This window comes from Schistocerca gregaria, unplaced genomic scaffold, assembly GCF_023897955.1.
Source record: "Schistocerca gregaria isolate iqSchGreg1 unplaced genomic scaffold, iqSchGreg1.2 ptg000308l, whole genome shotgun sequence".
In the NCBI taxonomy this organism is placed as follows: Eukaryota; Metazoa; Arthropoda; class Insecta; order Orthoptera; family Acrididae; genus Schistocerca; species Schistocerca gregaria.
Genome location: NW_026061788.1, coordinates 3,259,891 through 3,331,979, shown reverse-complemented (window position 1 = coordinate 3,331,979; position 72,089 = coordinate 3,259,891).

Sequence of the window (72,089 nt, the reverse complement as noted above, 5' to 3'; positions counted from 1 at the left end):
CTCAGATCCAGAGCGACACACGTCATTAGTGCCGACATGTGCCACCACCTGCAGCTGGCTGCACCCTGTGCTCTTCATGGCATCCGGAAGAACCCTTTCCACATCAGGAATGACTCCTCCCGGAATGCACACGGAGTGCACACTGGATTTCTTCCCCTCCTTAGCCGCCGTATCCCTAAGGGGCCCCGTTACGCGCCTAACATTGGAGCTCCCAACTACCAGTAAGCCCACCCTCTGCGATTGCCTGGACCTTGAAGGCTGACAATGATCCTCTGAAATAGGGCAGGCAGCTGCATCTGGCTCAGCCAGAGACAGTGCCTGAAACCGGTTTGTCAGACACACCGGGGAGGCTTTCTGATCAGCCTCCGGGGACGCCTTTCGCTGCCTGCCAGGCCTTGGAACGACCTCCCAATCAACCACAGGCGAGGGCTCAGCCCCACTGCGGGCAGCAACCGGGGCAACCACAGCGGCAGACCAATAACTTAGGTTATCTGAACATGAGAGAAACTACAGATTAAGAAAGAAAGGTTAAACCTTTGCTAATTATCTGATAACAGAAAACTAATCGCTCAAATTATGTTGATTGTAAGATTTTACATTCTGTAAAGAATATCAAAAGGATGATCCACCTGGAAATACTTGAAATGACTAAACATATGACTCAGAATGCCATGTTAGTATTAAATGACAAAACTCAGTTTCCTTGGGTCTCTGAGTGGAGGGCCATCCTGCAGGTGATGTGCTGTTCATTAGGTAGGTTTGTTGCAGATACTGCTCACCTCTCCAGAGGCATATTTTGTAGTGCTGTTGTACAAACACAGTAGCTTTGATTGGAAGCATCAAAATATCGCTATGACATCACACAATCTGACGATGTATTTGGTATTTATGTATCACAGTGTAGTATTTGTTATACATAGAATATCTTTGGTTAGAAATTCTTTATTATGTATTAGACGAGACGTCACTATTTCTACCAATTTCTTCATTTCTAACACTATGACGTAACACACACACTAGTAATGGAGTGGTGGCTTAGCAGTGATCCGTAAATCGGAACCACGCTGGACTGTGATTGGCAGATAGAGTCACAATGGCGACGTGACGCCGGGAAAAGTGTGGTGGAAAATACGTAAAATTGTGGAAAATCTGGTAGCAATAAGAAAAAGAAAGAAAAATACATAAAACTGAGGAATACACAAAAAAATATGAAAATGGGTGAAAACTACAAAAAAATATGGAATAATGAGAGTACTTCCTGGATGCGGCATCCGCTGGTGCCTCTAATTATATAATACTGGTATTAACAAATATAACTCAAGTGACATGACTTAATGTAATTCGTTACAAACAAATAGCCATTGGCTGATGCCCCCCCCCCCCCCCCCGTGCTTTACAGCTCTGGAGTAGCCCCTCGCACTCAAGTGTCCCAGTTATAAAAGAGGGGAGGAGGTAATGCTTGATCCTCATTGCTTAGAGGGGAGAGTAAGTGAGCCGGTTGTCGTCACCTTTGTCACATGACAAAGTTGCCTCGATGACTACTCTGGGGACTTTAATCAATTCTCACTGGTTCTCGGGGAATAGGGTGGAGGGGGGGGGGGGTGTTTACCAAGCATTCCCAAGTTGGTAACCTGACACCTAATGTAAGATATTTGCAGATTCAACACACCTATCCTGCAGTCCTCCATTGCCTCAATAGACATCTCTGCTGGCCAACGTCCCGTACTGAACAGAAAGACTTGCTATGTGGGTCCCATTAAATAATGTAGACGGCATTAGCACATCTGCATCTTAGCAGGATGACCAACTGAAAATAGAATGTTTGCAGTGGTGCACATGTACATTTAGATTGGAGATCTGCATCTCAAGATTGCACATAGACCGAGTATTGGGGACTGAAGACACCAAATAAACTGTTTCAGCGCAGTGGCTCCGGGGTAAACTGACCTTATGGCATCTTCCTCAACCGAATCAGTGCATAGCAGCTAGGAGAGAAGGAGCGCAACGTCAAACTGATAAATGGGCTCATACTGTCAAGTTCTTTGTAACTTGACAGTATTATGTAATCACTGAAAGAGCGTCACACATGCAGTAACCACTCACAGACAGCAAGTGCAGCTCTAGCAGTGGAGGGTGTACGCATAGCGTGTCAGGGGACGCGGTAAACGGTGCAGTCGTTGATAGGAAAAGGAGAAACTGAATTGGCGACCAAAAGGGCACGACAATTGTTTTTCGAGCCAGGGATAGAAAGGGCTAAGTTTAAAAATTGTTCGCTGTCACCGTGGCTGAAGGATGAAGTCAACGGTAAGACGGCGCTAACGAAACCTGGCGCCAGTGGAAGTGTAGTGCAGCGCGCCCCACAGATGACAGGAGTGAATGATGGCTGTGGAGACGTGTACGGCCGAAGAGACGAGCAGCTGTTGAGCAGCTGGCCGCCCATCTTAGCCGAGGGGCTGCCGACTGCGTCTCCTCAGCGGCCGTTCACCACACGTTGCTGTGTCTGAACCTCTACAGCAGGCGCCCGCTTCAGGTCAGCATGCTGACCGCTGTTCGTCGTCGACAGAGGCTGGAATTCGCAGCCCAGTACCGTAATTGGACGTCCACCCAGTGGCAACAGATGGCCTCATCACGTGGTTCCCGTTTTTATGGTCCACTAGACTGACGGCTGCTGGCGTTTATGGCTAGAAACATCTAAAAGAAAACACCCGGCAACAGTCGTCAGAAGAGTCCAGGCCAGAGGCGGGAGCGTTGTGGTATTGGGAACGTTTTCATGGCAAACCCTGAACAGTTTTGTGAACGAAACGGCATTCGTCATCTAACAAGTGCTCCGTTTCACCTGCAGACCAGCGGACAAGCAGATCGCTTCATACGGACTTGCAAACAACAGTGGCCAAGCTTCTCACCACCTACACATGTACTATAATACAGAATAAAATCTGATTAATAGTTTAAATTAAAAACCTCGGAATGGTGTTTTATTGTAAAATTATTAAGATTCTAATTCGGAACAGGCGCTGCAACTCTTTTCCGCCTCCTATCGCTCACACCCACGAGACGGACCATCACTGCCGGAACTTCTGCACGGCCGCAGCCATAGGTCAGTGCTTCACTTGCTACACCCACCACAGCATCCGGTGCCGCGAATGGGCCGCAGGTACCGCTTCGTGCCGCGTAATCTTGTTTTTTTTTGTACTGTTTATGGCAACAGTGAGCGCTGGTGCAAGAGGCGTGGTTCAGGAACGCATTGGCTCTTTACATATTTGATTGCAGCTCCGAATGGTTTGCACCGCCGCCATCAGAACCAAATTCGTGCGTGTCATCTCTCCACCATTCTGCTGCTTTCCTTCCCCCATGTTCACTGCCTCACAGGGGCGCACGGCCTTCGCAGATGCCCGCTGGTGCCACCAAGGAACAGATGGACGATACGCCCTCGCCCTGACCGTACCCGCTCGCCGACCCAATGGAGGTGGACATGGCATCTGCATCGCCGTCGCCCTCGTCGCCCCAGGACACGCCCTTAGGCCTGAATGTGCGGCCTGGCAGCAGTTTTCTGGAGTGCGTTGCTGTTGCCTCACAAGCCAGAAGGCAGGGTACAGCCAGAAGCACGCCATTCTCCACAGCTACGGCTCCTCGCTCATCTCTACGTCCAGCATCCTGCCTCCCTCCCCATTGTCATTAACTGCCTCACTACACGGCAACGGTGTGCCATTTCGGGGGGAGGGGGGGGGGAGGTAATGTGCTGGCATAAGATCTCGCCAGCACAGCAGGTGACACAGAGGTTGTGAGAAGATTGATTGTAGTCACCGGAGCAAGCGAGCCTATCGGGAGAGAGGCCAAAGACGCACTCGCAAACAATGCGCCGCCAGCGCCCTCTCGACCTCCAGTATTTAGATCGCCGCCGCAGATTTGGGGTGGAGAGGGGGGTAGTCAGCAGGCGTCCAGTGAGTCAACGAACTGAGTCATCAGTCACAGCCTAATGGGAGTCGAAATCGCAGTTAGCTCAGCCTCTAGCTCACAGTCAGTACCTAGCCATCAGAATAGTGTGCATAGTCCAGGTCTTGTGTGAAGTAAAAGTCGGCCATCTTAAGTAACTTCTTGTTCTTGTAAGTAAAGAACCCTGTTAATACACCCATGCACTTTTTGTTATAGAAGAGGATACTGGCCACCAAACAACATGCTCTCCTTGCTTCGTACAATACAAGTCAACAGTGACAACAAGACGACACAAAATTCCTTGAATGATCTTGTCATTCTGGAAACCACAGTGGATCAACACAAATATGCGTCGATGTCAACCTCTACATGCAGTTTGTTTTTCCTAAGCGCGATGGCATCTACCAGCAGGACAATGCAACGAGTCACACAGCTCACAGTGTACGAGTGGTTTCAAAGAGTGGCTGGATGGGGCTGCTCGTTCCATGCTTGCTCAGCTGAGACAAGTAGCCAGGCTGGCCACGGCTGTAGACTTGGCACGGCTCCACATCCCTGCCGGTACCTTCCAGAACCTCAGCGACTCTCTTCCCACGCGTCTCCCAGCAGGTTTGTGTTGGGATAGCAACTTTCTAACGAAATACGACACAATTAAATAAGAAACACCTCGAATATGTCGCTCTTGAATATCATAAGAATTCTCTTCATTATTGAGTACCGTACAAAAAATTTATTACCATTAACGTATTCACTGGCATTGAAATGCATATTGTAAAGGCCTTGTCCATGTATGTGTGTAATGTCCATAGAACTACTTAAACCCAACTAACCCAAGTTCTAAGGGACTGATGACCTCAGATGTTAAGTCCCACAGTGCTCAGAGCCATTTCGTAGAGGCCTGTAAGCGTAAAATCGTTAGTTCGAATTTCGCTATTAGCATCCACTTTTACTTTTATTTAAATACCGAATTTGTGATGATATGGAAACGTTTCTTATCAACTATCGAATCACATTTTTTAATAAAAATAACGTCCTTTTTAAAATTTATTGGGTACAAAAATGCGAAACATCAGATACAAAATAAACCCTATTTTCATTTCTAGAGATTGAACTACGTTGTTGATGTACAACTTTGTTATTTAATAAACGCATTTCGCCTCTCTATATCAAATTTTTACGCGGTCAGTAATTCGAAATGGAGAGATTTTATTATCATTAAAGACTATGAGATAATGTCATTTTCATTTGTTAATAAATGTGAAACATAAATACTAAAAATAGACATTGTTACTAGCAAGATTCGAATCACAGCTACGCTCCTTTTTACTTTTCCCATTTAGCTCCGTCTTACGCTCACCATAAAAGAATTCCTAAGTTGATGGAGGCTTGTAGCTCGTAACGGTATTTTCCTCACAGGATTCGACCTGATTCCTCTTCCAGAATGCTTAAGTAACCCTCTCACAACTATAACCTGGTCTTTGTACAAGGTGAGCTGCTTCGTGAAAAGCAGAGAAACAACTTCTTCATGCAAAAGAATGGAATAAACTGTGAAGTAACACTCCTCTTCGCAAAATTGTTAAACATCGTCACGCGAAGAAAGGAAGTTATAACAAATTACTCTGGAAGACAACAAGAAAAAGGCTCCTCTTCACAGGAAAAACAAGCAATAACAACTCTTCTTAAAAAAACAATCAAAATACATGTACAGCGGCTATTAATCTATTTTACTGGGAGAAATTTCTAGAAAATTGCAGGAAAATTATTTCTATTTCTGTTGTAAGTTGGTTATTAAAACTACTGTTGCATATTTAAGTAGTCACTAACGCCCGTTGTGTCTCTCGTTGAAGTGAGTATGTAAGGGACAATGTGAGTCACGTACCACACGCAAATGTTATGTTAGAACTGCCAATCCGATGGTAATATACACTGAAGAGCCAAAGAAACTGGTACACCTGCCTAATATCGTGTAGGTCCCCCACGAACACACAAGTGCCGCAACACGACGTGGCATGGACTCGACTAACGTCTGAAGTAATGCCGTACAGAACTGACGCTGTGAATCCTGCAGGGCTGTCCATAAATCCATAAGAATACGAGGGGGTGGAGATCTCTTCTGAACAGCACGTAGCAAGGCATCCCAGATATGCTCAATAATTTTCGTGGCTGCGCACCTTGGTGGCCAACGTAAGTGTTTAAATTCAGAAAAGTGTTCCTGGAGCCACTCTGAGGCAATTCTGGACGTGTAGGGTGTCGCACTGTCCTGCTGAAATTGCCCACGTCCGTCGGAAAGCACAATGAAAGTGAACGGATGCAGGTGATCAGACAGGATGCTTAGGAACGAGTCAGAGTAGTATCTAGACGTATCAGGGGCCCCATATCACTCCAACTGCATTGAAATTTGCAGCAATTTTCGAAAGGACTGCACTTCTGTCACATTGAACGATTCTCTTCGGTCGTCGTTGGTCCCGTTCTTGCCGAATATTTTTCCGGCCACAGCGATGTCGGGAATTATATGTTTTGCCGGATTTCTGATATTCACGGTACCCTCGTGAAATCCTCGTACGGGAAAATCCCCAATTCTTCGCTACCTCGGAGATGCTGTGTCCCATCGCTCGTGCGTGGACAGTAACATCCCGTTCAAACTCACAATCATGACCTATTGTAGCAGCCTTGACAGGTCTAACGACTGCGCGAAACACTTGTCTTACGTAGGCGTTGCCGACCGCAGCGCCGTATTCTCCCTGTTTACATACCTCTGTGTTTGAATACGCATGCCTATACCAGTTTCTTTGGTGCTTCAGTCTATTTTCTAGCGGTATGGTTGAAGGCGCCGTGTGCGTGACACGGGCCAATCATTTCGCAGCACACTCACTTGCGGAGGAATATATTAAGAAGATAATTATAAGAGTTCTGTGAAGGTTACAGAACTTCCGAGTATATTAAGCAAAGGCGATATTTCAACCTTTTTTGAGAACTGTGTCGTACTATACGTACGCAAGGAAGTACACGTGCGACACTGACCTTGAACTGCGGTAGGTATGAAGGAAGTGGCAGAGGGCAATTCAGCAAGGTCCTCTCGTCTGCCTCAGAGCAGGTTACAGCAACGGAGCGTATCCGGTATCGGGACATCATTGTCGTTTCTTTCGTGTCAGAGCGTAAGAACACGTTTGCAGGAAATTGTTGGTCCACTTTATCAGTTTTGATGCAATTTTTGTGATGGCGTAGTGGCGCTATCGCAGGTCAAAAACGACATACTCAGAAAATGTTCGTTAAAAGAAATCGTTAGTAATGCGAGCAATATCGTTTCTTTTTTGCGAGTTAGTAGTATATCGGTCAAATATAGTAATGGAAATCCTAATCACTTACAGTCTTGACCAGTAACCCTCGCAATACTCGCATTACCAGGGGGGGGGGGGGGTACTTTGTACCCACCTTTTGAAAATATTGAAATCTACTCGGGTACTTTATTTTCTTAAGTTTTGTAAAAAATGTTTGTTGTCTTTGATGAAATCTTCTTACAGATTTTATGATTGTTTTACATTTTTCGTTTAAGCTTAATCCGAAATTTTAAGTTGAAGGGAGGTGGTCATAATGTCTTACCCGCTTGGTAGTAGATGAGACTTCCACAATGTTTGTCTTACTCCACAAATAACAGCATTATATGACCTTAGAACACATGGAAATTATATTTCTCTGGACTGATAGCAACAATGGTCCCAACAATGATTCATTTCCCTTTGTTTCTTTATTGTTTCCTGTTCAGTGGCACTTAGTTCAGTCTTAATACAACTGTGCTTCAAAACTTGTCGACATTCACTTACTGATGGAGAAATACCACAGATTTTGGAAGAAGCTACGGCTTCTCAAATGGAATCTGATCAAACTGAAGCTGTAGTGAGTGGACCTGAAGAGGATTGTGTTGTGCGCTAGGATGTGGACAATGATAGAGCACTTACAGAAGCTGATGATGAACTCTGGGTACCTGAAACTGATGACGTCGCAGTTTGCGAGGTTAGTGACAAGGATATTACAAGCACTGGAAAAATTTATACCTCCAAACCACCTCAAATTAGAAGACGAGTAGCAGAAAACACAGTGAAAGAAAGAGAAGGCATAAGAGACGAAGGTAAACTAGGAACAATAACAGACATATTTGAAGAGTTTTTGTCTCCAGAAATTGTCAACGTCATAATAAAGCATACCAATCAAGAAGCATTGAGGCAGAAAATACCCAAGACAGACAGACAGACAGACAGACAGACCTGCGTTCATGGCGTATATAGGACTATTTATTATAATTGGGAAGGAAAACGACAGTAAGTCATCATTTACAGATTTATGGTTCTTTACTTAAGGAACGTTTGTTTATACTGCTACAAGTCGTATCAGATTCGAGCAGCTTACTAAAGTAATAAGATTTGATCACAGAGAGTCACGAAGCGATCGCAATAAACGTGATAAGTTTGCTGCAATACAAGAAGTTTTTGATAAAAAGAATGAATTTTGTCCAAAATATTATTCTGTTGGGATGCACACTGTTATTGATAAAAAGTTTCCATTGTTCCGTGGCAGGTATCCCGTCAAGGTCTTCGTGAAGGAAAAGCATGGTAAATACGGTGTACTTACACGCATGCTCACAGACGCTAAAACTAGATATGTTATCTGCACGGAGCCTTATGCTGGGAAAAGAAATAATGGTACACAGCACTCAAATTCCGCTGCAGCTGTGGTCAAACGCCTGAAAGTTCCTATACATAATTCAGTGAGAAAGGTCACCACATATAGATATTACACTTCAATTGATTTGGCCGAAGATCTATAGAGGAATCACAAACTGACTCTCGTGGGAACATTACAAGCTAATTGGAAACACATACCTCAAGAACTGAGAGACATCTCAAGACGACAATTACATATTAGTGTTGGAAATATTCCAATAACAATTGTATCCCCCGTAAAAAACCCAAAAGAAATCTGCTATTTCTATCATCTGATCATAAATTTATACTATAATGAGACTAAAGGTGGCGTTGACACGATAGATCCAATGGTGAGGAAATATTCAACTAAGAGGGCTACAAGAAGGTGGGCGCTATCTCTTTTCTGTACTCTTGTGTGCATAGCAGTGGTGAATAGGTCTACACTATTTTTGTTGAACTTGCCGGACTGGGATAAGAAGAACCTAGTAAGTGACGACTTATTCTTCAAGAACTTGGACTACAGCTCGCGAAACCATACACTGAAGAAAGGGCTAAAAATATTTCTGGACTGCCAAAGCCTGTAGTTTCAAGAATGGAGGGTATTCTCAGAGGAAAATCCAGCAGGACTACGGTGCAAAGGAAGCTCATGGAGGTAAAGGTAGATGTCTTTTGTGTGTTAGTGAAAGCCTTTCGAAAGCAGAAAAGTACAACAAAGTGAACAAAACAATAATAGTCTGCCACAATTGTAAGAGGTACATATGTGCAAAACAGCAAAAAACTGTTGTATGTTCCAAGCCCAAGAAAGTCGTGAATAATTACTCTCACGACACTATGTTATGTACATAACATATATTTCTATATTACGTCAGGTATTTGTAACTATTTTAATTATAGTAAAGTGCACTTCAATAGTTTTATAACGAATTTTACTAATAATTTTTCTCAAGATAATTAGACTTACTTAACTTAAAAGTGATGTAAGTGAAAGGTTAAAACTGTTTTCAAAAATGCATTTTATAAGACATGTTGAGGTACTGGATCCTGATTATGTTCATAACGCAATTTAAAAACAAGTAATGAAACGTTTTTATTTTATAAATTCTTTACTGTGGGTACAAAGTAGCCCCCCGCCCCCCTCTCTTTGGTAATACACGTTACTGAAAATGGCTTGGTATTGAGAGTGTTAAAACTGCACTGGAAGGAGAGTAAATAACTAAATCTTCTCACTGTGTACTTCACACAAATTATATACATGTTTGTATGTATATGTGTATGTATGTATGTTCGTTCCACACCTCTGCCTAAACCACAGGACGAATTTCAACCAAACTTGGTGCACGTATCATTTACTGAGTGGAAAGGAGCACTGTGGTGGTAAGGACCACAAGGGTTGGGGGTGGGGGTGGGAGTGCAAAACCAGCGCAGCCCACGAGCCAGAACACCCACTCTTCAGTCATCCAGCATTTGTAGCTCAGATCACTTACAGACTTGCAATAAACTTGACACATAATTTCAAATCTTTACGAAACTTTTTCTCTCTCATAACACCAAAAAATGATGAAAACAAAAAAAAATGTCGCTTACTACAGTGTTGCTGTTCACTTGGCAAGTGACGTTTTAATTAATTGGGTATTTGTTGCTAACGTTTTCGTGGCCAATTTTTTATGCAGACAGTATTCGCCTATAGCTCTGAATGTAGCAGAAAATTACATCGTGGAACGACATTTACACTCCTGGAAATTGAAATAAGAACACCGTGAATTCATTGTCCCAGGAAGGGGAAACTTTACTGACACATTCCTGGGGTCAGATACATCACATGATCACACTGACAGAACCACAGGCACATCGACACAGGCAACAGAGCTTGCACAATGTCGGCACTAGTACAGTGTATATCCACCTTTCGCAGCAATGCAGGCTGCTATTCTCCCATGGAAACGATCGTAGAGATGCTGGATGTAGTCCTGTGGAACGGCTTGCCATGCCATTTCCACCTGGCGCCTCAATTGGACCAGCGTTCGTGCTGGACGTGCAGACCGCGTGAGACGACGCTTCATCCAGTCCCAAACATGCTCAATGGGGAACAGATCCGGAGATCTTGCTGGCCAGGGTAGTTGACGTACACCTCCTAGAGTACGTTGGGTGGATCGGGATACATGCGGACGAGCATTGTCCTGTTGGAACAGCAAGTTCCCTTGCCGGTCTAGGAATGGCAGAACGATGGGTTCGATGACGGTTTGGATGTACTGTGCAATATTCAGTGTCCCCTCGACGATCACCAGAGGTGTACGGCCAGTGTAGGAGATCGCTCCCCACACCATGATGCCGGCTGTTGGCCCTGTGTGCCTCGGTCGTATGCAGTCCTGATTGTGGCGCTCACCTGTACGGCGCCAAACACGCAAACGACTATCATTGGCACCAAGGCAGAAGCGACTCTCATCGCTGAAGACGACACGTCTCCATTCGTCCCTCCATTCACGCCTGTCGTGACACCACTGGAGGCGGGCTGCACGATGTTGGGGCGTGAGCGGAAGACGGCCTAACAGTGTGCGGGACCGTAGCCCAGCTTCGTGGAGACGGTTGAAAATGGTCCTCGCCGATACCCCAGGAGCAACAGTGTCCCTAATTTGCTTGGAAGTGGCGGTGCGGTCCCCTATGGCACTGCGTAGGATCCTACGGTCTTGGCGTGCATCCGTGCGTCGCTGCGGTCCGGTCCCATGTCGACGGGTACGTGCACCTTCCGCCGACCACTGGCAACAACATCGATGTACCGTGGAGACCTCACGCCCCACGTGTTGAGCAATTCGGCGGTACGTCCACCCGGCCTCCCGCATGCCCACTATATGCCCTCGCCCAAAGTCCGTCAACTGCACATACGGTTTACGTCCACGCTGTCGCGGCATGCTACCAGTGTTAAAGACTGCGAAGGAGCTCCGTATGCCACGGCAAAATGGCTGACACTGACGGCGGCGGTGCACAAATGCTGCGCAGCTAGCGCCATTCGACGGCCAACACCGCGGTTCCTGGTGTGTCCGCTGTGCCGTGCGTGTGATCATTGGTTGTACAGCCCTCTCGCAGTGTCCGGAGCAAGTATGGTGGGTGTGACACACCGGTGTCAATGTGTTCTTTTTTCCATTTCCAGGAGTGTAGTTTAGGCGACAAGACTTCATAAACACTGACTGCGTGGAAAACTACCATATCATGCAAGACGTTTAAATCTATTACTTAGTTGCTACTTATTCTATTTGCAACATTTTTTGCAGACAATATCCACATTTGTCGCTGAATGTACCTACAATGTATCATTCTACAGCTCATCTCAGTATTTGACATGTCTCCTGAACCATGAGTGAAAAACGTTCAGATTATGCATGACGTTTTAATTTATCACTTATTTGAAACCAACTCTAGTCGCAAACATCATCCATATATGCCGCTCAACGTACCTACAAAAATATATAATTTTATAACAAATAGTTCAAGAGATATTACGTCATAAACAGTGAGATGCGCGAGAAACTGTCAGATGATGTGTGACGTTTTAATTTATTACTTCTTTACTGCCAACTGTGTTCACAACGCATTTCGCAGATAGTGGCCACGTATACTGCTGGATCTACCTGGAAAATTATCTTTTTGTACAACACATATTTCAGGATATACGACGTCATAAGCATTTAGCTATATGAAAACACAACAGCAGGGTGAAAATTCGCTAGGCATACAGGTGAAATATGTATACAAATATGATCGAAATTTGTCTGAAATTAGGTGACGTGTACGTATACGAGCAAACTAGCGGTAAAATGCTCATCCTAATCCTTGGAACGACTTCAGTTATATTTGGCACACATATTAGTCGCTGTCTAGAATGAAGAGCTAAAAACCACCAGCTTCCTGCTGGGGTGAGCGTGATAGCGTGGAGAGAGACGAGGGGAGGAGGAGGAGGACATGTACAGCAGAAGAGAGGAAATGGACAGAGAGAGGGGAGGGGGCGAGATGGCAAGAGACAGGGGAGGTGTGGAGGCCGTGGATAAAGGAGGGACGGGGGAGAAGAGTGGATAAAGAGAGAGAGAGGATGGCTAGAGAAAGGGGGGAAGAAGGTGGACAGAGTGAAGCGGGAGGAAGAGATGGAATAACGGAAGACTAGAAGAAATAAATACTTGCTCAATGCCTGGTTTCTCTTCTAGTTAGAGTACTTAATTTTTTGTTCATTCAGGCTTCGAAAATTAATAGACAGTGAAGCTACATCAGGCAGTGACAAGCGGCAGCACATCGAGTCGAACTAAGCTCGTGTGACAGACAGGGGTCCCGCGAGACATTCCACGCTGATACGACTCTGTATCGTACTGAATGGATGGTGGTGATCCGCCACACAGAATACCAAAATATCACAAGAGTAGCGACTATGTTAAGGTACGGTCGCAGAGACCGACACTAGCGCTCCAAATGGCCTGGCGGTGAACATTGAATTCGGGGAAATATGACGTGATAATCTGTATTCTTGCTCTGCAAAATGCGAGTACTATATGATAATATTTTTCATTTATATGAGTGGGTCTGGTGCCAAAGTACATTTATTTTAAAACCCAATAATGCAATTTCTACCGTTTGGCTGTAATCGAGTTGAAATTATGTTCCCGATTAAGACATCTCTACCGCGCGACCGCTACGGTGGCAGGTTCGAATCCTGCTTCGGGCATGGATGTGTGTGATGGCCTTAGGTTGGTTAGGTTTAAGTAGTTTTAGGAGACTGGTGACCTCAGATGTTAAGTCCCATAGTGCTCACAGCCATTCAAACCACTTGAGGACCTCTCTATGTGTATTGCAGTCTTTGAATTGCATTGCAAATACGATGCTCGTATTCTGTTTAATTTTTGCTGACATCCGTATTATAGGGTGAACTAAATGCTTCTGTATTTGTTTTTGTTGCATGCTAAAGGACGCTGGTTTTGTCTCGCGGTGTTCTGCAGACTCACGTATTTTTGTTACAGCTTAAGAACCTCGATTGAAATCCATTGTTAGTGTACTCTTCGTATCCTTTGTTATTTTTGTTCCCATTCGTTTTTCGTACTCCACCAAAATTTTCATTGACTTCTGCTAAAATGCACTATCTGCACTGCCTGTTAATAACGTGTGAAAACATTTGCTAGTTACTGAGACTACGAAACAGACATCTACACCTACATCGACACTCTTCGAGCCATTGTGAAACGCATGGCATCCAGTGACGAGAAGCAACAGCACTCAATGCAGAATTAGATACAAGTTCCGCAACAGATGTAATAATGTGGAATAGCAATACTGTCGACACCCGCTAAGATGGAGTTCTTCATTAAAAGCGTGAAAGTACAGGACATGTATGTAAACAGATATAAAGTGTTGTGTTGGCAGAAGAGCCAACACCGTGTTACAAGAGGAGGCCAAAATGCACGCGTTTTAGCACACGCAGGCTGGCGTGAGGAGGAAAGAACTATACTGACGTCAGATCTGGAACATGACAAGGAATTAGAATTCAGAAAGCGGACGCAATTATTTTGATACTTAACTTTAATCCATTAATGATGAACGTCGCTCTTGACGGTACATGATTCACAATATTATCTGTTCAGAATACATTCATATTAACTGAATATGGCGCCTTGCTAAGTCGTACCAAATGACGTAGCTGAAGGCTATGCTAAACTGTCGCCTCTGCAAATGAGAGCGTATGTAGACAGTGAACCATCGCTAGCAAAGTCGGCTGTACAACTGGGGCGAGTGCTAGGGAGTCTCTAGACTATACCTGCCGTGTGGCGGCGCTCGGTAAGCAATCACTGATAGTGGCGACACGCGGGTCCGACGTATACTACCGGACCGCGGCCGATTTAAAGGCTACCACCTAGCAAGTGCGGTGTCTGGCGGTGACACCACATAAAGTATAATAAAAGCGGCGTTCTTAACAATTGTCTAAATCGCGTAGTTAACACACAGATTCGTAAGTGGTAACAAAAATCATAAATCTCAGAACATCATGTGAAGAAACTAACTTCTGTTTTATATGAACAACAACCAAATATGGAATCATTTACCCGACCCAGTATTACTGATGTCAACAGAGCTCAATCAGAATATGAGCAACATACTTACAACGTAACTCAAAGAGTGCAAAGCACACAATAAGGAATAAGAAGCACAATGATTTGAAACGAGCATCTGTTAAGTTCCGTTCACTACGGAACGAAAACAAACACAGAACCTAACGATCATCCAATAAGAAAGCGACATGATGCATTAATAAACTTGCAGCACTGCAAGTGGCCTGACAGCGAACCGAAGTCGTGTTACGTGTAGCCCCTACACGGGTTTCACCCCCTGTTGTGGCTGTCTCTGCACAGTTCGTAGCCAGTGTTTCTGGTGTCTGTTTAAAGCAACAGTCTGGAACGCTCTGTATCGACTCAAAGAGGATTATATACTGAGCATGGTGGCGCAGTGGTTACCACACTGGACTCTAGTTAGGGAGAACGACGGTTCAAACCCATTCCGCCATCCTGATTTAGGTTTTCGGTGATTTCCCCAAATCGCTTCAGGCAAATGCCGGGATGGTTCCTCTGAAAGGGCATAGCCACCTTCCTTCCCCATCCTTCCATAATGTGAGGGACCGATGGCCTTGCTGTTTGGTGCCTTCCAACAATTCAACCAACCAACAGTGGATTACATGTACCGAAATCCTGGCCAAAATTATTTTTGATAGTTTCAAACCTTTAAAGCACTCCCTTTCACTACTAGGTTAACTGTAGTTGTGAATACCCCTAAACTACTCCACTGCCGTCCATAGAGATGGGCCTGGGATGACTCGGCATGCATTTGTTAGTTTGTCTGCCTGTCTTTCAGTTTGTACCATGCCACTTTACACTAGTTCTTAACCTTTTGTACTTGAAAATTTCAAAGTAGATTCGTGTGATACCCTTAATTTGCTGTACCGATTTTACTGGTGACGTGATGACAGGACTGCTTCTACTAGGGCACCGAATTGCTCGTCACGTGTGTGATTGTTCCATATGTAGTTAGTTTGCCATACTTTTCTCGCAATTTTTAAATGCGCCTTCAAACTAATTATAGCTATGTACTGTGTTATATATGTGCGTATTGAGAAGTGAATGTTAGTGTGTGTAATCTAGGTTGGTTCTGCTACGTTGACTTGTCTAATGTTACCGATCACAGCAGGTGATTGTCCCAGGCCTCTCGCAAAGTTCTTTTCAATTGCACGTTGGTTTATTTTCTTACTTCTCGCAGTTCACAGCGTGATGCGATAGATGGTGCTGCATGCATCGCTAGATTGCAAGCAAAATCTATCTACGTAGGGGGGCAACATATCTGTATGCTCCACCGTGACGTAATCCAGCAAATCAGATGCCTTCCTATGAGTATGAAAGAGGGAACCTTGCCAGTTCACGACAGTCAGTTTTAGTCCCTGACGACGATGGTGGAGGGTATCATCGAAAGCGTGGAATTTTCTGAAAATTTGACGAGGCAAGTGAACCGAGAACCTTTCATGTACTTGCTACAATAGTTGACCAAACGTCCATTTTTGCCATTTTGGCCATAATTTCGGTAAATATACTCCGGTGTGCGGCACAGGTCAGCACAGCATGGGAAACATGCGATGTTGGTGTAATGTGTTGAAAGATAATGTCATGAAGATCTCGGAGAAGGGTCATAGCCACCGTCCTTAAGGCGCCAGAAATGTGATAGGTACAGTCCACATTACCATCTGTGTGGACAAGACGCGGTCATCTTATTTACCCAGTGGTACCCCATACCAACAAGTCAGATGATGAGCCCATGAGAAGATGACGAAAGCAGTCTGGCAACGTTCGTCCTCCTCAGAGCTTGCATGCATGGATACGTCCAATGTGATGTTGTACACAGGACTGGGACTCGTCTGCAATGACGACATAGTGCCACTTTGGTATGTCCAGTCTCCTTGTTGGGAGTTCCACTGTCGGCCGCCTTGGTCTCCTGCCGCGTCGATGTGGGCTTCGACAGCAGTTGTCGCTGGACGTCGCCGCACTGTCCGTGAGGGCGCTCTTCTGGCCACCAGTGAGCTCGCTGCGTTCCATGACACAGGGAACCTGGTGTGTCTGTGTGGTCCTGCACAGCCAACCAAACAGCACGTCGAGCCTCTCAGGCGCTAGTCACGTAGGGCCATTAACAGCCTACGTGACCCTCGCGAACCGATGGGCACCGTATTCACGTGACAGCGCGAGCAGCGTAACGACAAACTGCAGTCTCGGACTTTGGTAAGTGCTGGTAGACGTTTCCCCTTCGTACACAAGGTGTCACACAGTCTTCCCACAAACAAACAACACTCAAATGCGATTTCTGAACGACAAACCCGCTGTAAAATCTTTACTTACATACAGAGCATAGTGGCAGCTGTGGAAAATCACTGGTCCACATCTACCCTATACCTTGCAAGCCGTGTAATATGCTGTGGCAGATGGTGGAATCCGTGCTGGATACAGTGGCCGATGCGCAGGGAACAGTTACTGAGCGATTTCATTTGTTTCTTTAGGCGGGGCCGACCTTGTCTGGCCACTTCCAGCCGGCTGGCGACACACTGCGATGGCAGAAGCGAGCCACACGCCCTGCGTTCTTCCTCAAACGATTTTACAGATACTATTCCGTAAAAAAAATCTTTTTTCCCTACTTATAGCTTTATATGCCAGCTTCGTGTGACGTGCCCATCATTTCGTTAATGGTGACATTTATTATGGTACTTCGATTTAAGTAAGACACTGCATGAAATATGAAAAAGTTTAAAATAGAAAATAGGGGTTGCTAAGATTTTGCGTTTGGTACACATTACATAATATGTTGTCGCGTATAAAATTCAGCTGAGATAATGAATTTTTCTTTAGACTTTGGTGGAAGTCTCAGTCACCAATGACGGAAAAATTAATCTGATGTAGCGCACTCATCTGCAACCGTCCGAGCCAGCGAAAGAGCCAGAATGAGATATTCTCAACATTCCTCACATCTCAAACGGTTTGAGATATGGAAACAAGATTTTCGCAAATGACAGCACGCAAAGAGAAGAGTGCTTTGCCGTATGGTTAACATGCAAAACTTAATTATTGACCTCATTATACGATGAAACAATGTAATTATTAAGGGGCATCGATAGCTGGTGAAACGAGACATACTGTGGGATATAGTACAACGTAAGTGAAGACATTACAAGCTCATTTTTGAATCGGCGATGTGCTTTTTCATAAACGTTTCCTCCCTATTTTTCCTCAGTTTCTCACTTAAAAAACTTCATAACCACTGTCCATTTTCAATTTCTCGCCGCGTAATGAACAGTCCATTAAATTTTGGGCACGCAGCCGCGCAAATAAAATTTCCTCCGCTGATATTTCGGCCGCGTATCGTCCGGCCATCCTCAGAGTGAGTCATAAGACTGACGACAAGATGCCAAGCGCGGCCTTAGATGCTCCACCGCGGCGGTACTGCGCATGCGAGTGAGAGATGTTGGTCGGCGGCAAAGAAATACGCTTATACATGCACCGCCTGTGGCGAAGGCGTACAGACATTTGATTCGCTTATCGATGTATGAGCGGCGGCGGTGACACCGTGACGACTTCTCTGCAGTTCAATTACCCCAAGAGCCGGATTCCATGCTTTGTCCAAATTAAAACAATTATCTCTGTTTATTAAATTATTAGCTGCTCTAATCTCTATACCTTGACGGCAGATTCCCAAAAGGAAGACGTGGATGTTAAAATATTCACATCACTGTAATTCATGGAATGACCTGTACCAAGACAATGTTCGGCCACAGCTGACTTGTCTGGCTGTAATAAGCGTTTGTATCTTCGATGCTCTACACATCTCTCATGAACGGTGCGTGTTGTTTGATCTCTGTACGATTTCTCACAATTTCCGCTATAAATCTGATACACACCCGCTTTACGAAGCTGTAAATCGTCCTTCACAGAGTAAAGCTGCAGCAGTCTTCGTTGGGGGGGATGGGGGGGGGGGGTGAAAGACCACCACAACACAGAATTTCTCAGGAATACACCCACATCGGCAAAAAAGTACTAGATTTGGAAGAATTACTATCTTCTTCCTAGGTTTTACATTGAATGCTCTACAAATTTGTTGCGGAGAAAATCCATTCGATTTAAAAATGCTCTTAAGGTATGTGAGCTCTTGTTGCAAATTGTCTTTATCGGAAATACAGTGTGCCCTATGCACTAAGGTCTTAAGAACACATACGGTCTGTGAAGGGTGATGGCAGTTACTGGCATGAACATTTAGATTTGTATACGTTGGTTTCCGGTATACGGCGTGTCCTAATGTGCCATCAACTTTACGGCGAGCGACAACATCCAAAAATGGGAGGTAGACGTTTTTTTTATATTTCCATAGTAAATTTGATACTAGAATGGATGGAATTCTAATGCTCAAGAAATCGATGTAATTCATTCATCCCGTGCGTCGATACCACAAATGTGTCGTCCACGTACCTCCAGAAGACCGTTGGTTTAAAACTTGCTGAGTCCAGTGCCTTGTCCTCGAAGTCTTCCATGAATAAATTAGCTACCAGAGGGTAGAGGGGGCGTCCCATGACAATACCATCGATCTTGTATGAATGCATGGTTTCTCGGCGATATGAATTAATAAAATATTCTCAGGCTTCCAGCGGTTAAAATCGCACGAGCTTCCGACCGAGCTCTCCCCGGTCATTGTCAAGTGGTAAGACTGACTGCTGTGTCGACGTGGCCGCGTCGTTATACAGCCGCACTGCTAGCTGTGACGTCACTGGTGCTCTCTTCCTCGACAAACAGGGTGTTGCAAAAAGGTACGGCAAACTTTCAGGAAACATTCCTCACACAAATAAAGAAAAGATGTTATGTGGACATGTGTCCGGAAACGCTTAACTCCATGTTAGAGCTCATTTTATTACTTCTCTTCAAATCACATTAATCATGGAATGGAAACACACATCAACAGAACGTACCAGCGTGACTTCAAACACTTTGTTACGGGAAATGTTCAAAATGTCCTCCGTTAGCGAGGATACATGCATCCACCCTCCGTCGCATGGAATCCCTGATGCGCTAATGCAGCCCTGGAGGATGGTGTATTGTATCACAGCCGTCCACAATACGAGCACGAAGAGTCTCTACGTTTGGTACCGGGGTTGCGTAGACAAGAGCTTCCAAATGCCCCCATAAATGAAAGTCAAGAGGGTTGAGGTCAGTAGAGAGTGGAGGTCATGGAATTGGTCCGCCTCTACCAGTCCATCGGTCACCGAATCTGTTGTTGAGAAGCATACGAACCCTTCGACTGAAATGTATAGGAGCTACATCGTGCATGAACCACATGTTGTGTCGTACTTGTAAAGGCACATGTTCTAGCAGCACAGGTAGGGTATCCCGTATGAAATCATATTTACGTGCTCCATTGAGCGTTGGTGGAAGAACATGGGGCCCAATCAAGACATCACCGACAAATAATGCCTGCCCAAACGTTCACAGAAAATCTGTGGTGATGACGTGATTGCACAAATGCGTGCGGATTCTCATCAGCCCACACATGTTGATTCTGAAAATTTACAATTTGATCACGTTGGAATGAAGCCTCATCCGTAAAGAGAACATCTGCACTAAAATGAGGATTGACACATTGTTGGATGAACCATTCGCAGAAGTGTACCCGTAGAGGCCAATCAGCTGCTGATAGTGCCTGCACACGCTGTATATGGTACGGAATCAACTGGTTCTCCCGCAGCACCCTCCATACAGTGACGTGGTCAACGTTACCTTGTACAGCAGCAACTTCTGTGACGCTGACATTAGGGTTATCGTCAACTGCACGAAGAATTGTCTCGTCCATTGCAGGTGTCCTCGTCGTTCTCGGTGTTCGCCAGTCGCGAGTCATAGGCTGGAATGTTCCGTGCTCCCTAAGACGCCGATCAATTGCTTCGAACGTCTTCCTGTCGGGACACCTTCGTTCTGGAAATCTGTCTCGATACAAACATACCTCGCCACGGTTATTACCCCGTGCTAATCCATACATCAAATGGGCATCTGCCAATTCCGCATTTGTAAACATTGCACTGACTGCAAAACCACGTTCGTGATGAACACTAACCTGTTGATGCTACGTACTAATGTGCTTGATGCTAGTACTGTAGAGCAATGAGTCGCATGTCAACACAAACATCGAAGTCAACATTACCTTCCTTCTATTTTGCCAACTGGAGGTGAATAGAGGAAGTAGGGTACATACTGACGTAACTAAAATGAGCTCTAACATGGAAATTGAGCGTTTCCGGACACATCTCCACATAACATCTTTTCTTTATTTGTGTGTGAGGAATATTTCCTGAAATTTGGCCGTCCCTTTTTGTAACACACTGTATATAGTCATGTTTTCATTCCGCGTCCGTCGCGCCCGTTTTAACATCGCGATAGTCGGGTTCCGTCCTTGTTGATGGTGTTTTCAGCGGTTTTTATTTCAATAGCTTCTTTTATGACGCTATCGCAAAATCCCTCCTTCATATCGACATGTTTCGTCGAATAGAATTCGATGTCCACTTTCTAAGGCGTGTTCTTCCACGGCTCACGGCTGAATTTTCTGGATAGCGTAGGTGTAAGCACCTCTCGTGTTCCTTCCCGACGTTGCTCTACCATGCGTACTGTTTGGCTGACGTAGTAACAGCCACACTGACATGGTATCTTGTACACTCGAAGCGTTCTAAGATCTAGATCGTCCTTCACAGGCCTCATGAGCTGACGAACTTTTGCTGGGGACCTGAACACCGATGAAATGTTATATCTCTTCAGGAGCCGGCTAATCTTTCCCGACACTGTACCACAGAAAGGCTAAAACACAAGTTTCTTGTTTGCTTCTTCGGTGGTGTTCTCACCTCTCTTAGTTTGTTTTTTTGCGTGTCGCGCCAGATATAGCCTGTGATACCTGTCCGTGGCTGTAACCGTTTTCCCGGAAGACGTTTCGGAAGTGGCTCAGTTCTAGTGGCAGACTTGCTGCGTCTGGGACGACTTTAGCAAAATGGACGAGGGTATTCAGAAGGCCACTTTTTGTGCCGGATGGTGGTGGCTGAGTTACCGATCTGTGTGTGTAGGTTTCCTGCGGGCACTGTGGCTGAGGTGCCCGTTGGTTTTCCGTCGAACGAGTACGTCAAGCAAGGGCAGTGCATCATCTGTCTCGACTTCCATCGTAAACTTGATGTGGCCGAGGAGAGCTCGGTCGAAAGTTCGTTGGATTATAACCACCTGACGCGGCTGGAAGCCCGAGAAAATCTTATTAATTCATATCGCCACGAAACCACGCATTCATACATGGCGTACCTCTACGGGGGGGGGGGGGGAAACGTGGCGCCTAGGGAACCTGCTTGGGAAGAAGGCTAACCTGTTAAGCTCTCTAGCCTTCCTGCTACGCTGTCGAGATGAGAACGCGATTCCACGATTTACCTCGGCAGCCAGGTGAATCTACCGTTCAGCCAGCTCTGCCCTGTTGCGGGAAACGATACACTTCACTAGGAGGCAGCTGGATTTAAAAGGTCGCGAACTGCTGGCTATACATCTGCAGTTGACAGAGGTACTCTCACAATTAGATTTTGAGTGGGTCGACGCGGCCACCACAGCAAAAGAAGGCCACAGAGAAACAGAAAGGGTAGTTCGCGCGGATTTCTTAACAACAACACGGTGCAGAACGGAAATCAACAGAAGGAACTGTCATCAATATGACGGAGAAAGAGGTCGATGCGGGTGCCATTTCGGCGCTTAAGAAAGGTATTAACTTCGCACCAGCGCTTCAGAGCATCCCTGTCTGTGATGATATAAGTGGGGTTGAACAAACAATCCGTAAGATGCCTAGTGAGAATGCTGACGAAATTCATCGCGAAACGTGTCTCATCATTTCAAAATCTAAACCACCGAGGTCTAACTTGACTAGGGCTAAACGCAATGGTCTTCACGCACTCCGCAACGACGCACTCATCGTGGTTCTGCCAGTCGACAAGGGCAATGCATCCGTCATTGTAAATAAAGCTGACTACGATGCCAAAATTCAGTTAATGCTTGAAGAGGATATATAGCGTTAACTGCCACGGGACCCGACGTCAAGAATAATGAGGAAGACATCAGAGCTTCTAAAACAGTCAATGCTGGAAGAGGGCGTTATTAAGACTTTCCTCCCTCAGGCGCCGAGACCACCTACGCTTTCTGGACTACCAGAAATCCACAACCGGATTCTCCTCTTCGTCCCATTGTGAACACCATTGGGTCACCCACTTATAGACTGGCAGAACACCTGACCAGCCTCCTTGCACCGCATGTGGGTCGTTGTGTGCATCACATCAAGAACACCGTCGACTTTCTCAACAGAATTAAACAACTGCGTCTTAGTCAAGGAGATATGATGGTTAGTTTTGGTGTGGTCTCCCTGTTTACACGTGTTCCGGTCAAAGACTGTATAGATCTCCTCTCCCAATTATCTGATAGCACAATTGTGGGACTGTTTAAGCACACAGTGACATAGTCGTACTTCCTACATGACGGCCAGTATTTCGACCAGTTGGACGGCGTGGCTATGGGAAGCCCTCTGGCTCCATCCATAGCCAAACTTTTTATGGCACAATTTGAAGACTTCGCCTTGGACACGGCTCCAGCTAAACCAAGTTGCTTTTAGCGTTACGTCGATGACACTTTCATCATGTAGCCCCATGGTCGTGAATTTTTGGAACACCTGAACAGCATTCACGGCCACATCAAGTGTAAGATGGAAGTCGAGACAGAGGGTACATTGCCCTTGCTTCACGTCCTCATTCGACGGAAAACCAAGGGGCCCCTCAGCCACAGTGTCTACAGAAAACGGAGACACACACACACACACACACACACAGATCAGTATCTGCACGCTCTCAGCCACCACCATCCGGCACAAAAACGTGGCGTTCTGAATACCCTCGTCCATCGTGCTAAAGTCGTCCCAGGCGCAGCAAGTCTGCCACTAGAACTGAGCCACCTCCGAAACGTCTTCCGGGAAAACGGGTACAGCCACGGACAGGTGTCCAGGCTATATCTGGCGTGACACGCAAGAAACACACCAACAGAGAAGAGAACACCACCGAAGAAGAAAGCAAGAAACTTGTGTTTTAGCCTTTCTGTGGTACAGTGTCGGGAAAGATTAGCCGACTCCTGAAGAGATATAACATTTCATCGGTGTTCAGGCCCCCAGCAAAAATTCGTCAGCTCATAAGGCCTGTGAAGGACTACCTAGGGCTAAGAACGCCTGGAGTGTACAAGATACCATGTCAGTGTGGCTGTTACTACGTCGGCCAAACAGTACGCATGGTAGAGCAACGTCGGAAAGGAACACGAGAGGTGCTTACACCTACGCTATCCAGAAAAATCAGCCGTGGAAGAACACGCCTTAGAAAATGGACACCGAATTCTATTCGACGAAACATCTGTCGTTATGAAAGCGGAGGGATTTTGCGATAGCGTCATAAAAGAAGCTATTGAAATAAAAACCGCTGAAAACACCATCAACAAGGGCGGATGTTTGCAACTCAGCACAGCCTGGGACCCGGCTATCGCGATGTTAAAACGGGCGCGATGAACGCGGTATGAAAACATGATCATATATGGCGTGGAAGAGAGCACCAGTGACGTCACAGCCAGCAGTGCGGCTGTATAACGACGCGGCCACGACGACACAGCAGTCAGTCTTACCACTTGAGAATGACCGGGGAGAGCTCGGTCGAAAGCCCGTGGGATTTTAACCACCCGACGCGGCTGGAAACCCGCAAATTTTTATTAACTATCAATCTTCTCATAAAATTCACCATTAAACTGGAAATAAGATGATAAACGCACATGATCAAATAAGGCCGTAATGTTCGTATCAAGATGTTGGCTGATAAGAGAAAGAGTCCTTTAAAGGTACCGGTGCATAATGACAGCAACGTCAGGCTAAATAATAATGATGTGCTAGTTAGTTTTGACGTGTTAAGTCTCTGAATAAAATCCATAGAATTACGAATGTGGTGACTCCATTTTCCTACCAATTGTTTTAATTAGGAAGTCAAGTGTTTGGCAGAAAAATACGTCGGTGAATCAATAGCGCTCGTTATAGGTCTCATAGACCTCTACACTCTCATACTTAGACATTTTGTGAACTTTAGGAAGACCATAATATCTCGGTGGTACTTCTTTTGACTTCCTTTGGTAGTGATGAAGCGTTCAGCAAGGCAGCAGTCCATACTGTCACCTTGATAGTAGGATCTTTGTTAATCTTCCGTTATGCACCAGAACTAAGTAGACCACATAGCTCTTCCTTGTAGACTTTCTGAGGCAAAAGGACGGGAGCATTACCCGCACGCGCTGCAGTCGGAAAACTATAAGCGCGATGCCATAGATAGTACAAGGGTACTAATATCGATACGCGCTGCTGCTGCGACTCACGGAGACAGAGGATAACAGCATAACCGCGAGAGACTAATCACAGAATATCAACCAAAACCAAGATTTAATGGGAAGCATAACACGAGCCAGCCACGGCTCAACCTCCCGCCCTCAAACAAACACGATGCTGGAAGGGGGGTGGGGGGGGGGGGCTACTTAACCATCAGACTAACTAACTGGATTTAACCTGGCTAAGGTGAACCCAGTACTGGTTACCGGAATGGTTATCCTTAACCAGCAGATTCACCGGGCCTAAAATGCGCAAATTGGTGCTAGGCCCCAGAAAATGAGGAGTAAATTTACTCATATTTCCGACACGCAGCTGCCTACTGGGGAAACTACGGACATAGACCTGATCTCCTAGCCTCCCTCTAAAGGTTCGCCGATTACGATTGTAACGCTCACCTTGATTATTATGGACCCTGAGTATATTACGTCTGGCACGGTTCCAGTTTTCATTGATGACTTGAGGAACTAGATCTTGAATTCCCCACAAGTTCTAAAAAGGGGAATTAACAGGATAGGAAAGGATCAAAGAGGCGGGAGTAGCTCCCAAGGCTTCATGATTGGTGGTATTAAAAGCAAAACTAAGCCAAGGAAGACTAGAGTCCCACTTACTAGGCGTTTTCTGAAATCAAAGCGGATTTACGATTTCGGTTAACCCTCTCCGTAAAGCATGCCTGCGGATAATACGACGCAGTCGTGATATGCTTGACACCGTTCTGAAAATAGGACGCCTTGAAAGGAGCCGAAAGGAAGGCCGGCGCATTATCGCTAACAATTTTCTTAGGGGGGCCAAAAACAATGAAAACTTTAGTTAAATGAGGAATAGTGGTGGTAGCAGTGAGCCAAGTGAATCCGGAGAACGCATCAATAATAACTAACACGTATCGATGACCTTTCTTAGTACGAAGAAAGGGTCCTAGATAATCGATATAGAGCTTGTGCGTAGGACAGGACTCGCGCTCAGAGCTCAGCAAACCCTGTTGAAGAGCATTCTTGGGTTTGACTACATTATACAGCCGATATTGCTATACCATCTCTCTGACATTTCGCTCCATGGTGGGCCAAGTCAAATGCTCCTTGACTTTTTTCAGAGTCTTAGGAACTTATAAGTGGCTACCCACCAACGAATCATGAAAGTACCGAAAAACCGGGCGCACCAGAGCTACTGGCAAACTTCTTTAACTGCTTCGCATGCCCGACCCTTTTACGCAGAATGCAACTGTTAATAATATACTCATGCGACAGTTCTCCAGCCAAATAGGGTCCTGATCCCGACGCTGAGCGACATCAAACTAAAGAGGAATTTCTCCCAATCCTGCCTCCATCTGTCTCCCGGGTTCCCTCACTAGGTGTAGATTCGGCGAACTACCGGCTGAGGACATCCGCAAGGATATTTTCAGTGTCTCTCACGTGTTTAACTTCAAATTAAATGCGTACCTCTCATCTGGCACTACGGCCAGTTTTACGGCTAAAATACCAGCATTAGATGTGTCATTTTGGACAATAAACCTTTTATTAAAGTATGGTACTCCTAGAAATGGACGATTGGCTACAGCTGCCTTAATATACTCAAACGCGGGCTCCTGGACAGGTCCTTATTCAAAACGCACTCTCTTCCGGCACTGTTCGTTTGAGGTCGCGGCCAACTAAGCAAAATTAGGGACAAAACGCCTAAAGTAGTTCAACATGCCTATGAACCTAGCAATTCCGAGTTTATCAGTAGGCGGAGGCAACGCCCGTATGGTCTTAGTTCGCTCTTGTTCGTTGCGAATACTCTGACCTGACACTAGGTGACCTAAGAAGAACACCTGCTGCCTTTCTAATGTCATCTTACTGGGTTTAACAGTCAGCCCGGCTCCCTGAAACCTCGAAAGAACTTTCTGGATATGATCCAAATGGACTGAAACGAACAGCTATAGATGACTAAATCGTCCAAATAATTATAGGCAAACACTAATTTCAAGTTCCTAAGGATATTATCCAGCAAACGAGTTGCCAAACCAAAAGGAACTTCGTCAAACAGATTCCAATGAGTACAAAATGCGGTAACATGTTTACATTCTTCAGCTAATGGAATCTGACAACAGGCTTGGTTCAAACCAAGAACAGTAAACCAATTAGTACCGGCAAACCAGGTAAAAGTTATGTAGATCAGAGGCAGAGGTACATTCGAAGACAACCTTAGTGTTCAAGCACCCGGTAGTTAACCACAGGTCTGAAATAGTGCTCCTGATCCTTGGGAACATGGCATATGGGGGAAGCATAAGTAGATGTAGAAGGCGTAATAACTCCTTGTTGGAGCATTTGTGATATTCTCGCCTTCAGTATCTTCACCTTAGGAGGTGAGAGGCGACGTGGGGGCTGCCTGACAGGACTATCGTCGGATAGAAGGATATGGTAATTAAGAACATTAGTGACACTCAAGTTATCACTAAGAAGCTCAGGAAAACTCTGTAACAAATCCCGTAATTGAGAAGCGTGATGCGGCGAGAGATGGGTAAGATCAAACTCATTAGCCACATCCTGAACGGCCAATGCATCTGCATTTCGATGCACAATACGTTTAGCGCACTTATAAAACGAAACATAAGGTGGCTTGCGGAGTATGGATGGAGATGTAGAAACTTCTCCACAGGAGCTAACTTAAAGAAAAAGGTGTGCCCAGAATAATCCAAGAATAACCCAGTATTTACTGAAATCACATCCCAAAATTAGATCGACCGGCAGCTCCTTGACCGAGGCTAATGACAAGGGCCAGGAAAAATCCCCCATCGATATACTCCCTCGGACCCAATCATGCAGAGGCAACACCTGGTCATTGGCCACCCGACATCTCTGCACCGGAGAAAGCACCGACCGAAGTTTCGTAAAATGACCAACTTCCAAAAACCACTCGAAGCACAATAATGAAAATGAGCTACCAGAATCGGAAAGAGCACAGATCGGTTCGCCACCTACTCGAGAACAAACGTAAGGCGAGGGCGGTGAAGAGGGAGCGACAACACGGGTACGCCAGCGTCTAAAGGCTCGATCACGAGATAGCTGCCCAGTCCGGCGTCATTTATTGGCTCTGAGAGCGCGAGGCTGAATCCGAGAGCGCTCCAAGTGAGCCGTGCTGCCGCACCTGAAACAACCCCGGGGTTCCAGTTTTACGGCTTCAGCGGATGCAGACACTTCGGAATTTCCCTTGCCAGCGCCGGTGGCCTGCCCCTTAACTTCGTGATATACATCGTATCCAAGTGGCAACGCCCATATCGCTACAACCGCGGCACGGAGTTCTTCCCAAGCTGAAGGCTGATTACGGAAAACATAGTGCTACTTATCCGCAACGCGCATTCCCCTAAGAACAATAGACACCGGCTGTTGTTCAGGCAAATCGATTAACAAAGCCAAGGACGCCGTCTGAACTCTGTCCACATACTGATGTAACTGCTCTTTATCCCGCTGCATCTCCCAAATGTAACGACATTCAAGCTGTTTTCGAACTCCGGTGGTCAATCTCTGCCTAATGACGAGCTCCCTCAATTGCTGTAAGGAGAACACTTCAGTCATGGCTCGGAAGAGGAGGTTCTGCAACTCACTTCTAGCTAACAGGTACGGCAGTGACAAAATTACTTGGTGTGGAACCACGATAGGGAGAAGCATAAAGTTCAAGACGAACCGACAACCGTAATAATTTTTCGACCTGTTCAAGCCACTCCACGACTAATTCAGTAATATCACGAGAGGATTAGGCAACTTGGCAAACATTGCGTCTAACTTCACCGAGGACGTAACAGTACCATCCCGGGCAGGCTCTCGCCCTCTCCCGAACACAGCAAGTCCCGCTCCTCAATCCTCTTCTCACCAAATCTAAACACGTAACATTAAACTGCAATGCACTAACCAAAGAGCCCAATTCGGCGGCTAATTTTTTATGGTGATCTTCCAAAGCTAACATGCCCAAATCCGCTTTCCGATTTGTTAAATACATTAACTGGGCCTACACCGTATCCAATAGACTGGCACTAGGTTGAGTGCCTTCCAAAACGCAAATATTGTCCACAAGGCCCCTAACAGCCTTCAACAAAAATTCAGTGGCCGCTCCTGTCTCACCCAACACCGCCGGCGTGACGTCAACCGGCTGAAAAACGGCAGCACCTAAACGGGCCACTAAATCCGGATCACTGCTCTCAGTAGCTTGGCGCCTTATTTCCAACTCGTAAACAAGATGTTCCTGAGCAGGCCGATCCCCGGACTCTGACTGACCGCCATTACAATACACCTGAAACAATCAACACCCAAAACAATGTGGTGTCACAGAACAGAAATAAAATTGAAACTAACAGTAACTGGAATGGCAAGAACACAAACGTAACCACGCTCTGCTACCAGTGAAATCCCTGGGCTAGCAGGACGGAGCGGATGCGGTTATATTTGTGGAAAGAGGTCAAAATATGTTACTGTCAGTTGCACACCATCATACAAAATTTATTTCTTAAAACACACAATCAGACAAGCAAGAATCAAAACTCTCAAGGTTTTAACGAAAGACCTCCTTTGATTTAATTTAGATCGGCTGAAGGCCACATCGAAAATCCAAGGCACAAGGCCTAAGCAAGGTACAGGAGTTCTTCTGGCGGTTTCACTTCTTCAGAATTTTTTATCTTCAATATAAATAGGCTGAAAGCCTTAGATTTAATGTTATCCCATATAACGCGGCTGAAGGCCTCACGTTAATCAAGAATAGTCTCGCGGCTTAAGGCCGAGACAAAGATTTTCAAAGTTTAATTTATATTGGCTGAAAACTCGGTTGAAGGCCGCATATCAACAAAACAATTTTACGGATTTTGCCTGGGAAGAAGAGCTTTCAATTTGAAAAGGCTGAAGGCCTGATCTCAAAATACTTCGTGTAAAACTCTGCTGCAGGCCTCATATTAAAAAATAACAATCTTATGACTTAAGGGCAAGACAAGGATTTTGAATTTTTAATTTAATAGAGATTAAAACACACATCATGGAGAAAACAATTTTACGACTTAAGGCCTAAAGGAAGAGATTCTGAATTTCAACTAAAATAGGATAAAGTCTTTATCCTAAAATGCTTCACATAACTCTCGGCTGAAGGCCACATACGAAACCCAAATAATCTCACGTCTTAAAATTAAAAATTGGAAATTTCTTTGTCTGGGCTTTAACTGAAAAACTCGGCTGAAGGCCACATAAAAACTACAAAATATTTCTTCCGGCTTAAATCCTAGACAAAATTTTCAACTTTTGATTTTAAAAGGCTGAAAACTCGGCTGAAGGCCACATACCAGTCAAGAAACTTTTTTTACGCCTTAAGGCCTAAGAAGAAAAGCCTTGAAATTTCAATAAGAAAAAACTCCGCTGAAGGCCACACACAGTACTTAAGACTAAAAAGGAAATCACTCTGTAAAACACAAGGAGCGGCGCTCAGAAGGTTCCAACCTGGGGAAGTAACTAACGCACTTTTAGGTGAAACAGGCAGCCAGACCGACAACTTCTTAATCAAAAGGCAACCCAACAAAAAGCCAGCCGAGGAACCAACCAACAACATCACTTCTACTGCATCTGAACAGCAAAACGACAACAAGATGTCAATCGCAAAACGTTCCGGATACTGGTGGCCAATCAAGCCAAATGAGAATAAACGCCCAAAACTACCAACACCTTAGCTGTCACACTACACGCTGTGCTGTACAATACCAACACGATGTGGAAAATACACTGCCAGAAACTACGTCAACAACCACTTTAGGTCACTGGAACGTCAACGGCCACAACACAGGAGATACCTCTGGTACACTTAATTTAAGTCATTCCTTCATTAATGAAGTTTAACACCACACAGGAAGACGGCTGCAATTCTAGTCGACTTCAATGCACACACGTTGTTGCTCGCGTGGATCTCTCAGAAAGTGACAACCAGGATCAAACAAAGAGATGTGATAGCAGTTGAGGCTTGATAGTAGGTTAAGTGAGCACTCAACTTTAGTGTCCAGTTTCGGTGGCTGACGAACTTCGTAACCCTCGCAAGAAGTGCCTCACAACTCCAACCGCACGTGCACGCCGCCAGCGGCTCCGGTCTGACCACGCGCCACAGAGACTTCCTCGTTGCTCTGACCCAACGGACCGACTGTCACACACAGCACACCCGGAAAACATATCCGCCACACCAGACATAGTACAGCAGTACTAGTATCGATACACACTGCTACTGCGGCTCACGGAGAGAAGACAGCAACGTTATTGCGGTAACCACTGGGCTACAACAAATGATTAAAAAAAAAAAAAAACAAGGCACCCATCCAGCCAGCCACGGCTCACATACGTTGCAAAGAGCAATGGTGCTGACAATTCCTTTCAGTATTCAATACTGCCTTCTCACGTTGCCATCCTGATAAGTCAATGTTGACTTTTATAGAAGAGATATTCATTTTCCAAAAACATCGCAGTTCTTCCACATAAAACATGTTCCTTAATTCTACAACACTTATTCAAAAAATGGCTCTGAGCCCTATGAGACTTAACATCTATGGTCATCAGTCCTCTAGAACTTAGAACTACTTCAACCTAAGGACAGCATACAACAGCCAGCCATCACGAGGCAGAGAAAGTCCCTGACCCCGCCGGGAATCGAACCCGGGAACCCGGGCGTGGGAAGCGAGAACGTACAACAGTTATTGTTTCTATACAGGCTACACTTTAGTTTCTTTTTTTGGCGTGCTTTTGCCTAGAGCGGAATGCTGTCTGTGTATTTCAATGGTCAAATTTTTCAGTGTAACGAAAATATGATTCTCTATAAATTGTTCGAAGCAAAGAGTAGGATATGACCAAATGAGGAAGCAAATAGACCAGCGTGAGGACTAGTTTTGCGAAAAACGATTTAACTTCTTTAAATAAATCAGGGTAACTGAGAAAAACTTAAATCTTTCGTTGCTGTCATACTAAAGTCATACGCAGTGTTTAGAATTGTCACGTCGATGTCTCATATCTGCCTAGTGTTAGCGAGATGCTTTAGGAGCTTTAAGTAGAATGCTATGGACCACAGGGTGTACTCAAAAAATGTCTGAAGTAACTAATTGTGTTTTCTTATACATCATAGTTATTGTTTTGCACCACTACTATAAATCTCAGAAATTCTGCTGGTTTGTACATAATGCGGATGTAGTGGAATATAGATGCTCCAGAAAGTGGCGCAAAATGTGCAAAATATTGATTTGTGTTATGTCAAAGTCATCTGTAAATATTATGTCGATATTTTGTGACCATACTTTGTCCATAATTAGCGTCCTGATATAATCGCTCTTAAACAAAAAAAATTAAGTCTGAAATCCTAGGTTCACTTGAAAATATGTATCTATTAGGCTGGTGCAGAAGTTCACAGCTTTTTTTTTTTTTGTCAGCTGGTATTCAGGTTGCTAAGGGTTTATTTAACGATTGTCAGTTTTTATTGTTAGTTCACTGTTGCTATTTGAGTTTACATGTTGAAATTTTGTGTCTGAAGATAGTGAGTGGAGCTGTCGACGCTACAAAATGGAGTACAAACAGGATAAATCGGAACATTTCCGACATTTTACACGGTCTGAGTTCATTCGAGGGGCTACAGCAGCGGAGGCACCCAGAAACATTTGCACCGTGTGTGGGGATAATACTATTGGACAGAGAACTCTAAGGAAGTGGTTTTCTCTTGTTAAGGAGGATCGTTTTGACGTTAATGATTTCGCTGTTTAATGGAAGTCGTTCACACTCATGAACCCACAATGATCCACGCGAGTGTACTCGAGAGCTGGTAAATGTGGTAAACTGCAATTATTTCACCACCGTACGAATTTAAGTGCAATTGGAAAGGCTCAAACATCAAGAGTACGGGTGCCGCATGCCCTAAGCCAAAATCACAAAATCAGCAGGTGACCACATGTGCATCATTGCTTGGCTCGTGAACAACACCGGCGATGACTACTCCGTACCGCTATTGGGGTGCAAAATAACTGATGATGGTCGAAGAACAGAGGATATAGATTATAGACTGGAAATGGCAGGGAAAGCGTTTCTGAAGAAGAAAAATTTGTTAACATCGAGTATAGATTTCAGTATCAGGAAGTCGTTTCTGAAAGTATTTGTATGGAGTGTAGTCATGTATGGTTCAAATGGTTCAAGTGGCTCTGAGCACTATGGGACTTAACATCTATGGTCATCAGTCCCCTAGAACTTAGAACTACTTAAACCTAACTAGCCTAAGGACAGCACACAACACGCAGTCATCACGAGGCAGAGAAAATCCCTGACCCCGCCGGGAATAGTACCCGGGAACCCGGACGTGGGAAGCGAGAACGCTACCGCACGACAGCCGTGTATGGAAGTGAAACATGACGATAAATAGTTTGGACAAGAAGAGAATAGAAGCTTGCGAAATGTGGTGCTACAGAAGTATGCTAAAGATTAGATGGGCAGATCACATAACTAACGATGAAGTATTGAATAGAATTCGGCAGAAGAGGAATTTGTGGCACAACTTGACAAGAAGAAGGGACCGGTTGGTAGGACATGTTCTGAGGCATCAAGGGATCACAAATTTAGCACTGGAGGACAGCGTGGAGGGTAAAAATCGTAGACGGAGACCAAGAGATTAGACGGAAACCAAGAGATGAATACACTACGCAGATTCAAAAGGATGAAGGTTGCAGTAGGTACTGGGAGATGAAGAAGCTTGCACAGGATAGAGTAGCATGGAGAGTTGCATCAAGCCAGTCTCAGAACTGAAGACAGCAAACAACAACAATGCTAACACAGGGAAACGAAAGGAATGGTTGAGCCCAGCAAAGCAGCAACTCCCGGAACAACGACCTGTAATCATCTACAAAAGATGATGTTATGCATCTAGTGCGCTACGAATTGCTTCCCCGAAGTGTAACCATCACTGCTGACGTTTATTCTCAGCAACCGAGACGTTTTGCAGACGCAATCCAAGAACGACAAGGAGGAAGACCGCGTGAAGTGATGCTACTCCACGATAATGACCACCCGCATTTTTCTAGGCTGAGGGAAGACACTATACGGGAGTTGTGTTGGGGAGTCCTTCCGCAACCACGTTATTCAGCTGATCTGGTGTCCTCAAACACAGATACAACCTTGAAGGAACTTCCCTTTCCAATGAAGATGCTCTATGAACATGGCTCGACGAGTTCTTCGCCTCAAAACCACGTGATTTCCACAGTCGCGGAATATAAAACGTATTCCAGCGTTGACAGATTGTTTTAAATAGAGAAGGAGAATGTATTATTGATAAACGTCTGTGTTACGTTAGAACTTATGCACCAGACAAATACCTTTTCTGCATGAGACACGGCAGTCCGCAGAGCTTACCGGTGTGACGGGATGCCGCAGCGTGAGGGGAACGTGCATCCAGCCATGAGGTTGCCCCGCTGAACTGCAGGCGTTCATGAACAGTACAAGGCGTAGGGTAGTATCTGACAACTTCTCGGGCTTCAAACTACCCATTTCAGCGATAGTATTGCTCGTAACGGGAATATTTTTCAATCTCTGAGTTTTGACGTTATAACAACAGCAGCTGCCGAAGAGCACTGAAACACATAAATCAAAAGAAGGCAGCTGTAGTAGACGAAATTCCTTCAGAATTCTTGAAACTCTGGGTGAACTTACCTTCGTAGCACCATTCCACTTAGTAAGCGAGATATATGTATCGAGTAACACATACTCTGACATCAATAAAAAATATAAAACAGCAATTCGGAAGATGCTGACATCTGTGAAGAATATTACGGCTACGAAGAAGTCTCGGACGAAATATCAGCACAGGTCAGTTACTGGATGCAGCAGTATTCCGAGCACTTTATTCACCGTGGTCGTTTCTTTACGTTTGATTAGCCAGATAGGATTCTACAAGCAGTCAGCTGAATTACTACTTAGCAGCTTCCCTTACGGTTGGGCAATGCCTTTGCCACACACATAAAAAAAGACGTATTTCACAAAAAGATTGTCAATGTAAAAGGATTCCTTTCCTGGTTAATGGTTGGCTTACGATATCTCTCAGCATTCGCAACCACTGTATCCTGATGATTAGTAAATCTTCTTGGCCTCAGTATCATCCACGGGCAATTATCGTCCTAACTTACAGGCAAAGCAAGTGGAGGTCCTTTCTGTGCATACAAAAGCTTGGTGAATGTTGGGCGGTCACATCATTGTCCGGCGAGTTGCCATACCTACCTGTCACTCTGGGAATGATGGGATTCCCTCAAACATATATACATGAGATAGTCCTTCAGATGTACGCGTGAGACTCCTAGCAGTTGACGTCTAAATGTGGTTTTTTATGTATTTATTTGCAATGGATTTCGGTGTCTCTCCATTTTCTGGCATGTCTACGGTACCACGTGATCAGGCGTGTACCGGGTAATCATCAATATACACATGTCTCATAGAGGGTATAAAACCAAAAATGCAGACAAAGTACCGTCTGCAACATCCAAAATTTTCGCCGTTTAATTTTCGTTGATATCTTCCACTATACTCTTGATTCTGATGCTATATGCTGTACTACAGAAACTAAATACATCAATACTTCGATTACGTATTAAATAAAAATTTGACTGTATATAATTGATTGTAATTATAATAGAAGTATTATAAATTGCCGGGTAATAGCCAAGGGAACTTTATTGAGATGTATCAATAGCAAAGACGAAATGATAATAGCTGTACCGATGTTTATCTTTGCGCATGGAGAGCCTCTGTCGCGTGGCGTGCAGATGGGAGGCAGAGCAGTTTGTGTCATGAAAGAGTGCGGAAGTGTTTGTTGAACGCTCCGGCCGACCCGTTGTGTACCTATACTCGCGCCAGTGTAGACATCCCTAACTCGTTAACCTGCGATTACTGAGAGCACGGTAGGAGTGGACCGGCGGGGGAAGCTGCAGTTTCAACTGTTGCCTGTCCCGTAAGTATCCGTGGCTCTGGAGACGACTCGGGGTTCCTCTCATCAAGCAGCAGCAGCAACAGCAGCTCCGCATTGTCGTCGGCTACATACTTGTCATCCGCACAGCTACAATATCGAAGGACTGTTAATTGACAAACATTGTAGTGTAGAGAGGCTTCAACCAGCAACATTTCATTCACAGAGTGTGAATAACTTGAATAATAACTTGCAAAAGTTAAAATTTCTAGGACACCTGTGTTGCATTGTCCTCATACATTATTACCATGCAGGGTCCCTTTCCTTTCCATGCAATCGTCGAGTGTCATAAGAATATCAAAACTGATTAAATATTTACTGCTAGTTTCGTGTACTTCATACTGACCAGTTTCAGTCTAAATTTTCTGCCTTAGTAACTACATTGTTGTATTGCTTAACAGAAGCTACTTACAGCAAAGTAAGTTTCGCTGGCAAAACAAATAACTACAGATACAATATAAATCTCCCACATGAACCATGGACCTTGCCGTTGGTAGGGAGGCTTGCGTGCCTCAGCGATACAGATAGCCGTTCCGTTTGTGCAACCACAATGGAGGGGTATCAGTAGAGAGACCAGGCAAATGTGTGGTCCCTGAAGAGATGCAGCAGCCTCTTCAGTAGTTGCAGGGGCAACAGTCTGGATGATTGACTGATCTAACCCTGTAACACTAATCAAAACGGCGTTGCTGTGCTGGTACTGCGAACGGTTGAAAGCAAGGGGAAACTACAGCCGTAATTTTTCCCGAGGGCATACACCTTTACTGTATGCTTAATGATGATGGCGTCCTCTTGGGTAAAATATTCCGGTGGAAAAATAGTCCCCCATTTGGATCTCTGGGCGGGGCTACTCAAGGGGATATCGTTATCAGGAGAAAGAAAACTGGCATTCTACGAATCGGAGCGTGGAATGTAAGACCCATTAATCGCGCAGGTAGGTTAGAAAATTTAAAAAGGGAAATGGATAGGTTAAAGTTGGAGATAGTGGGAATTAGTGAAGTTCGGTGGCAGGAGGAACAAGATTTCCGGTCAGGTGAATACAGGGTTATAAACACAAAATCAAATAGGGATAAAGCAAGAGTACGCTTAATAATGAATAAAAAAATAGGAGTTCGGGTAAGCTACTACAAACAGCATAGTGAACGCATTATTGTGGCCAAGATAGATTCGAAGCCCACGCCTATTACAGTAGTACAAGTTTATATGCCAACCAGCTCTGCAGATGACGAAGAAATTGATGAAATAAAAGAAATTATTCAGATAGTGAAGAGAGACTAAAATTTAATAGTCATGGGTGACAGGAATTCGACAGTAGGAAAAGGGAGAGAATGTAACGTAGTAGGTGAAGATGGATTGGGGGTAATAAATGAAAGAGGAAGCCGCCTGGTAGAATTTTGTACAGAGCACAACTTAATCATAGCTAACACATGGTTCAAGAACCATAAAAGAAGGTTGTATACATGGAAGAGGCCTGGAGATACTGACAGGTTTCAGATAGATTATATAATTATAAGACAGAGATTTAGGAACCAGCTTTTAAATTGTATGACATTTCCAGGGGCAGATGTGGACTGTGACCACAATCTATTGGTTATGAACTGTAGATTAAAACTCAATAAACTGCAAAAAGGTGGGAATTTAAGGAGATGGGATCTGGATGAACTGAAAGAACCAGAGGTTGTAAGGAGTTTCAAGGAGAGCATAAGAGAACAATTGAGAGGAATAGGGCAAACAAATACAGTAGAAGAAGAATGAGTAGGTTTGAGGGATGAAGTAGTGAAGGCAGCAGTGGATCAAGTAAGTAAAAACACGAGGGCTAGTAAAAGTCCTTGGGTAACAGAAGATATATTGAATTTAATTGATGAAAGGAGAAAATATAAAAATGCAGTAAATGAAGCGGGCAAAAAGGAATATAACCGTCTCAAAAATGAGATCGACAGGAAGTGCAAAATGGCTAAGCAGGGATGGCTATTGGACAAATGTAAGGATGTGGAGGCTTATTACAAAAAACTCGATGGTTTGTCACCTCATGGTTCCATGTCACAGACATCAGCGAAAGTTCTTCACCAAGTGTTATGCACAGATCACATCTGGATCACCAGTGAAGACGGAACAGGCTAATATTGTTGCTCACATGCCAGTTGCGCAGTGAACTAGCTTTATTGCTGTACACTTGTACTGTGTTGAAGGACAAGGATAAAGTGATGACATGGCGATGGAACTTGATGAGGTTTGTTTGAAATAGATACATTGACTCTGCACAAAAGAGTAAACAAGTAACCGGCAAATGAAATCTATTTACAATGTCTACTAGCTGGTGAATGCGGTAAATGATGTTCTCACAGGAGTGCACGTTGAGGGCATACAGGCCTCAGTGATATGAGCATGTCGTCCTATCACGTGACCACGGAATAACAATGGACGTAAGTCTGGAGTGAAGCAAACTTTCTTTATGAACCACCAGGCACACTGTACTTATGAACGAAAGCGAAACATGTGGACAGCCCTAAATAAAGCCAAACACATCAGTAGCTCACGTTAAGCTCAACCCAAGTAGTCCATGGCTCGTGCACCAGACCCAGAATACGTGTATACTCGGTACTATAGCCCATCTCAAACTGGTTTGTTTTTTACTCCTGTGTGCATCATACCATTGCCATAATTTGGCCTAACAGAATATTTGCTTGTGAGTGGACACCACGTGCCACACGCTTTGCGCTGATTGCCGTCCACATATTTCTGCGGGACAGCTGTCGTGATAGTCACTAGGGGAAAGATAGACACTGCCTACAGGGAAATTAAGGAGACCTTTGGAGAAAAGAGAACCACTTGCATGAATTTCAAGATTTGAGATGGAAACGCAGTTCTAAGCAAAGAAGGGAAACCCGAAAGGTGGAAGGAGTATATAGAGGGTCTATACAAGGGCGGTGTTCTTGAGGACAATATCATACAACCGGAGGAAAGTGTAGATGAAGTTGATATAGGAGATATGATACTGCATCAAGAGTTTGACAAAGCACTGAAAGACCTAAGTCGAAATAAGGCCCCGGGAGTAGACAACATTCAATTAGAACTACTGACAGCCTTGGGAGAGCCACGCCTAACAAAACTACCATCTGGTGACCAAAATGCATGAGACAGAAAAATTACCCTCAGACTTCAAGAAGAATATAATAATTCCAATCCCAAAGAAAGCAGGTGTTGGCAGATGTGAAAATTACCGAACTATCAGTTTAGTAAGTCATGGCTGCAAAATACTAACGCGAATTCTTTACAGACGAATGGAAAAACTGGTAGAAGTCGACCTCAGGGAAGATCAGTTAGGAAATATTGGAATACGTGAGGCAATACTGACCCCACGACTTATCTTAGAAAATAGATTATGTCTACAAAAGCTAGAAACGTAGGTTTGCCTTTCCTTAGAGTATTCCAGTCAACACTGTCAAAAGTTTTCTCTCTTTGAATTTCTGAAGGTGGCATGGGTAATATACAGGGAGTGAAAGGCTATTTACAATTTGTACAGAAACAAGATGGCATTTATAAGAGTCGAGTGGCATGAAAGGGAATCAGTGGTTGGGAAGGGAGTGAGATAGGTTTGTAGCCTCTCCCCGATGTTATTCAATCTGTATATTGAGTAAGCAGTGAAGTAAACAAAGTTTTTATTTCTTCTCCATGGATTTTAATACCTACTCCGAATTTTTCTTTTGAGGTTCGGCGATGACATTGTAATTCTGTCAGAGAGGGCAAAGGACTTGGAAGAGCAATTGAAAGGAATAGATAGTGTCTTGAAAGGAAGATATAAGATGAACACCAACAAAAGCAAAACGATGATAATGGAATGTAGTCGAATTACGTCGGGTAACGCTGAGGGAATTAAAATAGGAAATGAGACACTTAAAGTAGTAAAGGAGTTTTGCTATTTGGGGAGCAAAATAACTGATGATGGTCCAAGTAGAGAGGATATAAGATGTAGACTGGCAATTGCAAGGAAAGCGTTTTTGAAGAAGAGAAATTTGTTAACATCAAATATAGATTTAAGTGTCAGGAAGTCTTTTCTGAAAGTATTTGTACGGAGTGTAGCCATGTATGGAAGTGAGACATGGACGATAAATAGTTTGGGCAATAAGAGAATAGAAGCTTTCGAAATATGGTGCTATAGAATATTGCTGAAGATTAGATGGGTAGATCACATAACTAATTAGGAGGTATTGAATAAAATTGGGGAGAAGTTTGTGGCACAACTTGGCTAGAAGAAGGGATCGGTTGGTAGGATCAAGGGATCACCAATTTAGTATTGGAGGGCAGCGTGGAAAGTAAAAATCGTAGAGGGAGACCAAGAGATGAATACACTAAGCAGATTCAGAGGGATAGAGAAGCATAAGGAGCTGCTTCAAACCAGTCTCAAGACTGAACACTCCAACAACAACAACGTGGGATATGGAGGGCTGTCGTTGATGATTCCCACCATTTGACGAGTACAATTGATGGTCCCTTCACAGTGTTGATGTGCTCGGTTGACAGTCATCTGTCGAGTCCGTGTTTGTGGCATAACGGAACACTACCTGAGGATGGCGTAGTAAAAGTCTGCGATTCCCGGATGGGGGGGGGGGGGGGTCAGGCATTTTTCTGCCACGTGATGACCGAGTGTTGTGTAAAGTCCTTAGGTTAGTTAGGTTTAAGAAGGCACAGTCTACACGTGTCTCCAACTGACGGTTGACATTCCGGTGAGATCAGGTAAGCGGGCAGCGGCTACGCCATAGTAGTTGTCGTCAAAGCTTGATGGTACAGGCGTAAGCAGTGTGATCAGTAAATGCAGCTGGCCACAACTCGGCTGCCTTGACTGCATCCTCGAGAGAGCGGGATGTATACATCCTATTAATGTAGACTGGCAATGGAAAGGTAACCATTTCTGAAGAAGAGAAATTTGTTAACATCGAGTATAGATTTATGTATCAGTAAATCGTTTCTGAAAGTATGGAGTGTAGTCATGTATGGAAGTGAAACATGTACGATAAATAGTTTGGACAAGAATAGAATAGAAGCTTTCGAAATGTGGTGCTACAGATGAATGCTGAAAATAGGGTGGATAGATCACGTAACTAATGAGGAGGTATTGAATAGAATTGGGGAGAAGAGCAATTTGTAGCACAACTTGACTAGAAGAAGGGATCCGTTGGTAGGACATGTTTTGAGGCATCAAGGGATCACAAATTTAGCATTGGAGGGCAGCGTGGAGGGTAAAAATCGTAGAGGGAGACCAAGAGCTGAATACACTAATCAGATTCAGAAGGATGTAGGTTGCAGTAGGATCTGGGAGATGAAGAAGCTTGCACAGGACAGAGTAGCATGGAGAGCTGCAGCAAACCAATCTCAGGACTGAAGACCACAACAACAACAACAACAACAAAACATTTTTCGCAAGCTCGGAACCTTCTGGTCCGTCAGAAACTATCACATTCATTTTTCCATAAATACAGTGTACAAATCTCACAAAATTTAACAAGACAACCGTCTGGACCTTACAAAAGTAAGAGAAAGAATGAATAAGTAATTGTTCCTTCTCTTTCAACAACATTCAAATATTCACAAATAATGTTTGACGTCGCACTGAGACGGCGCGTTTGTTCCTTGAGCTTGACATGTAACTCCTTACAAATGGAAGGCCTCAGACACGGCCAACCGATTCGGCTAAAATTTGGCAGGTCGCTTGTGTACAACCTAAAACGGAGGAATCTAAGATATTTTAGGTCAACACCGCCACGTTATTGAAAAAAATCACCCCTAAAAGTTATGAAGAGCAATCGACTCAAAATTGGTGGGATCGATAGATAATTGTAAATAGAGCATTTTTCAATATCAGCTATTGTAACTGAAAACGCATACTATTCCAGAAACCGAGGAAAGAAAGTTTTACAACTGTCGCTTCTGTTCCTACTTTTTAAACGGTTTTTGCCGACAGCACTGATAGCGCAACAGCCAAGGTAACTGGCTGGGAATCTAAGAACCCGGGTTCGAATCGCGAGGAAACCCAGTGGATGTTATTATTTTCGTTTGTATTTTTCCATATCTCAATTCATAGGAATAGGAGGGTTAATAAGGTAAGTAAATCTATAAGGAACGATAAAAATAAGGTAGGCAAATAAATTTCTGAAACTTCTTGGGGTAGTAAACAACTAAAATGTTACTCCAGGTCACTTTAGAATGGCTCTTCCAGTCACTGTTACGTGTCCTCATTTTTCGTCGAACAACGAGATGGCTGGTACTTGTCACATAAAAATTTGAAGCAAATATACTCACGGCACCAAGAACATCTAATGAATGCAATCTTTCGATAGCTACACTGTTCCTTCCCAAGAGTAGGCGGAAAACAAACTTGGTTTACATTTAAAAATGTCTTTTTCGGGAATTAATTTTGATGCGTACCACGCATACGATATCATTGCGTGAAAAATCGGTGCTGAAAGTTGGTTATGAATTATGTTGTAAATAGTTATTGTATCCGTGCGGTCGTCCAATTCCCGCTGGGCTTCCAGAAGCACACTGCAATCCTGAAGCCTGGAAATAAGGTTTTTAACCTGGCGATCGAAATCAACATTACACGGCTGGTACACAGGTGTACAGTTGGGCGGTATTACTTTTACCGTGCACGTTGGCTGACCCTCGCCAACTATAATCATTGTGTCATATAATATAGCATTACTTTGTCCACTCCAGGAATCCACTACTAGAAAAAACTTGCTATCGGAAACGTATGGTTTTAAAACATTCTCAAGAAATGTTCTGTAAATCGCATTCGTCAGTTTGGAGAAGGTAATGTAAACATTTTTCAACGAGTCGGTTAAACGGTTGACCTCTTCTATAACCTGAGGACCAAATGTAACATTCGTTTCTTGTAAACATAGGAAAACCTTACGTAACAGTTTTCCAGAGGCTGTAGTGGCATGTTGCGCCGTGTACGAATGTGTTAGTAGGTTTTTACTACCAACTGCGACAAGGATTCGTTTTTCTCCCTTATGCGATAACGTGCGTCGAATGTTCATCCAATACTCGCATCCTGTATGCCGGTGTTGATCACGTAATCACTATTAAAACCGGTCATAAGTGACGCCGTTTGCCTGTTGAAAAGAGCTCCCACTTCCTGTATATCTTCTATATTTTGTACCTCCTTATGAGAGACGTATTTAGTGACGCGCCGTTGACGAATTTTATACTCCGATCTGAAATTTTTTGCCCAAGATAATGATGCAGCAGACGTAGAATCCTTGTTGGCCGTATATTGAAGCGCTGCACCTGCAGCCCACTCCTGAAGTATTCTCGCTGTTACATTCTAGTTACGTCAACAAGATTCGACAAATCGGTCGTATGTCCACATATTTATCGCCTGGTATTTGTCGTATCTTGTCCCTCCTTTAACGATATCACTTTCACACAATTTCAAGTCCTTCTTCTGTTCCAGGGCTGTTGTTGCTCCATTCCTTTGCAGTGTTTGTAAGTTCAAATTTGGATGATTCCTGGCTAGCGCTACCGCCTTAACTTTTACTTCAAGGGGTATAGAGCTGTAGTTAAGTCGTTTAGTAACCGGTTCGTGATACTTATCGGGAACGGATGAAGCACATATTCCCAGTGATGTGGAGATTTCTGAAGTGTTATGACAATTTAGCGATTCACTAGTCGGGATATCTTCCACTGAATCACCTTCTGCTTCGTCTTCATGGTATAGTACCTCAGTATCAAGAAAAGTCATTTCGTTCGTCACCACCAAAAATCTCTCCACCATAGCCGTTCCTGTCAACCTGGAACGCCGAGAAACAGACCTGGCTGCTTCCGGTAGTGCGTTGATAATGCATCTGTATTTTGCAAACCAAAACACAGTGACAGTAACTTCCCGCTTGCCATCGTCTGTGACAGGCTCCCAACTATATATTACAACGCTAGTCGAAGGGTGTACATCCTCCGTTACTCAGATTATGCACCTGAAAGATATGACAACAAATAATAACTAGTTACTACGGCATAAACAGACGAGCTAATTTCTACAAACTACATACAGCACTCGTCATATGTTACTTACAGAATAACACTGTATTCATTCACGAAACTTATTTCATTCGGCACATTAATGATGGAAAAATCACTACTGTATCCGCCAGGATCGCGGCAGCCTAATGACGGAAAACAACTCTTTCCGATTTACGTCTATAAGGCTCGTGCTGGACACCTTCTCTCTTCCAGATTCAAAACTATGATATGACGAAGAGGCAACCGGGACAACATAACTCTCCCCGCGTGCATTCTGTCCCGTGCCTCGCTGTAAACAAGCGTCGAGCGGTTGGCTGTCTGTGATCCCTCGTGAGGAATTCGAAGCACTCTTACAAGGGGAGGCCGCCAATTGTGAAATTCAGATTCAATTCATACTGCGCATAATAAAAGCTCATGGCCAGAGGTGCTATGTGGGAAAGCACCAAGATGTACTTCTCAGCCGTTGTCGAGAAAATTGACAGTTAAAAGAAACCGTTGCGGTGAAATACTCACTACGATTGATAGTATTCTACAGCGTCGTGGCGCAGCGGTAAACTCTCGGGTTCGGGTTGGTAATTCCGAAGTTCGCCGGATCGAATCTCGCGCCATGCAACCATTTTTTTTAGTATTTGTGTTTTGTAATTCAAATTTGTGTACATACACACAAAATATATATATATATATATATATATATATAATTCCCAGCAATCAGTTGCAACAATTATGCATATAATAAGTTGTTGAAAGTAGTTTGTCGTGGAAAAACTGGCAACTTCGAACATCATTATGTTTTCCGCAAACAAAGTTGTATTTCATTAATGTTATTAAATGTCTTCATAATGTTAACCAAGTATAGTTAACGGAAGACGTAGAAACGATATTCCGAAACGAATACGTATAGCGTAAATCAAACGTTCGAATTAGAATACAAACCCCACGTACACAAATTTTCTGTGGCAGGTATGAAATACACTCCTGGAAATTGAAATAAGAACACCGTGAATTCATTGTCCAAGGAAGGGGAAACTTTATTGACACATTCCTGGGCTCAGATACATCACATGATCACACTGACAGAACCACAGGCACATAGACACAGGCAACAGAGCATGCACAATGTCGGCACTAGTACAGTGTATATCCACCTTTCGCAACAATGCAGGCTGCTATTCTCCCATGGAGACGATCGTAGAGATGCTGGATGTAGTCATGAGGAACGGCTTGCCATGCCATTTCCACCTGGCGCCTCAGTTGGACCAGCCTTCGTGCTGGACGTGCAGACCGCGTGAGACGACGCTTAATCCAGTCCCAAACATGCTCAATGGGGGACAGATCCGGAGATCTTGCTGGCCAGGGTAGTTGACTTACACCTACTAGAGCACGTTGGGTGGCACGGGATAGATGCGGACGTGCATTGTCCTGTTGGAACAGCAAGTTCCCTTGCCGTTCTAGGAATGGTAGAACTATGGGTTCGATGACGGTTTGGATGTACCATGCACTGTTCAGTGTCCCCTCGACGATCACCAGAGGTATACGGCCAGTGTAGGAGATCGCTCCCCACACCATGATGCCGGGTGTTGGCCCTGTGTGCCTCGGTCGTATGCAGTCCTGATTGTGGAGCTCACCTGCACGGCGCCAAACACGCATACGACCATCATTGGCACCAAGGCAGAAGCGACTGTCATCGCTGAAGACGACACGTCTCCATTCGTCCCTCCATTCACGCCTGTCGCGACACCACTGGAGGCGGGCTGCACGATGTTGGGGCGTGAGCGGAAGACGGCCTAACGGTGTACGGGACCGTAGCCCAGCTTCATGGAGACGGTTGCGAATGGTCCTCGCCGATACCCCAGGAGCAACAGTGTCCCTAATTTGATGGAAATTGGCGGGGCGGTCCCCTACGGCACTGCGTAGGATCCTACGGTCTTGGCGTGCATCCGTGCGTCGCTGCGGTCCAGTCCCAGTTCGACGGGCACGTGTACCTTCCGCCGACCACTGGCGACAACATCGATGTACTGTGGAGACCTCACGCCCCACGTGTTGAGCAATTCGGCGGTACGTCCACCCGACCTCCCGCATGCCCACTATACGCCCTCGCTCAAAGTCCGTCAACTGCACATACGGTTCACGTCCACGCTGTCGCGGCATGCTACCAGTGTTGAAGACTGCGATGGAGCTCCGTATGCCACGGCAAACTGGCTGACACTGACGGCGGCGGTGCACAAATGCTGCGCAGCCAGCGCCATTCGACGGGCAACACCGCGCTTCCTGGTGTGTCCGCTGTGCCGTGCGTGTGATCATTGCTTGCACAGCCCTCTCGCAGTGTCCGGAGCAAGTATGGTGGGTCTGACACACCCTTGTCAATGTGTTCTTTTTTCCATTTCCAGGAGTGTATTTGCAGTATCCTTAAAATGGGAAAACCAATAATAATTAGTCTACAACAGATTGCTGTTCAAAAAGGACTGTCATCCCTTTTTTGCAAAGCATTTGCAGAAGAGAACGCTTCTGCTCATATAGTGTGTTTACCTTTAATCAGTTTCAATAGATGGTTCAAATTTCTCTGAGCTCTATGGGACTTAACATCTGAAGTCATCAGTCCCCTAGACCTGGAACTACTTAAGCCTAACTAACCTAAGGACATCACACACATCCATGCCCGAGGCAGGATTCGAACCTGCGACCGTAGCAGCAGTGCATTCCCGGACTGAAGGGCCTAGAACCGCTCGGCCACAGCGTCCGGCAAATTCCAATAGATCATCGAACATTGAGAACAGCTGAAATCTCTCTAATTGAATGAAGCTCCATGGCTCGGCCGATCCCTTAACACGGTGCATGGTATTTGCGGCTGCGTTAGCAGTTCTGTTAACTATAATCCATCGTCCATCGCACGAACAAAAAGCCCTGCCCAGTAGTTGGAAGAAGTCACAGATCGCACCCGTTTACAAGAAGGGCAGTACACGTGATCCTCAAAACTTCCGTCCGGTATCCTTGATATCGATTTGTTATAGAATCTTAGAATATATTCTAAATTAAAAAAATAACGAGGTATGTCTGACAGAATGACCTCCCTATGGCAACCTGTATGATTTCCGAAAACAATGATCACGTGAAACCCAACTCGCTATTTTATCAGATGACTGCTAAAAGTAATGGACGAAGGCAGATAAATGCAGTATTTTTCGATTTTCGAAAAGTATTTGATTCAGTACCAATGCTATACTATTATCAATAGTAAGGCACTATGAGGAATCAATGAAAATTTGCGTCAGTTGAGGATATTTGATAAGGAGAATGTAGCTTGTAATCTTGGATGAAGAGTCATCATTAAGTATCAAAGTAACTTAGATTGTGCCCGAGGGAAGTGTCTTGGAAGCCTTGCTGTTGATATTGTGCAGGGATATGCTAAAGTCCATATTATTTCAAAAGTCAATATTTCACGGAATAATGCAGGTAGAGATAGCCGCACGCGGTAGCCGAGTTGTCTTGGGCGCCTTGCCACGGTTCGCACGGCTCCCCTCGGAGGTTCGAGCCCTTCCTCGGGCACGGGTGTGTGTTTTGTCCGTAATGTAAGTCAGTTTAAGTTAGGGACCGATGGTCTCAGCTGTTTGGTCCCATAGGAACTTACCACAAATTTCCCAAATTTAGGTTTTTACTGAAACTAAAGAAAGTGCAAATGACAAATAATCCTGAGTTAATAACGAGCATCAAAACCGTTATAGGGATTAGTGAACACAGGGTTGTCGTAGCGAGACTGTATATTGTAATCCCGAAATCCTCGAAAAACAAATAAAAATTATACCTATTCAAAAATGTTGATAAAATTTCACTTGACGCCTTCCTGAGAGACTCATTCCAAATTAATAATATAAGTGTAGACCAGAAGTGGTTTGCATTCAAAAAATAGTATCGGCAGCAATTGAGAGATTTATACGAAATAAACTAACAAACGGCGGAGCTGATCCTCCGTGGTACACAAAACGGGTTAGAACACTGTTGCAGAAACAACGAAACAAACATGCCAAATTTAAACAGACGCAAAATCCCTAAGATTGCTTAAATTCCGGGCTTCTCTAAAGGATAGCCAGAGTTCAATGCGAGATGCCTATAACAGTTTCCACGACGAAACTTTGTCTCGAAACCTGGCAGACAAATCCAAGATATTCTGGTCGTATATGAAGTATGCTAGTGGCAATTTACAATCAATGCCTCCTCTGCGCTATAACACTGACACGCAGTCAACATGGGTTTTGTAAAGATTGTTCCTGTGAAACACAACTAGCTCTTGTTGAGTGCTATTGACAAGGGATTTGAGATCGATTCCGTATTTCCGGAAGGCCTTTGACACTGTACCGCACAAGCGGCTCGTAGTGAAAATGCGTGATTATGGAATATCGTCTCAGTTTTGTGACTGGATTGGCCATTTCCTGTCACGGAGGTCACAATTCTTAGTAATTGACGGAACGTCATCGAGTAAAGCAGAAGTGATTTCCGGCGTTCCCCAAGGTAGTGCTATAGGCCCTTTTCTGTTCCTTATCCATATAAACGATTTGGGACACAATCTGAGCAGCTGTCTTCGGTTGTTTGCAGATGACGCTTCCGTTTATCGACTAATAAAGTCATCAAAAGATCAAATTTAAATTACTCTGAGCACTATGGGAATCAACTGCTGCGGTCACTAGTCCCCTAGAGCTTAGAACTACTTAAACCTAACTAACCTAAGGACATCACACACAGGATTCGAACCTGCGACAGTAGCAGTCGCACGGTTCCGGACTGCGCGCCTAGATCAAAAGATCAAAATAAACTGCAAAATGATTTAGAAAAGATATCTGATTGTGCGAAAAGTGGCTGCTGACCCTAAATAACGAAAAGTGTGAGATCATCCACAAGAGTACTGAAAGGAACTCTTTAAACTTCGGTTACACGATAAATAGGTCTAATCGAAAAGCCGTAAATTCAACTATATATCTAGGTATTACAATTACGAACAAGTTAAATTGGACAGAACACATAGAAAATGTTGTGGGAAAGGCTCACCAAAGGCTGCGTTTTATTTTCAGGACACTTAGTAGGTCGGTTATATTTTCTAAGGAGACTGCCTACACTACACTTGTCCGTCCTCTTTTAGAATACTGCTGCGCGGTATGGGATACCTACCAGATAGGACTGACGGAGTACATCGAAAAAGTTCAAAGAAAGGCAGCACATTTTGTTTTATCGCGAAATATGGGAGAGAGTGTCACCGAAATGATACCGGATGTGGATTAGGCATCATTTAAGGCGTTTTTCGTAGTGACGGAATCTTCTCACGAAATTCCAATCACCAACTTTCTCCTCCGGGTGCGAAAATGTTTTGTTGACACCGAACTATATTGGGAGGCACGATCACCACCATAAAATAACGGAAATCAGAGCTCGTACGGAAAGATACAGGTTTCCATTCTTTCCCCGCGCTATACGAAATTGGAATAATAGAGAATTGTGAAGGTGTTTCTATGAACCCTCTGCCAGGCACTTAAATGTAATTTGCAGAGTATCCATGTAGATGTAGATGTACACCAACAGATGGCTCTTTATATGATACAAAAGCAATATTTAGCATAGCAATGGAGTTTTGAAGATGTTACTTATAACAAATGCTCAGTATGTCGGCCGTCATTCACCCACAGTGCCTGTAGTCAGGCGACAACGTTGTGATATGCTCTGTACAACACACCAGTAGGTATGGTGAAAAACTGCCGTCGAGTGTTGTCTTTTAGCATCGTTAATGCGGTCGGACGATCGCGGGTGACTTGAGACCTCAGCTAAGCCCACAGCCAATAATCACACGTACTGAGGTCTGGGGAGCCGGGAGTGGCTGCTCAGCTCGTGATCCTCACTAAATAATGTGCGCGAGACATCTTGCACACGTGTAGCAGTGCGGAGTGGGGCGCCGTCCTGGATAAAAGTCGTACCTTTCGGAGAGTGTTTATTAGCCAGACATGGGACGATGCGATTTAGTAACATCGACCTACCTCGCACCCGCCACGCTGACAGTTTGCAAAGTTGCCCGTCTGTTGCCCAGTTTTACTGTCTTTTTCCATTTCAATAAAAGCCGATGCCATTTCAGGCATTTGTTTCACTTTTTACCACTCGACCGAAATTGTTCTGTGAATTAGGCTACAGGAAAGTTAAGGAGGTATTCGGGAAACAAAGAGAAGCAGCTGTACGAATATAAAGATCTCAGATGGAGAACCAGTCTTCAGCAAAGATGGGAAAGGTGGGAGGTCGAAGGAGTATGTAGAGGGTCTATACAAAGTGTGGGGCAGCGGGTTAACAGTAGTCATTGTAATCACTCACGTTTTGTTGTTGTTGTTTTGGTCTTCAGTCCTGAGACTGGTTTGATGCAGCTCTCCATGCTACTCTATCCTGTGCAAGCTGCTTCATCTCCCAGCACCTACCCCAACCTACATCCTTCTGAATCTGCTTAGTGTAGTCATCTCTTGGTCTCCCTCTACGATTTTTACCCTCCACACTGCCCTCCAGTACTAAATTGGTGATTCCTTGATGCCTCAGAACATGTCCTACCAACCGATTCCTACTTCTAGTCAAGTTGTGCTACAAACTCCTCTTCTCCCCAATTCAATTCAATACCTTCTCATTAGTTATGTGATCCACCCAACTAATCTTCAGCATCTTTGTATAGCACCACATTGCGAAAGCTTCTATTCTCTTCTTGTCCAAACTATTTATCGTCCACGTACTCCATACAAATACTTCTAAATCTATACTCGGTTTTAACAAATTTCTCTTCTTCAGAAACGCTTTCCTTGCCATTCTCGGTCTACATTTTATATCCTCTCTAATTAGAACATCATCAGTTATTTTTTTCCCCAAGTAGCAAAACTCCTTTACTACATTAAACGTCTCATTTCCTAATCCAATTCCCTCAGCATCACAGGCCTTAATTCGACTACATTCCATTATCCTCGTTTTGCTTTTGTTGATGTTCATCTTATATCCTCCTTTCAAGACACTGTCCATTCCGTTCAACTGCTCTTCCAAGTCCTTTGCTGTCTCTGAGGTTCGCGAATGACATTGTAACTCTGTCAAAGTTTTTATTTCTTCTCCATGAATTTTAATACCTACTCCGAATTTATATTTGGTTTTCTTTACTACTTGCTCAATATACAGATTCAACAGCATCGGGGAGAGGCTACAATCCCGTCTCAATCCCTTTCCAACCACTGCTTCCCTTTCGTGCCCCTTGACTCTTATAACTGCCATCTGGTTTCTGTTAAAATTGAAAATAGACTTTCGCTCCCTGTATTTTACCCCTGCCACCTTCAGAATTTGAAAGAGGGTATTCCAGTCAACACTGTCAAAAGCTTTCTCTAAGTCTACAAATGCTAGGAATGTAGGTTTGCCTTTCCTTAATCTTTCTTCTAAGATAAGCCGTAGGGTCAGTATTGCCTCACGTGTTCCAGCATTTCTACGGAATCCAAACTGATCTTTCTTGAGTTCGACTTCTACCAGTTTTTCCATTCTTCTGTTAAGAATTCGTGCTAGTATTTTACAGCCGTGACTTATTAAACTGATAGTTCGGTAATTTTCACATCTGTCAACACTTGCTTCCTTTGGAATTGGAATTATTATATTCTTCTTGAAGTATGAGGGTATTTCGCCTGTCTCATATATCTTACTGACCAGATGGTAGAGTTTTGTCAGGACTGGCTCTCCCAAGGCTGTCAGTAGTTCTAATGGAATGTTGTCCACTCTCGGGTCTTTCTTTTGACTCAGGTCTTTCAGTGCTCTTTCAAACTCTTCATGCAGTATCATATCTCCCATTTCACCTTCATCTACATCCTCTTTCATTTCCATAACATTGTCCTCAATTACATTGCCCTTGTATAGACCCTCTATATACTCCTTCCACCTTTCTGCTTTCCCTTCTTTGCTTAGAACTGGGTTTCCATCTGAGCTCTTGATATCCATGCAAGTGGTTCTCCTTTCTCCTTTCTTCCTGTAGGCAGTATCTATCTTACCCCTAGTGAGATGAGCCCTCTACATTCTTACATTTGTCGTCTAGCCATCCCTGCTTAGCCATTTTGCACTTCCTGCCGATCTCATTTTTGAGACGTTTCTATTCCTTTTTGCCCGCTTCATTTACTGCATTTTTATATTTTCTCCTTTCATCAATTAAATTCAATATTTCTTCTGTTACCCAAAGATTTCTAGCATCTCTCGTCTTTTTACCTACCTGATCCTCTGCTGCCTTGACTACTTCATCCCTCAGAGCTACCCATTATTCTTCTGCTGTATTTCTTTTCCCCCATTCTTGTCAATTGTGCCCCTATGCTCTCCCTAAAACTCTGTACAATCTCTGGTTTAGTCAGTTTATCCACGGTCCCATCTCCTTAAATTCTCCCCTTTTCGCAGTTTCTTCAGTTTTAATCTGCAATTCATAACCAATAGATTGTGGTCAGAGTCCACATCTACCCCTGAAAATGCCTTACAATTTGTCGGCCTGAGTGGCCGAGCGGTTCTAGGTGCTACAGTCTGGAACCGCGCGACCGCTACTGTCGCAGTTTCGAATTTTGGCTCGGGCATGGATGTGTGTGATGTCCTTAGGTTAGTTAGGTTTATTTATTTCGGATTTCTAGGGGACTGATGACCTCAGATTTTAAGTCCCATTGTGCTCAGAGCCATTTGAACTTTTTTTTGTCATTAAAATTTAAAACCTGGTTCCTAAATCTCTGTCTCACCATTATATAATCTATCTGATACCTTCTAGTATCTCTAAGCTTCTTCCATGTACACAACCTTCTTTCATGATTCTTGAACCAATTTATATTCAGTCATAGGGGGAAATATTTGAAATATTAGAATGATTAGAATTATTTAGATTTTCTGTAAATACTTTTGCCGTCGTTTACGAGAGCTTGGAAAATTTTGATGGTGACAATGTAGTTCCGAATATTTAAACAATTGTGGCGCTTTATTATCCCAATTGTGCAAGGAATTCCATCAACATAACTCACCAAGCGTTATTACACTGTTGAAAATCCTTTTCATCAACCTCATAGCACTGTGCGACCACACCTCCAACCACTTCGCGAGGCTGGCCATTTAGCCTATTTCTTCATGCGGAGGCTGCACTACTCCCACTCAGGTCCATGACTGGCTACTGGCAGAGCGGAAGTTGCACTAATCCCTAAACAAAAGCTTCAGCTGGTGGCAAAGTTTCGATATTTGATACCTGAGAAATTCCTGTTGAAGCACATGCTCTCTCTCTCTCTCTCTCTCTCTCTCTCTCTCTCTCTCAAGCAGTCACGTCATGTAGTGTGCCACTGCCAGGACTGTACGCACCGTTGGTCATTGTTGGTTTAAACCACAAACAAAGCAGCATTTACCTGGTAAACCCCAGGTGTGGATGTCTTGGAAATATTCCCGCACTCTATCTGACTGATTGAGTAATTAATTACATCGATACCCTTTTTGTGGACAGTTTTTCCTTGCTTCCTATTGGTGGATAATAGAACTGGAATATTTGATGGGATGTTATCCTACAACCTCCCAGCCGGCCGGAGTGACCGAGCGTTTCTAGGCGCTTCAGTCTGGAACCGCGCGACTGCTACGGCCGCAGGTTCGAATCCGGCCTCGAGCATGGATGTGTGTGATGTCCTTAGGTTAGTTAGGTTTAAGTAGTTCTAAGTTCTAGGGGACTGATGTCCTGAGCTGTTAAGTCCCATAGTGCTCACAGCCATTTTTACAACCTCCCAGTATGCAAACCCTACTGTTATTTTTTTCACTTGCCTCCTATCGGTCGATACTAGTACAGTTACGTCATTTGGTAGAAAGTCCATTAAGTTGAAGGTAACTGAAAATTTCGAAGTTCAGTTCAGTTGCACGCTATGTCTATAAACAATCTGTGGAGGGTTTGTACTGGTGCTACAATGAGATGGAGATGGAGGAGAACGAGAAGGAAGGGTCTACTGCCTGATATGATAGAGACAACAGCAAATACCACTGAAAGACAGAGATCACTGTGATGTATTGAGAAGCACTAAACCTGACACACTTAAACCACCTCCTGATCGTCCACACACAGCGCACCTGTCCCCTCGTACACCGCCATTGCCAACGCTCAGAGGCCAGAGAAAACTGTAGCAGCCATGGATGTGCGTGTATACCAGAATGCACCATCCAAGCCATGGGCGGCGTCCAGGGATAATTGGAGTGGTAGGACTTCGGATTTCATCAATGCGTTCAGGACCAACACTTGGCAGTGATCAATACTGAATTGTTCAATTGTCCATGGAGAATACATGCAACACACGCGATCGAAAAGACAGCTCAACTCGTACTGAGTATCAGTTCGCTATTCAGCTATCCAGAGGGCATAATCGCCGGGAGTTGTCCTGCAGCTGTGCGCAAAAAACGACTAGTCCGCTGGCCTGAACTTTTCTTTGTCTCTACCACTCGCAAGAGCTTTTAGCCAGCAAACCCATTTGTTCTGGCCACAGTCTACCTCTGCCACGTGCTCCTCATGACGAACTTTGTCGTCCTAGGAAACCAGCGACGTATTTATCACTGTAATTACAATCACATAGTTCGATTGCAGCCCCAACCTGATAACATTAAAAAGAGATCGAAGTAAGAGAAACACCTCCTCCTGAAGACTGTGGCTCTGGAAATATCAATAACCCTCTTATGACTGGGCACCTCCTTATGGCTATCGATGCCTTGAAACTGCAATCCCCCATGTCAAACCCATATCTCCCTTATGACTGGACACAGCCGTTTTCTTTGTACATGTTGAAACAATAACCACAGTCACTTCACACCCCCAAAACTAGCTTTATAATCCTGCCATTCACACCGCCTACTAAGTACAATACTTTGCCAGTAACTGAATGCTGGTGGCTCCAAGCAATATTCAGTGGAAAACCGCAATGGATCGACATGCCTCATTTGTTTACCTTGCATGTGTGTCTTAGGAAGAGAGGCATAATCGTCCTATGAGCTACCAGATATTAAAAACACGATCGCAAAGACCGTGTTATTGTAACCCCGCATAAAAATCGGTCTTCGTTCTACAGACACCCAAGTATCAACAACGATATCCATGCTGAAAAGTATACCTTCCTTATAAATCGAGGTATGCTAGTGCTTCTGAATAAAGTAGTCTTCCGCACAAATACCAAGATATTGAACGTGGATAGTGATTGCGGTTTCTGTATTAACAGACCGAAAGTGTAGGTGCACATTGCTAGCGATGTAAGCCCGTAATAAAATCAACACTATCACCGAATTTAGAAAGTGATGCAGCTAAGAAACATGGTACTAGTCCAATATTTGCAACTGCTTCTTGCAGCTGCTACGTATTTGTCACACTAACAAACAGTATTTGTAGCGTCTTCTATATCGATAGTATGTAGACAGTGTAACAGAGGTTCTGCGATATATCCACGTGGTTATAGGGGAGGTTGATGGTTGATTGAGAATGATCACATACAGTGGATGGTATGTTATATGAGCAATCACTTAAAAATGCATCACTACATGGACCTCATAAAATATGTATAAAATCCCATGACTTCTCAGGTCTTTAGTGTCAAGCTTTCAGCCAGAAATGCTGTCTGGAATTTAGTACCATTCAGCCACATATTTTGGGTGCATCCTATCGCGTTGTCTTAATGATTACACCGTCCAGTCCCGGTAGCTGAGTGGTCAGCTCGACAGAATGTCAATCCTAAGCGACCGGGTTCGATTCCCGGCTGGACTGGAGATTTTTTCCGCTCAGGGACTGGATGTTGTGTTGTTCTAACCATCATCATTTCATCCCCCATCGACGCGCAACTCGTCGAAGTGGCGTCAAACCGAAAATGTCGTCCTAACCGCCGTCTGCTTCACGTCTGCTGTGCAGCGAGCTACGTTATTTAAGTATTAACTGTATTTTTCTTACTTGTCACTTCTTTTACCGTGTGTTTTTGCTTTTAGGAAGCTTTAATTGTCGACTGCTATTAATAGTGTTCCATAGATTTCGTGTTAGTTTTGAATACAGTCAGAGAGAGTCCCTTTAGTGAGCCATAGTGCCAGTAGTGCTAGTGTTTGTTTTCAATACAGTCCAGAGACGGGTAGTGCTATTTTCATTGTTTTCTACAAGAAGTGGCTAGCAATCACAGTTTAGTCAATAATCAGCCGCCTTTAGTGAATTAGCAGTCTAGTTAAAAGTTTATTAAGTCTCTTCAGTAAATTAATTCCTTAGGATGGATAGGATGTGTGACTGCTGTGTACGGACGCACGAGGAGCTGGCCACTCTTCGCGAACAGCTGAGCGTGTTGATGGCCGCGGTCATCCGACTTCAGGCTGCTACCTCGGAGTGTAGCGGCAGTGGGGAGTCTGGAGCGTCTCAAGGTACACCCCAGGTGTTACATGCTTCACCCACTGTCCCTGCTGTCAAGATATCTTCTCGGGTACCGGGCGCGGTTGGGCCACCCTCTCCGCAAGGGGAGTGGCGGGTTCAGTGGCGTTCGCGGCGCACGAGGCGGAGGGTCAATGTGGAGGCTGGCCGTGTGGCATCACCCGCTCTGTCTGTGAGTGGACATGTGGCTGCTCCTTCAGCAAGGTCCGAGCAGGCACACGGGGGGAGGGGTTTATTAGTTATTGGGAGCTCCAACGTTAGGGGGGGGTGATGGAGCCCCTTAGGAAAATAGCGGAAAGGTCGGGGAAGAAGGCCAGTGTTCACTCTGTCTGCTTGCCGGGGGGTCTCATCCGAGATGTGAAGGAGGCCCTACCGGCGGCGATAGAGAGCACTGGGTGCACCTGACTGCAAATTGTTGCTCATGTCGGCACGAATGACTCCTGCCGTCTGGGTTGAGAGGTCATCCTCAGTTCGTACAGGCGGTTGGCGGAATTGGTGAAGGCGGAAAGCCTCGTTCGCGGGGTGGAATTTGAGCTAACTATTTGTAGTATCGTTCCCAGAACCGATCGCGGTCCTCTGGTTTGGAGCCGAGTGGAAGGCTTAAACCAGAGGCTCAGACGATTCTGCGGAGAGCTGGGGTGCAAGTTTCTTGACCTCCGCTATCGGATGCAGAAATGTAGGGTCCCCCTGAATAGGTCAGGCGTGCACTACAGGCCGGAAGCGGCTACAATGGTAGCGGAGTACGTGTGGAGTGCACATGGGGGTTTTTAGGTTAGAGAATTCCCTCCCTAGGCCCGACAAGACGCCTCCTGAGACGCGGCAAGGTAGGAGTAGGCAAAATGCAACAGGGAATAACAATATTAATGTGCTAATAGTAAACTGCAAGAGCGTCTATAGAAAGGTCCCAGAACTGCTCTCATTAATAAACGGTCACAGCGCCCATATAGTACTAGGGACAGAAAGTTGGCTGAAACCAGACGTAAACAGTAATGAAATCCTAAACTCAGATTGGAATGTATACCGCAGAGACAGGCTGGACAGTGAACGGGGAGGCGTGTTTATAGCGATAAGAAGTGCAATAGTATCGAAGGAAATTGACGGAGATCCGAATTGTCAAATGATTTGGGTGAGGGTCAAGGATAAAGCAGGCTCAGACATCGCAATTGGATGTCTCTATAGGACCCCGGGCTCAGCACATGAAGAATAATTTAGAAAACATTTCGAGTACATTTCCCCACCATGTTAGAGTTCTGGGTGGAGATTTTAATTTGCCGGATACAGACTGGGTGACTCAAACGTTCATAACGGGTGGCAGGGACAAAGAATCCAGTGAAATTTTTTTAAGTGCTTTATCTGAAAACTACCTTGAGCAGTTAAACAGAGAACCGACTCGTGGCGATAACATATTAGACCTTCTGGTGACAAACAGACCCGAACTATTTGAATCAGTTAATGCAGAACAGGGAATCAGCGATCATAAAGCGGTTACTGCATCGATGATTTCAGCCGTAAATAGAAATATTAAAAAAAGGTAGGAAGATTTTTCTGTTTAGCAAAAGTGACGAAAAGCAGATTACAAAGTACCTGATGGCTCAACATAAAAGTTTTGTCTCAAATACAGATAGTGTTGAGAATCAGTGGACTAAGTTCAAAACCATCGTACACTATGCGTTAGATGAGTATGTGCCAAGCAAGATCGTAAGCGATGGAAAAGAGCCACCGTGGTACAACAACCGAGTTAGAAAACTGCTGCGGAAGCAAAGGGAACTTCACAGCAAACATAAACATAGCCAAAGCCTTCCAGACAAACAAAAATTACGCGAAGCGAAAGGTAGTGTGAGGAGGGCTATGCGAGAGGCGTTCAATGAATTCGAAAGTAAAGTTCTATGTACTGACTTGGCAGAAATCCTAAGAAATGTTGGTCCTATGTCAAAGCGGTAGGTGGATCAAAACAAAATGTCCACTCTGTGATCAAAATGGTACTGAAACAGAGGATGACAGACTAAAGGCCGAAATACTAAATGTCTTCTTCCAAAGCTGTTTCACAGAGGAAGACTGCACTGTACTTCCTTCTCTAGATTGTCGCACAGTTGACAAAATGGTAGATATCGAAATAGACGACAGAGGGATAGAGAAACAATTAAAATTGCTCAAAAGGGGAAAGGCCGCTGGACCTGATGGGATACCAGTTTGATTTTACACAGAGTACGCGAAGGAACTTGCCCCCCTTCTTGCAGCAGTGTACCGTAGGTCTCTAGAAGAGCGAAGCGTTCCAAAGGATTGGAAAAGGGCACAGGTCCTTCCCGTTTTCAAGAAGGGACATCAAACAGATGTGCAGAACTATAGACCTATATCTCTAACGTCGATCAGTTGTAGAATATTGAAACACGTATTATGTTCGAGTACAATGTATTTTCTGGAGACTAGAAATCTACTCTGTGGGAATCAGCAATGGTTTCGAAAAAGACGGTCGTTTGAAACCCAGCTCACGCTATTCGTCCACGAGACTCAGAGGGCCACAGACACTGGTTCACAGGCAGATGCCCTGTTTCTTGACTTCCGCAAGGCGTTTGACACAGTTCCCCACAGTCGTTTAACGAACAAAGTAAGAGCATACGGACTATCAGACCAATTGTGTGATTGGATTGAGGAGTTCCTAGATAACAGAACGCAACATGTCATTCTCAATGGAGAGAAGTGTTCCGAAGTAAGAGTGATTTCAGGTGTGCCGCTGGGGAGTGTCATAGGACCGTTGCTTTTCACAATAAATGACCTGGTGGATGACATCGGAAGTTCACTGAGGCTTTTTGCAGGTGATACTGTGGTGTATCGAGAGGTTGCAACAATGGAAAATTGTACTGAAATGCAGGAGGATCTGCAGCGAATTGACGCATGGTGCAAGGAATGGCAATTGAATCTCAATGTAGACAAGTGTAATGTGCTGCGAATACATAGAAAGATAGATCCCTTATTTATCTACAAAATAGGTCAGCGACTGGAAGCAGTTAATTGCATAAATTATCTGGGAGTACGCATTAGGAGTGTTTTAAAATTGAATGATCATATAAAGTTGATCGTCGGTAAAGCAGATGCCAGACTGAGATACGTTGGAAGAATCCCAAGGAAATGCAATCCGAAAAAAAAGGAAGTAGGCTGCAGTACGCTTGTTCGCCCACTGCTTGAATACTGCTCAGCAGTGTGGGATCCGCACCAGATAGGTTTGATAGAAGAGACAGAGAAGATCCAACGGAGAGCAGCGCGCTTCGTTACAGGATCATTTAGTAATCGCGAAAGCGTTACGGGATGATAGATAAACTCCAGTGGAAGACTCTGCAGGAGAGACGCTCAGTAGCTCGGTACGGGATTTTGTTAAAGTTTCGAGAACATACCTTCACCGAAGTGTCAAGCAGTATATTGCTCCCTCCTACGTATATCTCGCGAAGAGACCATGAGGATAAAATCGGAGAGATTAGAACCCCCACAGAAGCATACCGACAATACATCATTCTACGAACAATACGAGACTGGAATAGAAGGGAGAACCGATAGAGGTACTCAGGGTACCCACCTCCACACACCGTCAGGTGGCTTGCGGAGTATGAATGTAGATGTAGAAAGACTTGCACCCGGCGAACACTCTACCCGACGGGAGGCCATAGTGACACGAGATTCACATTTTCATGATTACAGCCACTGGTAGATTATATTCACGGCACTCTCCTATCTCAAAACTAGTTACCTCTTTCGATCCTGTCTGCTAAGGACCCTGTACGGCAAAACTCCATCGTGATTTTAATCAGTCCCTCTGCACCTTGTAACTCTCCCTCGGTCTCTGCCACGATCTCACTGCAGCCTTGTCCATGTGGTCATCACAGTTTGAGTCGTAACTGAGCCGAAGTTGGAGAGACAAACACGGAGAGCTGAGTTAATGCAACGGGACCATCTTTTTACCGTCTGGTGGAAATGGGAACATTTTGTCGTAGCTGTGCTAACCGTGTGCAATGTGTAAAGCCAGTGCCAAACAAAGCTTTCTCCTGCGACACAAGCTAGTAGGAAAGACAGTACCAGCAGTTACAGTAGTGTTTATGAGGAAAGTTAGGTAGACTCCACATAATATGTGAACTAGAAGATGGACAATGATTTTGCTACAGCTTTGAGGGATGTTTTCAAACTACAAATGGTTCAAATGGCTCTGAGCACTATGCGACTTAACTTCTGAGCTCATCAGTCGCCTAGAACTTAGGTTAGTTAGGTTTAATTAGTTTTAAGGACATCACACACACATCCATGCCCGAGACAGGATTCTAACTTGCGACGGTAGCGGTCTCTCGGCTCCAGACTGTAGCGCCTAGAACGCACGGCCACTCCGGCCGCCAGCGGCGGACTTAGCGCACAGCATCCCTCAGGGTGCATTTCTATCTGTCACGAAAACGTTATCTCTATCTTCGTTATTTTGTACCATCCAATAGAAAGAAACTATGAGCTATAAAAACTTCACTCTCACCCAATAGAGAATTTGATAAGGTGTTACTGTGTTCCTCTCTTCCGATATGTCAAAAACAAGTACCGTCTGTGTGCTATGTGGAGATCCTACTGAAAATATACAGGTACTGCTCGACTGGAGCAGGTAACCAGTGATCGAAGTCGCTTCAGGACCTGCACTGTAGGACCACCATATCCCACAGATTATCAATTAAAAAAGAGTGTCATTGGGCCTTTGTTTGATATGTTGCTTTCCGCTGTAACACATCGAAGTAGTATATGTCTGCAGCTTTGTACACCGCCATACCTTTTTTTTTTTTATCCACCATGACTTCAAGGTCTGTGTCAGGTGTTAAACCGACATAAACACATTTCGATCCATTGGCTCTCACAGAAAGCTGGACATTGCATGGTGTAAACTATGATGCTGTTCTCACAGCACACAGGATGGTTGAAATAAGAGAGAGGCGGTGTTTCTTACTGACAAAAATGTGGAAAACATCACAACATGTGGAAACTGGAAGAGTTTGCGGCATTGTGGAGCGTTTCCAAACAGCTATACAGAGGTGATGACCTGTACATTTAATCTCATCTTCAATAGTGATGGGGGTAGCAGACGTCTTGGTGTTCCATTATGATTGAAACAGATATCACGTACATAGCTGCAATATAAGGAATCGGTGCTGGTCATCCCTGGAACGTGTTGCTCTCATAAAGACTCTCTCCCCCTCAAACAGGTGGAGTCGGTCAATCATTATGTGGTAATCAACCATGTACCAGTAGATGGAAAAGATGCCACCGATGCACTGTAATAAGCACCACAGTTGGTGGTGCTATCAATTTCAGCAATATTATCAGTTTTTCCATAATGTCAACGCGGACCAGTGACATGGTAGCATGTTTCCCAGGTTCTGCATCATCACTAAACTGCCCCCCCCTCTACTTTTCGAGTACCATTGCGAATGTAGATAGATGACTGGTGCATATGTACAAGAATTATCGATGAATGGATGTACTGCACAAAGTAGACCAGACAGCATCTCTACTCATGAAGTTAGGTTATCTACATATTTCTAGCAGTTTGATCATACTGCGTAATTTAGTATTACGAGTGCCCATCTTTCCCTGCGTGGATGTGGGTCACAGACTATTCTTGCATTGATTAGATAAAGTTGGATATTGAAAGGTCTCCTTGCACTGTCTTTGACCAACCCTCCCTAAAAACTGGCTCCTATTTAATTTTCAACTGACTAGAAGTAGGAGGTTATTATACCCATTAAACCCCAGGTCTCGTGAAGGAACAGAGAGAGCTGAATCCGTAACAGGTGTTCAGGGAGACTATTCACAACCAATCGTACTCACAGCGCATCTCCAGATGCAGACATGTGGAAGAGGTTAGCACCCCTTATCGGTGTATGGTAGATATGAAAGTGTTGTGATGATATAACAGATGATCGTAAAGAAGAAATTTGTGCATGATTGAGCTCCAGACGAATGTAGTTTAGAACTGGTAGCACAGTAGATTCATATAAAATATTCCAAATTATTGGTCCTGTGTTTGGCGCCCATACAAGTAAGGTATCAGAAAGAGAGAAATGATCGTGGAACATAAACACATTCCAAGGGCTACATGGTCCTGCACTAAACACGCTATATTGCTAGAGCTGTGCTGCTTGTGACTTCTGAGTCGTGTGGAATACAACGCTGTTAATATTCCAGTGCAATAAAGCGCATGATATACATTCTTCCTGTGAGTTTCTTTATGGTGAACTATGGTGACGCACTGTAAGGTGATAAAACTACTACTTATCACGCCAAAGAAGGCATTAATTCTTTGTAAAACAAACACTCCAACTTTGTAAACACCTGGTGTCATACACCTCTGTAAAAGTATGAAGGCCAATTACAGTTCAGAAATTGTGATCTTTTCACAACAGTCCCATAAAATGGTCGTCAGCAGGCAAAAATGCATACGAAGGAACAGCGACAGCTTACAAGGAAATAAGCACTACAGGCAGTGCCAGAGAATGTGTAACAGTCCTACAGTTTACCATAGCCCCTTGTAACCTTCCTCTTGCACACAGATGTCATGGTTCGATTTTAGGTTGTATTGCTCATGTGCACGATAATATTGCCATCTCCGCTATTAAGGTGTCTTTATGTAGCGCCATTCTACCACCCTCCTCCAGAATATGCAGTCCTATTGATTTCGCTAGCTTCATATCTCATGGCATTCTTCTCTAATTTTGTATATTTAACTAGTTTTTCGTGATTTTACATATTTTATCGCATTTCCCTCAATTTCAACGTATTTCACATCAGTATCTCGTGATGAAATCGGTAAAATTCGAGAAAAACCTCGTATAATGCGTTATTCAATTTTTCGTCAAAGTTTCCCATAGGTGTGGTCGTAGTGCTGACATCCCATGTACTGTCTGATATTCTACAAGAATATTTGCGTTTATTGTACACCAAACTATTAAAAATCCCAAGACTTGCCCTTTCCCTTATGGTCCACATGCATGAATTTTGGATAGGCCGATCATTAAAAATATAGTAGCAGTCGATTAGTACCTGTATGAGACTCCACTACATCCATCATCCGCGCCAGCCGTTGAAAAACAATTCCATGTGCTGATATGATCCATGAGAGAGGCTGTCTGCAGACTCATGTAGTGCAGCTCCCGTGGCTTTAGATATTGACTTGTGTTGTGCAACAAATCGCCTCCTTTGTTTTTTCTAATGTTTAGAATTAGCATTCAGTGTAATAGATAGTCTGAACACAAATCAAATGTGCTAATCAGACCCCTGCTGCAAGTATCGAGTCTCAACATCTGCATCTCTTGTAGATGCCCTGTGACACCGTTTGACGCTGATCCAAATCATCAACCTCCCTTCACTGGATATTTGTCTGCCGGCATTTACTTCTCACCATTCAGAACTTGTAGACTGACCTTAAACCCCTGTCTTCCCTCCATCCTCTGTTAGGACACCACAACATTTAAATTCGTGCTGCTAAAGATCATACCTATTTCGATATAACTTATATTACCAATATTTGTGCAAGACATTTCCAGGGGCAGATTTGGACTCTGGCCACAATCTATTGGTTATGAAATGAAGATTAAAGCTGAAGAAATTGCAAAAAGGAGGGAATTTAAGGACATGAGACCTGGATAAACTGAAAGAACCAGAGGTTGTACAGAGTTTCAGGGAGAGCATAACAGAACAATTGACAGGAATGGGGGAATGAAATACAGTCGAAGAAGAATGGGTAGCTTTGAGGGATGAAATAGTCAAGGCAGCAGAAGATCAAGTAGGTTAAAACACGAGGGCTAGTAGAAATCCTTGGGTAACAGAAGAAATACTCAATTTAACTGATGAAAGGAGAAAATATAAAAATGCAATAAATGAAACAGGCAAAAAGGAATACAAACGTCTCAAAAATGAGATCGACAGCAAGTGGAAAATGACTAAGCAGGGATGGCTAGACTATAAATGTAAGGATATAGAGGCTTATCACACAAGGGGTATGATAGATACTGCCTACAGGAAGATTAAAGAGACCTTTGGAGAAAGGAGAACCAATTGCATGGATATCAAGAGCTCAGATGGAAACCCAGTTCTAAGCATAGAAGGGAAAGCAGAAAGGTGGAAGGAGTATATAGAGGGTCTATACAAGGGCAATGTACTTGAGGATAATATTATCGAAATCGAAGAGGATGTAGGTGAAGATGAAATAGGAGATATGATACTGCGTGTAGAGCTTGACAGAGCACTGAAAGACCTGAGTCGAAACAAGGCCCCGGGAGTAGACAAGATTCCATTAGAACTACTGACAGCCTTGGGAGAGTCAGTTCTGACAAAATTCTACCATTTGGTATGAGACAGGTGAAATACCCTCATACTTCAAGAAGAATATAATAATTCCAATCACAAAGAAAGCAGGCGTGGACAGATGTGAAAATTACCTATCAGTTTAATAAGTCACAGCTGTAAAATACTAACGTGCATTCTTTACAGACGAATGGAAAAACTTATAGAAGCCGTCCTCGGGGAAGATCACCTTAGATTCCATAGTAATGTTGGAACACGTGAGGCAATACCTACCCTAAGACGTATCTTAGAAGAAAGATTAAGGAAAGGCAAATCTACGATTCTAGCATTTGTTGACTTAGAGAAAGCTTTTGACAATGTTGGTTGTAATACTATCTTTCAAATTCTGAAGGTGGCAGGGGTAAAATACAGGGAGCGAAAGGCTATTTACAATCTGTACAGAAAGCAGATGGCAGTTATAAGAGTCGGGGGGTATGAAAGGCATGCAGTGGTTGGGAAGGGAGTGAGACAAGGTTGTAGCCTGTCCCCGTTGTTATTCAATCTGTATATTGAGCAAGCAATGAAGGAAACAAAAGAAAAGTTCGGAGTAGGTATTAAAATCCATGGAGAAGAAATAAAAACTCTGACAGAATTACAATGTCATCGGCGAACGTCAGAGGCAGCAAAGGACTTGGAATAGCAGTTGAACAAAATGGACAGTGTCTTGAAAGGAGGGTATAAGATGAACATCAACAAAAGCAAAACGAGGCTGATGCTGAGGGATTTTTGTTTAGGAAATGAGACACTTAAAGTTGTAAAGGAGTTTTGCTATTTGGGGAGCAAAATAACTGATGATGGCCGAAGTAGAGAGGATATAAAATATAGAATGGCAATGGCAAGGAAAGCGTTTGTGAAGAAGAAAATTTTGTTAACATCGAGTATAGATTTAAATGTCAGGAAGTGGTTTCTGAAAATATTTGTATTGGAGTGTAGCCATGTATGGAAGTGAAACATGGACGATAAATAGCTTAGACAAGAAGAGAATAGAAGCTTTCGAAATGTGGTTCTACAGAAGAGTGCTGAAGATTAGATGGGTAGATCACATACTTAATGAGGAGGTATTGAATAGAATTGGGGAGAAGAGAAGCTTGTGGCACAACTTGACTTGAAGAAGGGATCGGTTGGTAGGACATGTTCTGAGACACCGAGGGATCACCAATTTAGTATCGGAGGGCAGCTTTGAGGGTAAAAAACGGCGAGGGAGACCAATAGATGAATACACTAAGCAGATTCAGAAGGATGTAGGTTGCAGTAGGTACTGGCAGATGATGAAGCTTGCACAGGATAGAGTAGCATGGAGAGCTGCATCAGACCAGTCTCAGGACTGAAGACCAAAACAACAACCAATATTGTCTAGATTCTCCAGTAATAATAAACATGCAAGGTGTACGATTGCTCCTATCACACCTCCTTTTATACTCTAAAAATCCACAGTGATGGCACATGATCACCCCAATCAAACTATTTTGTGAGCTGGATGTCCATTGTACTAATGCACCAATACCCCCAAGGAGGATGAATCATTTTATGTGTTAAACTGTACCCAATTATAAGGGCGATATTTCCAGAGTCGGTGTCCAATGTTATGCGATTAGGGCTGCAAGTGTAATATTTAATTCTAATTACAGCGATAAATAAATTTTGCTGGTTTCCTAGGACGACGCGGTTTCGAATGTGAGGCGTGTGCCAGAGGAGGCATGTGGCCAGAACAAATGGGCTTTTCTGGCAATCGGTGGTTACAACGAAAAGTTCCAGTAAGCCAGCTAGTCGGTTATTGCACACACAAGTCCCAGCCACAGTGCCCTTTCGATAGCTAAACAGCAAACTAATACACAGTGTGCATTGGGCTGTCTCTGTGATCGTATGTGTTGCATGTATTCCCCTTGGAAAATTGAGTCATTCAATATCGATAACTGTCAAGTGTTGGCAATGAACGTGTTGATAACATCCTAATTCCTACCACTCCAATCACTTCCAGACGCCCTCCACGTCAGGGTGGTGCACTCTGGCGGACACACGCGTCCACCAAACTGGCTACGGCCGTCCGACCTCTGAGCGTTGGCGCTGGTTGCTCATGAGGAGATTGGCGAGTGACGTGTGGACACTGGGCATGTGCATTCAGGATGTATTTCAGCGATATCCAACATCTGGCCATGACAACTACTGCTACGGCCTGGACTGTGGTATTTTCTGTGTCTTTGTCCTACCCCCTAACCCACCCTTTCTCCTCCTCCTCCTCCTCCTCCTTCCGAATGTAGTGGAGAGAACCAATTTAGGAATTCTACAAAGATTTAAAAATCCAATCGCAATATCCAATCCCCGTTTAATCAATTTATTGTTGTTGCTTTATTACGAGCACACATACCAGTCCGAAATCTCCACAGAATTTCTATGGACACAGCATGCAGCTGAGCTGAAATTTGAAATTTTCAGCTACCTCCAGGTTAATGGACTTTCTATAAATGACTTAACTGTATCAGTATACACCAATAGGAGGCAACGGGAAAAAATAACAGTAGGGTTCGGAAATTGGGAAGCTGTAGGATCGAATCACATCAAATATTCTAATCCTAGTAATCCACCAATAGAAAGCAACGGAAAACTGTCCCACACGAAGGGCATCGATTTAATTAATTAGACAATCAATCTGATGGAGATATTACCTCACTCTAAGAAATGCACAGGTGGGGTTTACTAGGTAAATGCTGCTTTGTGTGTGATTCGATCCGACCATGGCCAATGGTGAATGCAGTCCTAGCAGGGTTACACTACAGGACATGACCGGTTGTGAGGAGGGGGGGTGGAGGGACAGTGAGGGGCATAGGGGAAAGAGAGAGAGAGCATGTGCTTGAACAGGAATTTCTCAGCAATCAAATAATAAAGAACAGCCACCATCAGAAGCTCTTTTGTTTGGGGATTACTGCAACGTCTGCTCTCATAGTGGCCAGTCACGGACCTGAGCAGGGGTAGCGTGGCCTCCACATATAGTAATACGTGGAATGACAAGCCCAGTGAAGTGTTTGGGCGTGTGGGCTAAAAAAAAAATTTCGAAGCTGTTTAATATTCCAAGTATCTTCTCACCCTCAAAGAATTTGTAGGTAATGGAATTTTGTCTATTTAAATATTTAAAGTAAATAAATGAACTGTATGATATACACTGCCTTGTATCCCTTAAATTGTTTAAATAAAGAATCTTTCACACATTGTTTTGTGTATGAGAAACTTTTCAACTCTTTATTTGGCAAATGGTGAAAATAAAAAAAATTAAGTGCTTATATCTATTTATTATACTTAAAGAAATACAATTCAGTCAGTTTTAGAAATTTTTGACAAAAATTATGAAAATTATGAAACGTTGCTTACAAGCAACATTGCCAGCAGTAGATCACACTTATACATATTATAGGAAAAAGGAGTTTGCCGATAACCTGAAGCAAAATGTTTGCCGTACGTGAATAATTTAATTTATAAACACATTTATGCATTCCTGCTGTGTAATAGAACTGTTTCATTTTCCCTTCTTGTTCTTCTTGCAATGGAATTTTTGGAAACAGTTCCTCTTTGGATCGAAGTACAATACTAGATTGCAATTGGAACACATGACTGTAGAATATTCAGACGGACAATAACGACAACGACCTTTGGGACCGTATACAGGCCCAATGCTCCATATTATCAAATCGGGCATCTTGTGTAACAGTCGGAGCTGTTGCCTTCCTCCTCTTCTTTTATGGTGGTGGTTTGTCTGTTGAAGGTCTTCCTACTTTACTTTTACCTGAAAATATCAAACCATTGGCAGTATCTGCCCTAAATGACTTTGATGAGGTCTTTTTGTCCAGAGATTCTCTTCGAAAAATGCAGGCAAGCATTTAAAACACTCAGATCTAGAATAAATCTAAACCATCTCATGTACCATCGCCTAGTTTTCATTGGTACTCTGTAGAGCTCTATCAGCATACCAGCAAGATCAACTCCTCCCATGTGCTTGTTGTACTGACGTACATTACTGGGACAGGGCACATCAATTCTTTTTTGATTGCTGTCCCATCGTTTTCCTGTTGAGAGTGGTTGGACACCAAAAAACGAGCTTGCAAGTGTCACGATTTTATAGCCTGCCCACCTTACTAAAATGAGGTCGGAGTGACTGTCCTTCCTGTAGTCATAGCTGACTCGTCATTCAGTAACCGCTTCTCGTCATGTAGAGGACAGTTCTTTATTCAGTTCCTCCTTATGGTGCCCATGGACTCAATGTTTTGATGTTTTTTAAGTATGTTTTAAGTTCAAGGCTGCAAAATAAATTGTCAAAATAAAAGTATTCCAATTCCATTATTTTCACGTCATCAGCAAGATCAGTTATCATCCCCTTGCCAGTATAGGGAAGAAAATCATAGACAACTCTAGACACACCAGCACGAACAAAAATCTTAAAACGCCACTTGTGTGGCTTATTTGAATATATTGGCGCAAATTACCTGCTCTTGTACCTTTATATGCAACCATCTTCTCATCTGTAGAAAATGCCGACTCTTGTTTCTGCTCACGGCAGTTCTATACAATTGACTCAAGAACAGGTCTTATTTTCAAAAGTCTTTCAGAACAGTTCACAGCATTCTCATTGCTCGTAAAATGCAGGTATCGGCGGAGTTTCTGAAAGCGCTTCAAACTGAAAATGCTGGTGAATTTTTCACAGTTCATTGACTGAGACCAATAGTCAGTCTACTAAGACATAGAAACAAGACCCATGTATATCAGAACACCGAAAAATTGTTCTATTTAATTTATATTGCTGTTTACTGACGTGTAGTTCGTTGGTCAGAGTTTAAGTTCGTTTCCTGCACAATTTTGTCAATTAGTTCTGAATCAAAGAATCTTCTGAAATAACCCAGTGGTGTATTGCCTTCATCAGAAAACACAGGAGAGAGACTTTCTGCCCTAGCAGTTGTATCTTCCTTTACCCACATGTAAGTGACTGCTTTTGTAATTTACTTTTTCACTTGACTGCCACTTGCACTAGAAGGATTCACTGCAGAAGGTCCTTGCACATGTTCAGCTTCTGAGATTTCACTTCCTAAATCAGAATCAGTGTCTGGTATAACTTGGTTATGGAACTGAGATTGACGCTCTGGAATCACTACAGCCTGCCAAAGCTTCGAGTTCAGTGTCATCAGATTCACTTAGATCAGACAAAGCCGGGTTTTCTAGTGGAACTACTATTCCTCTCGCTTTTTCAATTCCATAAAATATTCTGGAATCCATTGCTAAAAAGCCCCTAAAAATAAAAATATCTTCTCTGTCACACCGTAAACATGTGTAATATACTAATGGCACATGTCCCAACTATAGGCAATGTTGCTCACAGGCAACATAAAAGTTTTATACTACTTACGTATTTCCAAACAAAGATTGAAATATTTCTGCTGTAAACTTACCTCTGGGTATATCTTGCCAGTAATCTTAGCAGTTTTTCTTCAATCTATTTAAATCCACTCTTTTAGAACCAAAATAAGACACCTCTGTTGCTCACACGAGGAGATCTCTGTAACACCACTGCACAAACTGCTATCTCGTGTGGAAAACCTTAAGCTATTACAAAAACTGGCGTTGGCAGTGTGTAAAGGAATGTTGCCTGGAGGCAGTAATGCCAGTAAAATGCACTGGGAAGAGTTTGTTGTCCCATAAGGCCAAGGTAAATGTGATGTTGCTTGAAAGCAACACTGCCAAATAAAGGGTTAAACAATATTCCATACACTGCAATCAATTTTCCACCTGCTAGCCAATCAATTGGGTCTTTTTCCAGACAAATTCCTGGAGGGGGAGGGGAGGGGAGGGGAGGGGAACTGCTGGGGGTGTCCCAGATAGGGAGGGGTTAATTAATTGGTCGATTTAATTAATTAGTCAAATGGGTCCATATCATAAGTGTGCTTGTATTGCGAGACAATTTCCAGAGGGGTGGTGGAGAAGGAGGAGAAGTGGGGAGAAGGAGAGGGAAGGGAGGAGTGTGGAGGGTTTCTTGGAATGACGGATTATCCTCAGGTGGACATAATCCACTTAGCAAAATAGTAAGTTAAGGACTTGTCAATCAAAAGAGACCAATAGGTTTTCCACTGAATGTATGCTTGCTCCTGATGTAGGCAACCTGCGCTAACAAAATGTGCTGATCCTTTCCTTACCCAACTACTCCTGTTCACAGACAAATGTGAGTTCACTGGGGAGGGATTGTGTTCTGAATTCGCTAAACAGCCATGTCTGGCAGCCAAAAAGCTCCATGCGAAGCACATTCCGAGGCTTCGGTGCCTGTTGGATATTTGTTTGTTGGCAGGCATTCCAGACTGTCGTGTAACTGGGCCGTACCTCCTTCCACTCTAACTGGTCTTGCATCTCTTATGTCTCTACAAAAGATATTGGGGCCGTCCTTGAAAGCTGTGCCAGTGATTGCCCATCAGGAAATGTGGTTTCAGCATGATGATGCACCAACTCGCTTGTATCGTGCAGTTTGCAGACATCTGAACAAACGATATGGTGACAGATGGACAGGGCGAGGAGTCTTAACACAAACAAATGTGCTTAAGTGATAAACAGGTGTTCCGTTATGTTTCATTTCGAATTGTTTTGTATTGCCTTATGCGTAATTTAATCCCTCAAACAGAAGTGGATGAGTTAAAAATCGAAGTTGAAACCATTGTAGAACTGAAACGGTACATTCCTGGGCATGGGTTTGTACTCAAAATATTCTTTCCTGTCTCCCTTCTACAAGTCCTAGAAGTTTGTCCGAACACCCGGCATTCAGATTTTTAGTTCGACTATCGATCGTTTATATGCTCGGACAGCGTTTTGTGTTTGTTCTTAGTTTTGACAATTATTAGCGAAAAGTGTTTTACCGTGGAACACACTTCAGACTTTCACACTTTAATAGACCTTTACTCCATTTTGTTATTCTATTTTGAAATGACAGCATTCACTTTAGGAGTGGTGCACTTTCTTTCTGAAATTACAATTACTCCGGAAAAGTAAGATTTTTGACAAATGAGAGACTGTTCCAAGATACAACATGGTCATGTACCTAGGTACAAATATCAGTTCAAATCGTTGCAATCGAGAAAAAATTTTGTCAGTAGTGTATTTCTCTATGAGAAATGTCTTACGTTATTACTCTACTACACAAGAATAATCAGCAAGCGAAATCAATCGTTTTATCAAAAACCAGTTAGAAGTTA